A 72089-nucleotide genomic window follows, 5' to 3' on the forward strand; every position below is an offset into this window, starting at 1 on the left:
ATTGAAAGAGAACAAATATGATCTTCAGTAATAGGAGCTCAACCACTTGTGGATTGGATTTTTAATGTTCCTAGATTGTTCAAGTTGATAGAGTGGGTGAAGTACGTAGAAGCTTCTTTCAGGGAGAGGGTTGTAATTGAAGGAGGGGTGATGCAGCCCCTCTGAAGAAATCATTCCTTGGCATTGGACAATTTCTTTCCCAGAGGATTTGGGGGGAAATACTTGCAGTTAATCTACACCAGATCTTGGAAGAGTGGATTATGTGGATTTCTTCCAGTGTAGGTTCAAACTAGGACAAAAATGACACTCGTTGCTCTTATGAATCTTCTGTGGTGGGACTTCACTGCAAGGAGTGAGGCCCTTCTGATTCTGCTAGAACCTGTCAACAGTACCATTTATTACTGTAATCTCTGGAGTGCTTGTGAGGATTGGAGATTCATTAATGGTGCCGTTTCTTCCTGAATGTGTAGGTCCAGTTGGATGGGAGGTGGATGAGAGATGAAATCCTTGGTCACATGGCTCTCTCCTCCATCTTATTTTACATGTAGTCAAAACTTCTGGGAGAGATAACCTATCAGTTTGGAGTGAGGATCTTCCATATGTCAGTGGCACTCAATTGTATACTTTAACCTTGGACAGTGCAGGAGATGCTGTGGTGGTCCAGGCCAAGTGTCTGATGGCTGTTAGGAATTGGACAAAACAGACTCAGATGCAATCCCAGCTGGGCAGTGGTTATTTATCAAGAGAGCACCTAGCTCATATAATTCTTATTTACAGTAGTTCTTTATTGGGTTGCACTACTGTAGAGAGAGGTGGTCTGGGATGGGGCTGTGTGAGGTCTTCTAGGGTCATAGCTCCTGTTGGGACAGCAGATGGAGCCCGTGGCCAAAACAGCCATTACCATTTCTGAGTGTTTGCCATTTCTGTTCTGGAGACGGTCATCATACTCTTATGATTTCAAAATTCAATTACTAGAATTCATTTTACTTTGAAGACTACTGGGAACTGCAACTGGTCATCTGGTGACTGTTTAACTGCTTTAACATAATTATACCTAACTTATAGGAGCTGTTTTGGTTGGTAGTAGGCTTCCAAATATAATTTAAAGAGCTGGTTAAAGGCCTCTGTTTTTACAGAATTATGCCCTCCAGGTAGAAACGACCTATCCTGTGAGTGGGAAGGTTTTCTAATAGGCAGAACATAGGGAAGCTTTTTCCATGGTCACCCTACCCTTCTAGAATTATTTTCTCTCTGAGCTTAGAATGGCTCCTTCCTTACTGGTATTCTAAAAAGAAGACAGTCATCATTTTGTTGAGATGTTAGAGGGGAGGTGATAGGAATGTTGATTGTTAATTAATTCCTAATTATCATAATTTAGGTTTTTGCTTTTACCAGTAGGATTTACATGACCATATTTATCATTTTTAATTGGATTTTATAATTAAGAACTGTTGTGATACGCAACACATGCATATACGAGCATATCAGAACTTGAAAAAATGAGTGAGCAAAACATGAACAATGCAAGATAGATAGTCCTATGCATAAATCAGTGCAAAATCTGAGAATATATCAACTTTCTTTGGGGCTTATCATAATTTTACAGTTGTGAATCTAAATACGGTGCAGCAACATTTCTCCATATTAATTTCTCCAAGTGTCTTAAAATTAGTTGGGGGGCAGGCCCCTTGATTTTGCTGGAAGATTCCTGCACTAATATTATTAATTGTACAGTTAATAACTAATTCTTCTACATTAGTTTTCTGTGGACACAGATAGATAAAAGTCATATGATAATGGCAGCATATTGGGTAGGAAGTGAGATTCCTGAAGCTCCTTACTGGCTTGCTTGCAGTTTGTATGGTTGGCTATCTCATGCACTATTGGGCATGTAGGCGTTCAGTCACATTTTTATCAGAGAAATTAAGCAAACAGTAAGCAAACATTCCTTTCATTTCTCTCCTTGATACTATGAAAAATGATTGCAACGTGTTTGATAGAAAAAACCTTTACAGTTGCCAAGTGGTGTGGTTGTTTCTGCTAGGCTCCCTTGGGATCTGAAGCACCTGAAGATTGTCAACAATGTGACTTTAGACCTTGGCCCTAAGCCTAACCCTAGGGTTAATATCAATCCAACAGAGCATTTGGAAATTAATTTATTTCAATTGTAGCATTGTCATTTAGATGCTGGCAGATCTACTAGGAACCTCATTTAATGGAAGGAAGCACATCTGCATAATAAATGGACATAAGGAGCTTGAGTAACACACAAGCTATAAAACTAGTTTGTTGAAATAAAGAAGGACAAAAGTACTTAATTTTAAGTGGGCTATATCCAAAATATTGAATATCAAAAATGAATTATTTTATTGATATGCATCTTTAAAAAGCTATTTGTACACCCAGGAACAAAACAAAATCAAATATTGCTGTAACTTAAGCTATGCCAGTATATGAGAAAAGGTCGAGATAGGTCAGCAACAATAAATATTAAATTAGAGTCATTGGAGCCCTGGTAATAAAACTGATATGTAAGATAGCCTTCCCCAAGAAATCCACTTGACAGCAATTACAAACAACACAAGCATTTAAAATAAAGTGTTCATCAGAGGCACTAAATATATACAACATTCTAAAACTGTAAAAACCCATTGAATAGGAATACATGTTAATCGACACAGTATACATAGTATACATAGTATAGTTACTATACTAACTATAAGGACCTGAAATAAGGATCCAAAATAAGACAGGGCCAGTGGTGGGTTGTTTCCGGTTCTGTCTGGTTCTTTAGAACCAGTAATAAAAGTGGTGGGAGGCTCCGCCCATCCGCCCAAACACCATAATTGATGATTTGCACATGCGCAGAAGCTTCTGTGAATGCGCAGAAGTGTGCACATTCCCATTGCAAACTGGTAGTAAAGGTAAGTAGAACCCATCCCTGGACAGGGCAGAATATGTTCTTGCTATAATGATAATAACTATTTATTTGATAAGATATCACCATGTGCATTTTCATTTATCAATATACTTACAAAGAAGAAATAAAGTTTGGAACTGGCAGTTGGAAAAGAATGGAAGGGGAACAATGTTTTATTTGATAAGAGTACAGAGTACTGATAAGATAGTCTAATGCTAATAGCGAAAGGATATCTCGCCCTGCCTTAACCCGCATTTCTTAAAACAGTTCTTTATTGATACACCACAGTTATAATTAGAGTATAAAACTCAGCCAGATGCACAATAGAGTGGAATGTGTGGATACTGCAACTTTAGTTCCAAGAGCAGAAAAGTTAATTGAAGGAAACATTTTATGGTTGCCGTGAGCCGTAAAAGGTAACCCAGACAAGAAGTATATCCATGAATGTTAACTTTCTCTTTATTGTAAGATTACATTAGCAGAATCTTGCAAGACTGAAAGTGTTGTGACCCCGACTTCGGAGCCTGTCCTAACAGAGGAAGAGGATTCAGAAGGTGATGGGGAGGAACTGACAAGGCCTCCCTCTCCAGGACCCTCCTCTCTGGCAATGCCTCAGGTTCCATCCGAAGCCAAGAGGAACAGCCTGGGATATGCCAGGAGGAAAGCATATCGGAACAACAACAGATAGGGAGCGAGGATGATGAATCCTGGCTTGATCCCAGGCAGCGTCGGAGGAAGAAGCGTGCGCAGCAACGAAAGAGGCATGGGAGGGCCAGAGATTGAGCTGAGTCACTGAGCCACACCCCACAAGGAATAAAAGTGGGTGTGATTGCTCTTCAGGCTTTGTGACAGTCAAAGTTAAAAACCTGAGAGTCACATCGCGTTACCTGGAATCTGGCTTGTACATATTTGGATTGGACCTTGGCTAACTCTTGCTTCATGGATTACTTTTTGCTACTTGACCGGATTGAGGATAAACTCTCTCTTGCTTACTGTGAGTGAAAACTGACTTGGCAGGCATTATGCAGTTTACTGCCAAAACTCTTATCTGCAAGGGTTTCTAGACTGATTTCTTAATAAAAACTTGGCAGGCGTGCCTGGTTGTGTGTTTGCCTGTGTGGGGAAGGGGGACAGAACAGAAAGTATCTCTCCCCTCCTTTCCTTTCACTCTCTGGAAAACTAGGGAGGGTCATTTCTGAAACATTTCCCATGTCCCCTCCTGTGCCTTGAGATATCTTTTACATGCCAATTGTCCAGTCTGCACTCTTCTTTCTGTCTCCCAAGGTCATTCCCACATACCATTTCAGCTGCATTAATGTGTGTCCCTCCAATCTTGAGTTATCATAAAAATATTTTCACTGCCTTGATGGCTAAACTCAAATCAGGTTCAGTAACGAGGTTTATGAGCAGCCTTGTCCACTTCTTGTCCACAGCTTCACTCTGAGAATTTATGGAAAGCAATTGGTAGATTCTTCTAGCTTTGTTTTCTTTTCCATTCAACATTAAGAACTGGCTGGAAAAGCCATGCCCGATTGCTTTCAGGTACAGGGTGGGCTTGGATGAAGGAGTGGGTACCTGAGATGGAGGTTTTAGTCTATTTTAAATCACTTGACACATCTCTCCTTTTAAAACATACAGGTTTATGAACATTTGTTTTTTTAAAAAATTTGTAAACTTTTATTAATTTAAGAAACCACAAAATACATTTATAAATACAAGTAAAACAATATACAACAAGCATTATCTTAATTACATCTAAATGTAATGTCTGAATTATTACAATATCAATAACCTATATTCTTCAATATATATTCTTTCTCTCACCTTATATAATAATATTATTTTATTGATATCTGGTATTTCTTTATTAAATTTCATTTGATATAGAAATTTATTTTACTCTTTTGAGATCTTCCTTTTATTTGATTTTTCTTTTTTTCCCCTCTAACCATTGATACCACCTTTGCCAGACCAGATAATATTCAGATTCTTCCTTTCCTTGAATTTCCTTGGTGAGTCTATCCATTTCAGCACATTCCATAATTTTAGATACTATTCTATCATGAGTTGGGACTTCTTCTTGTTTTCAATTTTGTGCATATGTGATTCTTGATGCAGTCAAGATATGTGTTATTAAATATATTATTTCTTTTTCATATTTACGTGTAGGTATTCCTAATAAGTATGTTTCCGGTTTTAATGGTACTTTTTGAGTTGTTATTTGTTCCAATTGCGTTTCAATATTGATCCAGAATTGTTTAGCTTTGGGACATGACCACCACATGTGGTAGTATGTCCCTTTTTGTGCTTTACATTTCCAGCAGATTGAAGATGTACTGGGAAGCATTTTAGAAATCTGCGCTGGTGGTAGGTGCCACCTATAGAACATTTGTTTTTATAATAAATTTGTTTTTATAATAAATGTCATAGTCTTCTAGAAGACTAGTATAGCTGTGTATCGAAGGAACTGACACAGTGCTGTGATGGCAGTTTGCAAAGTTTGGGTCAGGTGTTATATGGGCAGTTGCCTCCCTTTAAGCCATAGCTTTGCTGGTGGCCTAAACCCAAATGACCACTTGTAGTGACTAGGGAATGGAGGAGGGGGTTAATAAGCCTTAGTCTTAGTCAGTTAATAAGAGTTTGGTGGATGCCAGCCCTTGACAGTATGATTATGAATGAGCTAGTAGATACTTCATATACCAAAGTTAATTTGGTCAAAGATGGAAAACACTATTTTAAAACCAGAACAGCTAAGGACAAAACAGGCAGATATTGTTCTCCATACTAAGATGTAGAAATACTGTGGAATGTTAATCTAAATAAATAATGTCAAAATGAAATGTTGGCTTCTTGAGAAATCCATGGTTAGTCAGTGGTTGTACCCACTGTTACTCAAATTCCAACATTTTCTTTGCATTAATCAGCCTTAGCATTTGTTTCATTGTGATATGCCAGAGAAGTATATTATTGTTCCTCTCCAAGCAAAAAGCAAATTAAAATACATATGGCAAATGGGAGGGAGAGATCCTGCTTTGCTGGCATCTATTTTTTATTATTATTATTTTCCATTCAAGCCCAAACTAAAATCTGTTAATCCAGTATATTGGTTGTGACCAAGAAGGTTTTTGATTTAAGCAAAGATATCAAATAAGAAATCTCAGTACTGGAAACTGATTTTGCAAATAAACCTTCACATTTTTCTGTTGGCAATGCCTATCCTCTTTTTTGGAGAAGCAAAATGCATAAACTAGAGAAAGGCAAGGCAAGGACAAAATCAATTCATTTTTGTTGATGAAAAATAATATCACAGGAAAGACCAGGACTTATAATGATTACTGGCATTCCTGACCGATTGACAGAAGAATTAAATTCATTTTGTCATGAGACAGGTAGGATTGGGTGATCCACTTGAGTTATTTTCCAACCCAAAAGAAGACGCCGATTTTCCCATTTTCCCATATGATTTAAATTGCAGCACATTTGCTTAATCCATTAAGTTTTGCCTCCCTGATCATCCTTTCCAACAGTTTTGAAATCAATGAAGAAATATTGGTTATGTCAGTCCCTTAAATTGTGAGGCAAAATGCCACCTCCTTCTGCATGAACTACAAAATGTACTTAAATGTAGAAGGTGGCCTTCATCCATCAAATTAGAAGCATCAAGGTTTGGCTGCACATTCCTATGAAAGGAGAAGATAATTCTCACTGATAATTCACTGATAAAAACTGAAAGGGCATATTCTGAAGCATTTTAGTGGCTTAATGCTTTCCAAGGAGAATAAAGAGCTTTTCAGAATTCAAACTGATACAGTCTCTAGGTAAAAAAATTATCTATTATCTTCAAAATACTTTGGATTGCAACTGTTGTGATCAGTCAGGATATAATGGGATCTAGCAATACTTGGACGGTATTTTAATAACAGCTCTGTTAGAAGCTATAATATTGAATTCTTGTGCAGAACCTGCAAAGCAGGTGTCCATCCTATATTTTGCTAACTGGCAACATGGAGTTTCAGAAACTTTGGATGAAACAAATCCATATGCATTGGGATGCCATCTTTTTTCATGGAAAGGAGTTCTACTCTGTCATTTTCTGATGCACAATCATCAGTCATTGGAATTGTCCTCAATCCTTCTGGGTGTGCCAGGTTGTGAAACCAAGACGTGGTGCATCAACCAGAGCAGGAGAAGTCAAACTCTAACATAGGTGTGTAGAAAAATGTTACATTGGAGTCAATTGTTTCCATTCCTATGCGTAAACAAATGAGCAGGATCCTTCTTGGGACAATATTGTATTCCCTTTGAACAATCCATTTATGGCTTGCTTTAACAATAGGGCTGGTCGTAGATTTAACTAGATTGGTTTGCAAGACCCTTCCCTCCATTACGTATTCAACTTTGGCAGTCTCTCACCAAAAATAGCCTTTCTTACCCATTTATATTAATGGGCAAGAATTGTACTCCTAATTTCTTTTCTTGACATGTAGGCCCATATATGGGTATGTGGTTACAGTTTCTTACAATTACATTTGTGCCCATGTTGAAATTTTCCCATGGATTAAAACTCCCCAACATTGCTAAGTATGTACATTTCAGTTATCCCCAACTGTTTGCTCTCCAGATATATTAATTTTCACCTAATGGAATTAGGAATTCCATGGGTTAGAACTGTATATAGTGGGAGAATGCCAGGCTAAGTAATGGTGTACCATTTTCTTGTGGCCATCACGGAGCCTCACTGACTCCAATATTTTCAAATCAATTACTCCAAAAACATCTCTTCCCAGCAAATCTAACCCTGGCTGAAAGTGCCACCCAAGTGATTTGGAAAGAACTGGAAAGAAATGCTAAGTTGTAAGCCCCATTATCAGTGCAATTTGAACATAGTTAGGGTTAGGTTATTATATGTAGATGCTCACACAGCATTCAGTTAAGCAACTTGTCCTCAGTTGACGGAGGAAAATGTCTTCTGAATTTCTAATATATCTGGATCCATAAACGAGAATTTAATTATTTTATAAGCATGCCTTGCTGTTGGTGAACTTCATGCATCAAACAGTACAGGTAAGCAGGCTATAATCTATTTTATAGAGAATGGTGTGCCAATAAAATTCTCTATCAAAACCTGCTTCAGAAAAATTTCATCACACTAATATTAAATCTGATGTATCAGCAGTTATATTTTATCTAAGGTGATGACTGGAAAAAAAAAAGAGAAAAAGAAGGATATATTTATTGAATATTTTGCTATTCTTGCATATTGCTTTGATCTCAACCAGTTATTCCCCAAAGACCTAGTCCTGAAGCATTCTTTGAACCTAATTTTCCCATAGCATCTACGTTACCCATCAGTAAATATTGATTTTAGCTGACCACAGCATTAGAGTCAATTCTTTGAAGAAACTTTTATACTTTGGAACGATAAATACTAGTATACCAATATTTGACGGCTTCTGGAAAGATTATGGGAATGTTGAAACATCACCATCAAAACACATTGAAAAGTATATAACCACTGGCCATAGAAGAGTTGCTTATCATTTTTAAAGAAAAGATCTATATAGAGGGCTAACTCCTTCCTTTCCGTGCTGCCACTTTAGCAAGGCAGTCCTTAAATGAGGTTAAAATGATATTTGTTATTTTTTAAAAAGTAATATGAGTCTGTAGAAATGTTTAGAATAGAATAACAGAGTTGGAAGGGACTTTGGAGGTCTTCTAGTCCAACCCCCTGCTCAGGCAGGAAACCCTATACCATTTCAGACAAACGGTTGTTCAATCTCTTTTTAAAAACTTCCAGTGTTGGAGCATTTACAATTTCTGGAGGCAACTTGTTCCACTGATTAATTGTCCTAACTGTCAGGAAATTTCTCCTTAGTTCTAGATTGTGTCTCTCCTTGATTAGTTTCCACCCATTGCTTCTTGTCCTGCCTTCAGGTGCTTTGGAGACTAGCTTGACTTCCGCTTCTTTGTGACAACCCTAAGATTTTGGAACAGGGCTATCATATCACCCCTAATCCTACTTTTCATTAAATGAGACATACCCAGTTCCTGCAACCATTCTTCATATGTTTTAGCCTCCAGTCCCCTAATCATCTTTGTTGCTCTTCTCTGCACTCTTTCTGGAGTCTCAATATCTTTTTTACACCGTGGTGACCAAAACTGGATGCAGAATTCCAAGGCCTTATGAAGTGGTATTAACACTTCACGTGGTCTTGAAATGTGTGGGTGCGTATGATCAATAATTCATGTTTGGTATTTTTGCTTTTTTTTCTTCAGCCTAGGAATATAAATACAAGTGCATAAGACATAATTCAAGATCATAAAATTATATAAATAGCATCAAAATCCTGCATGGGTACAGGAATGATGATGATAATAATAATAATAATAATAATAAAAAAGAAATACAGGAATGAAAATTTCAGTTACTGCAGCCTTTTCTAAATGCCTCTTTAAAGTAGAAAATGTTCCCCTTTTGCTATGTAATTATTCTAGAAAGCGCATTCAGGAAAATCCGTGCCAACATGAAAAAAGCACTACTCCTTTTGCCCATGAAACAAACCTCAGGTAATGGTCGGAATGCAGAGCAAGATAAGCAAAGAAAGGGCATCTGATGGGAAACCACCCATATCTGCAGTCCAATGGCTGGCATGCCAATATTACCCATTGATATGTCATTTTATCCTGTGATATTTCACTGCTGTTCCTCAGAGACTGTACTGCAGAAAGACAAATGGTAGAACATGTGGGTTTTCTTGCATGATGTGGCTACCTAATTTTCTTGCCCAGAAAGCCAACTACACTTCAGGTCTCTGCCAATATATTCACCACAAAGAGGAAATAGGCTTGATCTAAATCTGTTTCGTCCCCATTCAAGGAGACATCTTCCAAAGCGCACTGAAGATGTCTTCTCGAATGGTGATGAAATGTTTGCAACCAAATTGCCAAGCTCGGCGCTCAAACCAACAACATAACTACCAATCCGAGCTACTAATATTCAAAGACATTTCAATTAATCTAAATCCATGTATCCATTGCCCTTCTACTCCATCCGTCTCTGTCCTTTTCCTTAAAACTGGGCAATAAATTACTTTTTATGTGTCCCAAAAATCAGGCCAAGTCTATATATTGCAGTATTCATGGACAATGCCCAAGGGGCTCTCCACCCTTCAACATCCTCTGGAGTATTTTACCCTGCAATGTATTTGTCCCTGAACAAACCAGTAGATCACGTGGGCATTGAGGAGAGCCAAGCAACAGAATGGACTTTTTGTTTGCAGTTTGCTTCCACTAAAAATGGAATTTATCATGTAGGAGAGGGAAAAGTCTCCAAGAAATGTCCTGCCAAACTGTGGGAGATGCTTTCCTTCAAGAATTGTGTTTGGTGTGTCAAGATTCCTTAGACTGATTATTATATCATGTGAAGATAGGAGAAAAGATAACTTACTTAAATAACCATCCCACAAATATTTTGTAAGATGGAGTCAAATATGGTCTTGCAAGGCATAAGACTGCCTCTTGTAAAAGGCACTATCAGAAGTACAAAACTGTATGTAGTGTACATTGTAATTGATTTTAAATGCTTGGAACCAATAATATACAAAATGTTTTGAATGTAAATAACGTCAAATTCAGAAAGCCCTTCTTCAAGTTTGAAACAGTTGTTTTGGAGTACGAAATAGCTATTCTGAGCTTGAAACAGGCTGTTATTTTAGAATCACTTCATGTTAGAAATAACTCAGTTTCAAAGTCAAAATGTTTCGAACATTATCAGAGTAATCTGTTTCAAATGTATAATAGCTGTTTTGCACTCATAAACCACTTTTAGTTTGATATGGATGAGGATCAGAGGTGGGTTTCAGCAGGTTCTGACCAGTTCTGGAGAACTGGTAGTGGAAATTTTGAGTAGTTTGGAGAACCGGTAGTAAAAATTCTGACTGGCCCTGCCCCCATCTATTCTCTGCCTCCCAAGTCCCAGCTGATCGGGAGGAAATGCGGATTTTACACTATCCTTCCCCTGGATTGGGGTGGGAATAGAGATTTTATAGTATCCTTCCTCTGCCACGCCCACCAAGCCATGCCATGCCTACCAAGCCACACCCACAGAACCGGTACTAAATTTTTTTTGAAACCCATCACTGATGAGGATGTATAAGAAGATAGTTCAGACAATGTAATGTAATGAAGAGCAGCTATTATTTATTTATTTATTTATTTATTTATTTATTTATTTATTTATTTATTTATTTATTTCCTATCTTTATTATTTTACACGTAACACAAGGTAGAAAATATATCCAACACCCTTCCTCTCCTATTTTTCCACAACAGCAATACCCAATAAGAGAAAGTGACTGAAAGAGAGTAACTAGCCCAAGGTCTTCCAGTTGGTTTTCATGGCTAAGGTGGCACTAGAACTCACCCTCTCCTGCTTTCTAGCCTGGTGCCTTAACCACCAGACCAGATGGGCTCTAATACTCAAAAGCATTACAAGGGCCAGATTCTGAGATAGAGACCACACTTTGAAGGTCAACACAGCTCCATCAATATCTAGTTTGCACATCACATAGAGCCATGACTTACCAAGTCAATATTTGTTCAATAACAGGCAATTGGTTGAATCTATAAAACAATTCAAAAGAAAATAAAACAGTTTCAAAGTAGCCAAGGGACTCTCTGTATAATACCTCTAAATATCCATTTCCAATATCTTATCTTTTACATTAAACATCATTCATCCAAGAGAAATTCTAGATGCTTTTCTGAATATACATTACATTTTTTAAGGGATGCATCGAGGAAAACAAAACACAAACACATAAGCCAGGGAAATTAGGATAACTACAGCTGATTCATATAGTACGATAAACCACAATGCAGTTTAATTTTAGTCAACTTCATCCAACTTAATGCCCTCCACATAATGACAATTTATGGCACAGGTTTCTCCTTTCTGACAGTGATCGACATGATAGTGCACCAGCTTTGGTGAAGGCTCATAATTTGGTGAAAATTGCATTTGGCACTTATTTAAGTAAACAAGTATACAATAAATTAATTTTGATTTCAAATGGTTGAAAGACATAACCAATGAAACCCACATGGGTTCAAGACCAAATTATTTGCACTCTGAGCAAATAGCTCAGAGCTATTTTTCTTAACCTAGTGTCATCCAGATATGGTAGAATTCCTGGATTTCTTCACACATGAGAATTCTAGATGTGGCAGTCTCATCCTATTTGGATAATGTTAGCCTAAAACAGCGATGGCTAACCTTTTTTCCATCGCATGCCAAAAGCGGTGGGAGCGCGGTGGGTCACGCATGCACATGCCCACACCCATAATTCTATGCACCCCACCCACCTGCATGCGTACATGACCCTCCACACTCCCTCCGCTTTTGGCACGTGATGGCACGGTGGGCCCATTTTTCACCCTCCCCAGGCTCCAGAGCCTTTCTATGAGCCTGGGGAGGGCAAAAACAGCCTCCCCCCCCGGGAGACCCTCCAGAGTCCAGAAACGGCCCATTTGCTGACTTCCGGTGGGACCAGAAGGCCCATTTTTTGCTCTCCCCAGGCGCCAGAGCCTTTCTAGGAGCCTGGGGAAGAGTGAAAAATGGGCCTTCGCCATCACCCCAGGCCCTCCAGAGGCCGGAAACAGCCTGTTTCCCTACTTCTGGTGGGCCCAGAAGGCCTGAAAATCAGCTGGCCGGCATGCGCATGCACGCCAGAGCTGAGCTCATGTGCCCACCAATATGACTCGCGTGCCATAGGTTCGCCATCATGGGCCTAACATATTAAAATGGCAATACTGTGGTGTGACAGTCTCCTGACTCTCACTGGTATCTATAAGATTGTTGTGAGGGTAACATAGGGAGATGTAGGTTTACTGCTCCAGACTTGGGAATGAATAATAATATAATGCTGTATATGAAAATAAAGTACACCTTGGCTTGTAAAAGTCTAGTTAGAATTGGTTGGGCACTGAACTGGGCTGCAACAGTAATCTGTGAATGACTAGAAGTACTTTGGTGTGTCAAAGGTGGGTCACCTGTTAATGAGATTAGCTTTATTATTTAGATAATAAATAAATGAACTGAATCTTTGATACTGTAGAAGTACCTGCGTTAACATAAAACGATATGGATGAGAGCCCAGTCTTAGAAACTACAGGCATTAAATTATTGCTGTGCTAATCTGAAGCACATCAACCACAGGATTTCAAATGGCCATAAAAATAAAATAAGGCTTCTTGTTGGCATGCCTTACTTGGCTCTTTTAGGAAACTGACAGTCACTAGCCTGCGGTCTGTTCCACCCATCTCTTTTATAAGCTTTCAAGAGTTCATCACAATTAGAAAAGTCAGTACCGTTTTGGCAACAGGTTCTCTTCTAAGTTGGCACTGGATGCTAAAACAACATTTCTTAGAATGTTGGATTGCCTCTTTGGTGCTGTATTCATCATTCAGAATAAATCTTTAAGCCAACGTTGTGTAAGGGACATTGCATATGCTTCCCCTTCGAAACTTGCTAGAAATTTATTAATAAAGAACTGTGCACACATTTATACTGTATATGAAGGAGACTGCATAGTGGTGGTTCAATGAAGGGCCTTCTTTAGGTGGACTGATGAATGGAATATTGTTTAATCTGCCCTCCTCCTTTTCTACTGCCTCTTGCAAGAAGACGTCAAACTTTACTGCCTTCTCTCTCTCTCTCCTCCGATAGCTTTCAGGATTGCATTGCTTGCTTAAAATTAAATGGCAATTGGACTCACAGGGGGTATAAATCTTTTTAAAAATCCCTGAACACTTGAAAAAGGCCCACTAGCACACTATTTTCTTCCACTTTCAGACATTACTATTTCCTTAAAGCTAGGATAGATAAAAATCGATGTTGGTTAAGAACTGAACTGGAGACAGATAGCTTGCCCATTTTGACAACTGAAGCCGGAGAACTTAAGTGTGTGAGGGCAGCTCTTTGAAGCAACAATCCCAAGGAGCGATCTATTTCTCTGGGAAAATGCCACCTTGTATAAAATGGTGCGTTTCAGATATTTGACAACTATGGGAAAGTGGTTCTACAGTAGAGGTTCCTGGAGGTTCATTCTCAGCCATTAAAGTGAGGAGCTGGTGTCTCAGCGACTGTTAAATATCAACCGAATAGTTGGGGTGGGGGAGACTTTTGTTTGAAGTAAAAAGTATCTAAAGATATTCCTCCCACAGACAATTGTGTATCTTCTTGCAAGTACATAAATGGGGGATGTCCTCTGCTTTAAATGAGATTTCTTTGATGTGTTTTGTATCATCTTATTTATGTAACCATGTAACCTCTTCACATGCTCATTTGACCTTCATTGGTTTAGAAGTGCTCTGAAAACCAAAGGGAGGTGAAGAGGAATACATTTTCTACAGCAGAAACTGATCTAACTATAATTCCCTTCAACTGCCCAACAGACTAACAGAATAGCAATAGCACTTAGACTTATATACGACTTCATAGTACTTTACAGCATTCTCTAAGCGGTTCACAGAGTCAGCATATTGTCCCCAACAATCTGGCTCCTCATTTTACTGACCTCAGGAAGGATGGAAAGCTTGAGTCAGTCAGAATCAAACTCCTGGCAGTTGGCAGAATTAGCCTGCGATACTACATTCAAACCACTGTGCCATCATGGCTCTTTTTGGAATAAGAGAGTTGGAAGGGACCTTGGAGGTCTTCTAATACAACCCTCCAACAAATATTCTTTTTTAAAATCTCCAATGAATAAAACCACACAAGCAAATAAAATAAAGAAGTTAAAAAAAAAGCAGTTGTGACAACAGTTCTGATATTTTTATCTCCAGCCTTGCAAATGCCTGAATGCACCCTTTTACCAACTTTCACATTTACATTAAAAACTATCATTGTGACATGAGCATTAGAATTGCTTGCTGTTGCTGAGTTTTAGTGGATAGTTGATAAATATGCAACATGAGTTCCTCTGCTTATGCTGATGCAGTTACAATTATATTAAATATACACAGAATTGTATAATATATATTAATAGTATATTCTACTGAGAATCATACTCTTTAAGATGCCGAATAGGGAATAGAAAACCAGCAATCTTGTTCCCTACTAAAGCAATGCATTGCTACTAAGTAATTCCCGGCCTTCTTGTGTTGAAGCACAGAGCTGTATGCTTTAATATGTGTACAGAACACGATTTAAAAATAAAATGTTCGTATGATCCTATTTTAGAAAAACCACATTCCATAATTTTATAAAAAACCACGTATTTGCCACAATTTCTGCTCTAGCCAAACAATGGTGACCATACAGCTCCCGTTCTAACTTTGCATGAAAAGGTGATAATTTGTCTTAGTGAATTCTTGATGGATGGTATTGAGCAAGGTGTCAGAATCCTGCACCATTTCTGGCAGGAGGGGTTGGCCACACAGAAAACTCTGTTCTGGTGTATACGTGAAGCTGAAAATACTGGAATAAATCAGACCATCGTTCCTTAGTAGCAGAAGGGGGACAGTGATTGGGTATCGCAACCATCTCCAATCAGGGCTGAATGCAGAGATATCAGGAACAACACACACTAACGACTTGGAATTCCTAAACAAAAACAAAACAAAACAAAACAAAACAAAACAAAACAAAACAAAACAAAACAAAATTCATTTATGGGTTTGGGTGTGTGCATGCACACATATTTATATCAGTAGTGGGTTTCACTTACCTGCGCTACCGGTTCGGAACTGTGAGCGCGCTTGTGTGTGCGCACTTGCTTCGCTCGTGGCGCTTCTGTGCATGCGCAGAGCATCTGGATTGACGTCCGGGTGGATCGGTGGAGCCTCCCACCCAGAGGTGAAATGTAAATGTGTTACTACCAGTTCTGTGGGCGTGGCTTGGTGGGGGGGGTAATGTGACTGGGTGGGCGTGGCCAACTTTTTTTTTTTAACTTTTCAAAGCATTTTTTCTAATGCTTTGAAAAGCCTCTGGTGATCAGGCAACTCAGCTGGGATCGTCAGAGACTTTTCAAAGCATTATTTTTGTCATCTCTTCGGCCAAGAGGTTGCAGAAAAAAATGCTTTGAAAAGCCTCTGAGGATCCCAGCAGAGCTGCACGATCATCAGAGGCTTTTTGTTTTACTTTTAAAAGCATTTTTTCGTCGGAAGAGGTTGTAGAAAAAATGCTTTTAAAAGTAAAAAAAAAAAGAGCCTCTGATGATCGTGCGACTCAGCTGAGCATGGTGGGGGGCGCAGGGATTTTTGCTACCGGTTCTCCAAACCACCCGCCGCCATTGCTACCATATCAGGTGATCTGATCCAAACTGGGAGCATTTCACCCCTGCTCCCACCGCCACCACTACTGGGGCGAACCGGTAGAAACCCACCACTAATTTATATACATATCCATAACATGTGCCTTTTCTCCTCCCCCCTCCCGTCCCAGGATAGTCTCTCTAGATTTTTCAAGCAGTTAAATTGTAATCAATAGATTTGTGTAAATAAAAAAGTGGAGAGTGTGGGTTTCAGTGCTCTTTCAAAATGTACTTCCTTTTTATCTGTGGAACTTGCACAGGCAAAGCAGAATGGCAGCTGCTCTCCCTCTTTGCAGCTCTACACAGGGCAGCTTTCCAGGACTATTTTGTAAACAGGGCATCCAAACGCAGCACCAAACTGGGACATCTATTTGCTTAGCTGTGGAACATTTCCACAAGCCATGGCTTCATCTATACCTCTTGTGGCAAAAAGAAAGTCTTCTACTTATTTCTTGAATATGGGTTTCCAACTGGTACCTGGTTGAGCAATGTGAAAAGAAGGATGCTGCATTAAGTAAGCCTTTGGTGTTTGGTTTGGTTTGGTTTGGTTTGGTTAGCATAGTATGCAGGATTTCATTGTCTGATTTTGAACAGTATCTTTTCTGCATTATGTTCATGACTTTGTGCAGTGTGCTACACCTAGAAGCAAACAATTTGAGCCCTAGACTTATTCATTATAGTAGCTTTCCATTAATCTTTCTTCCATCAGAAGTAAGAGACCTTGAGCTGGTTGTATTGTACAGCCGAGAGAAAGAGGCATATTGTTGAAATGTTGATTTTACGAGAAAGAAGGCTTGGGTTTTCTACTTTGCAGTGAATGGAATTTTTCTTTGTAGCTTTTATAGTTTTGGCAATAAATTTATTTAAATCCCTACCCATGTGATAGATCTGGTATCAGCCACAAGATGCCTGACATTATATACATGAAATAAAAATTGGAGATTTTGGGACCCTGTTTCCAAACTTATCAGAAAGGGAGTGTTTGTCTTCTTTTCACAGAAACCATGCAAATTACATTGCTGCTGCTGTGTGATTTAGTTATCTCTTTGTCAGGCACAGGGAACTTGAGATTTTAGAAGATGCTGCCTTCTAATACTGGTATAAGTAAAAAAATAAATGAATTACTAAACACAACAACCAATATTGCACCAATCCATTTCACTCACTCCTGATTTCTCTGGAAGAGATGCTTTTGGAAGTTGTGCAAAGAATAGTCACCAGGAGACATGCCCAACTGATCATGCTGTGCAGTGGTGGGTTTCAAAATTTTTTACTACCGGTTCTGTGGGTGTGGCTTGGTGGTGGTGGCAGAGGAAGGATACTGTAAAATCTCCATTCCCTCCCCACTCCAGGGAAAGGTTACTGCAAAATCCCCATTTTCTCTCGATCAATTGGGACTCGGGAGGCAGAGAATAGATGGGAGCAGGGCCAGTCAGAGGTGGTATTTACTGGTTCTCCAAACTACTCAAAATTTCTGCTACCGGTTCTCCAGAACTGGTCAGAACCTGCTGAAACCCACCTCTGATGCTGTGGTTTCAGGACAGTCTGTATTTGCTTTACCTGTACATAGTCTCTGCTTCCACATCTCCAAACCAAATTTTCATGTTTGTATGGAAATAGTTGCCTTGGACTTCCAGCATTGCCACATCCCCTCCACCGGTCAGCTGTGGAAAACAAACCCAAGCATAGGATCATCCATCTTAACATGAAAGTACAATATAGCCTTTCCTCCCAGGACTTTGTCCTAATTTTGCACCTCTGTGGACTTTAAAGCAAAGATACTCATATTTTGACCTGGAAGGCTTTTTGGCTTTGCACAGAAGTCTATAACTTCTGTAATGTCAATGGGCTGAAAACTTAAAGCTCTCCAGAGATTATGGAACTGTAACACCTGTTGTCATAAACACTATCCATTAAATCTAGGGCTGAGCGTTGAATACCTGGAGAAATGTGGTTTCTCAGTTTTCTGATATATCTGAGCCATGCTTGGGGTGGGGGGGTTAAAATGTATTGATGCTTATAGAAGTCACAGTACTAAATAAATAATTTAAATGGGAAAACAAAAGACTTTGATATGGTTCATATAATGTAGTTTCCAAACTGCATTAAGTGAACAGAAAAAACCCTCAGGTTATGATTACTTTTATGCCTCGCATCTGAATGCCTCCAAGATATGGAAGAACACAAGTCACCAACGTAATCCTTCATTTTAATCTCATAAATAAACATATTTTTCTGCAGCCACACTTCAGTTGCTAATTTCTGTTCCACAAGGAGCTCCATGTTAGCCTTGTGCATTCTATATTAATTAATTCATACCAATTGCAAGTTTCTGATTCAGTGAAAACAGAACGTTCTATCTAAGCTGTTTGTAGAGATGGTTGCAGAAGTAAAGAATAATTTAATACACTCCGCACAATCTTTTACTGCCATTTCAAGGAAACTGAAAGAATCTTCAGGTTTTTGTTGTTAAGGCTGGAGATAAAGTTATTAAGATGAAATAGCCAATGTTTTGTCCCCTGATTTTTTTGCACAAAGCAGCAAGCAAAAGAGCATGGGGAAAAAAAACCCCTCTATGTACCTCCAAGGTTGTTATAAGAGGGACAGGACCCAATGGATTCTGGATGCTGGTTGGGTTGAGGCTGAATGAGTATTCCACAGCCTCTGTCCCAATGATGGTCCAACAGGAACTGTCATTCAGCAATTCTCGGTTTATTTCTTTGGGACAGGGAGATGCCTGCACAGCAATAAATATCAACTTTGAATATATTCATCAATGTGATTATAAATCACTTTTCTGTCTACTGAAATGCAATTATTCTACAAAATCATCACAAATACAAAGCGGAGAGATAGATACCAGTAGATAGATTTATTTAAAACAATCCAAAGTAATAATAACATTATTTAAAAGCCAGCAAAGTCTTGATTAAAATGCAATAGAAATGGAGCCAGCCTGTCTTACTTTGAAAGAAGATTCTTTCTACTTAGAGCTAAGGAATGGAATTAAGGCAATCCTTTTCAAACTTGGCAACTTTAAGATGTATAGACTTCAGCATGCCCACTGGGAATTTTGGGAGTTAAAATGGCAAAGTTTGAACATCACTTAACTAAGGCAACTAAGAAAGCACTGACCATACCAATTTCCATGCTAGCTAGGGATCCCGTAGTCCAGTTATTGTGAATGGCAGATTGGGTAAGCCTAAAGCCTGATTGGTATGGTAGTTGCCATTTTCTACTAATGTTTGATAGAATGATGTTAGTGAAATAATGAAATGCTTGAATGGTTAAAACAGTGGAATTATACAGGTCACATAAACTTTCAACTTTCCATTTCAGTATTTTTACCTTGCAACAAAAAAGAGCAAGGGCTCTTTTTTTTAGTATCTCCCCAATTAATTTTCCCATTTCTATGTTGCTGAAGTGGCTTTGATTATGACCACGGGAAACTGTAATCACATCCAATTCAGATAAATCTTTAGTCAAGCTTTGGCAATTATTTCAGTGTGCTCAGGGGGCAATGAAAACAGCCATCTGTAATTCTTCAGTTGTATCCAATTAATATGGTGATATATAATCATGCACTTTTCCTTCTGATAAGTCTCAATTTTTGTGGGGAAAAAGGGAAGTGGCGTCAGCGTGGTCTATTCAGATAGTCTTCTGCATATACTGAACACACAAAGGGAAGAGTAACAATGTTCATCATGGTCATTCTTTATATCCTCTATGCAGTGGTGAAATCTAAAATTTTTTCCTACTGGTTCTGTGGGCGTGGCTTGTGGGGGGGGTCATGTGACTGGGTAGGTGTGGCTATGTAGTCATGTAACTGGGGGATCAAAAGACAGTAACTCACTTTAACAATGTCCTGCTGGAGTAGGGGCTTGGACTAGATGACTTCCAGGTCCCTTCCAGCCCTGGATTGATTGCTGTGCTCTTTCAAGGTATCACCTGAAGCTGCGTCTAATGCTAGGTTTGTGGTCCTTCCTTCCTCTCCTTTTTCCCTCCCTCCCTTTCTTTTTCTTTCTTTTGTTCTTTTTCTTTCTTCCCTCCCTCCCTCTTTCTTTCTTTCTTTCTTTCTTTCTTTCTTTCTTTCTTTCTTTCTTTCTTTCTTTCTTTCTTTCTTTCTTTTTCTCCTTCCTTCCTTCCTTCCTTCCTTCCTTCCTTCCTTCCTTTCTCAGCACCCCCTTACCCCCTGTTTTTGGCCTCAGGGAAGCAGGCTTCAGGGAAGCCTTCTGGGAGCAAAAATGGACTTCCCCCAATAGGTAGTAAAAAATGCTTTAAAAGGTTAAAAAAAAAGTTCCAAGGATCACGTGGCATTGCTGATTGTCACAGCTGATTGTTGGAACTTTTTTTTAACTTTTTTAAAGCATTTTTTTACTACCTATTCCCGAATGGGTAGTAAAAAAAATGCTTTAAAAAAGTTAAAAAAAAATTCAGATGATCAGTTGTGCCGCACCATCGTCAGAACTTTTTTTTTTACTTTTTAAAGCATTTTTACTACCAGTTCCGTGAACCAGTCACATTTGTTATTACCAGTTCGGTAGAACCGGCCCGAACCAGTAGCAATTCACCCCTGCCTCTTATTTTTATTTTTTCAGATTTCTATACCACCCTTCTCCTTTCGGACTCAGGGCGGTGAACAGCCAAGATAAAACATTTGTACACAAAAGTTAAAATAGATTTAAAATAATTAAATAAAGTTTGGCCCATAATTTAAAACATTTCAATTAAAATCAATATCAAATTTTAAAAACCAACCATAAAATCAGGACAGCCCGGCTAACTGAAAAAAATAGGTTTTAAGGGCCCGACGAAAAGTCCGGAGGTCTGGGATCACTCGTATCTCTGGGGGTAGATTGTTCCAGAGGGTAGGTGCCACCACAGAGAAGGCTCTCCCCCTGGAGAGCCACTATGGATAGGAGGTAAATTTCACAGGTATCTAACACTAGTTCTCTAGAGGTCTAAACTATATATGGAGCCTGTGCACTTCCAGAAGTTTTAACAGCTCAAAAGATTCATTTATTCTTGAAGATTAAGGAGGATGAGGAGGGAGGAGGACTTATTTGCTCATATTTGCTTTCACTTCTCATTTGTTGATTGGATTTCTTCCTCTGACTACAAGCAAGAACATCCTTGTTTATACTCAAACACCTTGAACAACTTCAAACTTTGTGGCTACCTGCATTATATTTAATTCCAAGCTAGGTTGGTTACTGGAAGACAACCGTATCCACATTACCTGGTACTGGATTACGTTCTCTGTTGAGAGGCAGAGGTACATCCTATCACTCCCATGAAACTGGAATGCACATTTATGCAACTGGGAAACTGGTTCATCCACATCCAACATTACCGATTGCTTAGCAACTTTGCGAATGATCTCAAGAATAAATAGACATAACAAAAGTTCAAAAGAGAACGAAAGAGCCTTCATGGTACAGTGGTCTAAGCACCCTGTTATTAACACAGCTACCTGCAATTACTGCTGGTTCGAATCTCTCCAAGGCTCAAGGTTGACTCAGCCTTCCATCCTTTCTAAGGTAGGTGAAATGAGGACCCAGTTTGTGGGGGCAATAAGCTGACTTTGTATAAAATATACAAAAGTATGAAGGCTATTGCTTAACGCATTGTAAGCCTCCCTGAGTCTCCGGAGAAGGGTGGCATATAAATCAAATTAAAAAAAAACAAAAAACAAAAAAAAACCCATTTGACCTTTGCAGTTGAGTTCAGATTTTTAAAACTGTGCTTCAGAGGACAGAATAGGAACAAAAATGGCAAGCTATGCAAAGTAGGGTCGTTCAAGTATTGTACTCGGGACTGATGCAAAGCCCTCCAACCACGACTACTATCTACTCTTTGAATGGGAACTTACAACCAAGAGTTCTCCCCCCAAAAAATTGTGCACCAGCTGTGGGAGGTTCCCAAACCTATAGTCACTCAGTCTTGCCAAATTAAGCCTGAGCCTGTTCTTTCCATTAGATGCTGAGAAAGCACCTTGATGATATCACTCATCAATCAATTGTATTTGAACATGTATAACAATATATTGATATTACCTAAATATGTGCCATTGGATGACTTCACCCAACAACCTCATGTAGATGTTAAATACGAACAGGAACACAGGCAAGCCCTATGGAACCTCACTCTTTAGGGACTTAGAGGTGGGCCCCTTCCACACAACACCATTTGGAACTGAATTGCACAACCACATCTTTTTACATTTGTTGTGGATATTTCTGCTTCTCTATTAGTCTGCAGCAATCCTCTAATATTACGGCTGATGAATATCTCTGTTTTATGTAGTCACTATATAACTTTTGTGTAGGTATAGGATGAAGAGAGAAGATGATGATTGCAAGCACCAAGAATACTATTGTAAAGTTACAGACTATTCCAAAATGTTACTTCTGCAGTGGTTTTTTTTCTTCCAAGTTATTATTAAAACCTTACCAGGACTTCCGGTTTGCGGTGTTTCTTTAAAGACCGCCAGCCCCGCCGCCTGTAGAGCCGCCCCGCGATCGAGGAGCGGCTCGAAAACTCCAAAATCTTGAAGATTGAAGGAGAAGAGATAGCAGGGTACAGGTTGAGCCCCTGTAACCCCCCAGGGAACTGTTTCTGGGGAGGAAACAGGCGTGGCTCCCTTCCAACCTGCTGAAACTCCGGGCGGCGTGGGACGTTTCTGCTAATTAGCAGAACAAGCCGGCAGCAGCAAACTCTTAAAGCGAAAGGAACTAATTTTAACAATCAACGGAAATATCAACTTGAATCCAGAAACTTGAAAACTGCAAGTATCAGTGCTTTGTTGACTTTCTAATTTAAAAGAGAAAGTGAGTGAGTGAAAGTGATTTGAAAAAAAATGGCGCCCAGCATTTGAGTTAACGAGCTAATGAAAGTGGATTTGTGAAGCCTTCCTGCTTTGTTACAAAGTTATAAAGCTGCTACAAAGTTGCTCTATCTAAAGAAAAAAATTCTTTTTCTAAAATTTGACTTTGTTTTACTTCAGCTTCACTTGATTAAATCTGGGGGACTTTTTTAGAAGCTTTTGTGGAAGAGGGAAAGGAAAAAGAACTTCCCTCTTTAGAAAAATTAGCTTACGTGGCACAATGGCTTCAAAGAAGCAGGAAGGGAAGGCATCAGGGGGGGGATCCCCCACACATAAACATCAAACGCAACTTCCCCCTGCTCAACAGTTACAAACTCAGAAAAAAGAAATTGATGTGGGAGATTTAAAAGACTTTATTTCTAAAACTTTGGATGAAAAATTTCAAGAATCTCAACAGGAAATAGATCATAAACTTCAAAAATCACATGAGGAATTTCTGCAGGAAATTAATGAAGTTAAAGATATGGTGAAGCAGAATCAAAATATGGTGACCAAAAAAATATCAGAAGTGGCGTCTGGCCTGGCAATTTTATTGGGAAAGTTGATTTTAAAGTTGAAGAACTCAAATTAGAAGTTAATGTTAGGATGAAAGATAATGACTATAAAATTGAAGAAGCTGATAATAAAATGCAGAGAATTGAAGATGAGATTGTCATGATACAATTCCGGGCGATGGAATTTGCCATACGGCTTCGGGGAATTCGAGAGGAGGAGAGACAGGACTTGAGACAAGTTTGCTCTGAAGCCTTGGCTAAGATCTTACAAGTTAACCCTGATCTGGTATTTCACAAAATAGATAAAATTTACAGAGTGAACTCTTGGGTGGCCAGACAAAGACAACTGCCTAGAGATGTGGTCATATATTTTACTGAGAGAGAAATTAGAAATGAAATCCTCCAAAAATCTTTTCACACCTCTGTACAAGTGGGGGGCTCACGACTTGTAATTTTTAAAGAATTACCTCCTAAAATGCTGAAAGCTAGAAAAGAATTTGGTTTTCTTGTTAAGGAATTGAAAGACTTACAGATACCCTTCCGGTGGGACGCGCCAGCTGGGATAATTTTTAGATATAAGGGAGAAGGATATCGATTGAATACTGTGGAGAAGGCACAACATTTTTATAGTACTATTCTTAAGGAAAGAACACCATCTCCACGTACATCTACAGTTTTGGAGATTAAGGAGAGTGAAGAGAGGCAATTGGAAGAACAGCCTAAGCAGGAATTAGAAAATGTGCAAGGTGCAGAAGGAGGTTTTCTGAGTGAGCCCTTGCTGGATTCTTCTCCAATTTTGGATTTGATTCAGTTGACTGAAGTTAAAGATCAACGTATAACTAGAGCTCAATCCAAATTACTTAAACAAAAGCAACAACAACAACAGGAAAGACAAGACAAGAAGGCAGCAAAGAGTACCCCACAAGAGAGTGGAGCTATGGGAGGAGCAAGATCGAAGCTCTTGGATGAACTTCAAATATTTTGCTCTGCGCTCCAGAAACAGGCCGATGACCCTTAAGTGTTTATCTTGGAATGTTAATGGGTTGAATTCAGCACAGAAAAGGAAGAAACTATTTACATATTTGAAACAATTTAATAATGATATAATATGTTTACAAGAAACGCATATTACAACTCAAGATCAGAAATATCTGATAAATTCAAAATTAGGAGTACATTATATATCTTCAACTTCGCAGAAAAAGAATGGTGTGGTTATTTATGTAAATAAAAAATTAACAGCAAAAGTTATAGAAGTAGATCAAGATGGTAGGTTTGTAGCAATTGAATTGCTTACAGCAAATGGTCAAATTCTTTTGATTGGAATTTATGCTCCCAACCAACAACAGGATTGTTTTTACAAGATGTTACATACTAAAATAGTGCAATGGGACTATAGATCTATTTTATTTATGGGAGATTGGAATGGAGTAATTGATTCTAAATTAGACAAAAAGAGCTTGGCAAAGTCTAGAATTAGACTACCGCAGACTTTTTTTGATTTGAAAGAAGATATGGAACTAAAAGATGTTTGGAGAATACATAATCCAAATGAATTGGATTACACTTTCTTTTCCGATAGACATAGATCTTTTTCTAGGATTGATTTTATCCTGTTGTCAAATGATCTACTTATTAAGACAAAAAGAACAAAGATTTTTCCAAGAACTTTGACTGACCATAGCCCTGTATGGATAGAAATTGAGATGGATAAGGTTGAGAGACGTTCTTGGAGATTAAATGAGAATTTGTTTAGATATGAAAAAAATACAATAGAACTTAAAAAGCATTTGAAAGAATTTTTTGAGATAAATTTGAATAAAGGTACCCCAATTGAAATTGTTTGGGACGCTAGTAAAGCTTATATGAGAGGGGTACTTATCTACATGAATTCTAAACATAGACTGTTCCGACAAAAGAAAAGATCTGAGTTGGAAATGGAAATAAATAATAAGGAACAATTACTTATTAAAAACCCAACAGATGAAAGAATACGAAGTGCTATAAAACTTTTGAAAGACCAATTTCAAATGCTTATGGCGGAACAAGTTGCAACAAGTTTACAATACGCGAAGCATAATACATTTTGCAATGCCAATAAACCGGGCAGATGGTTGGCTTACACACTGAGGAAAAAACAAAGTATACGGACTATTGATAGTATTAACATTGGAGGGAAAGAAATTTTTCAACAAAAATTAATTAAAGAAGCTTTTGTGGATTATTATACTAAATTATATGCCAAAGAAGAGGTGCAGAATGGACTTATAGAAAAATATTTAAAGGATAAGAGAGTTACAAAAATTACTGATCAACAAAAGGAAAGAATGAATTATCCTATAACAGAGGAGGAGATAATAGCAGCAATTAAGCAGCTAAAAACAGCCAAAGCTCCTGGCACGGATGGTTTGACTGCAGTGTATTACAAAACTTTACAAGCTGAAATGGTGGAACAACTTAGAGACTTATTTTGCAATATTCAACAAGGGGGTAAAATACCCCCATCTTGGACAACTGCTTATATATCTCTGATACCAAAGGAACAAGTTGGTCCTAAAAAACCAGAGAACTACAGACCAATATCTCTTTTGAACACAGACTATAAAATTTATGCGAAGGTATTAGCCAACAGGTTGATGCCAGTAATCCAAAAAGTAATTCATGAGGACCAAGCGGGATTTATTGAGGGCAGATATATGAAGGATAATGTAAGGCAAGTAATAGACTTATTGGAATATCTTGATAAGAATAAACAGATTTCTGCAGTGCTGGTTTTTTTGGATGCGGAGAAAGCCTTTGATAGAGTGGATTGGAACTTTCTACTAAAGACTTTAAAAAAGATGGGCTTTGGGGACCAATTTATACAGTCGATCTCAGCAATTTATCAAGAGCAAAAAGCACAGATTATTATTAATGGAAGTTTGACGACAGAGTTTAAAATTGAAAAAGGAACAAGACAGGGATGTCCGTTGTCCCCACTTTTATTTATATTAACATTGGAAGTCTTGCTAAATACAATACGGGACTCAAAAATTTTGAAAGGTATAGTGATAAGGCAAGAGGATTATAGAATAAAGGCATTTGCAGATGATCTGGTTGTTACCCTATCACAACCAATGGAATCAATAATCCTGATGAACGACATTATACAAGATTATGGTAGAGTTTCAGGTTTTAAACTGAACTCAAAAAAGACTAAAATGATAGTTAAGAATATGACACAAGATCGTAAACACGAGCTTGAAAGGAGGGCAGGTTTTGAAATTGTACCTAAGGTAAAATATCTTGGAATTCAGGTTGCAGAATCAAATATGAAATTGTTTCAAAATAATTATGAGGTGTTGTGGCGAGAGGTTCAGAAAGACATGGAGACTTGGAAAAAGCTGCAACTGTCTTTACTTGGAAGAATAGCAGCAGTTAAGATGAATATTTTGCCAAGATTTCTGTTTTTGTTCCAAATGATTCCGGTGCTTAAAAGTGACAAACAACTGAAAGTCTGGCAGTCTGGTGTGAATAAGTTTGTCTGGAACGAGAAAAAGCCGAGAGTGAAATTGAAAATTATGCAAGATGTTCCAGAAAGAGGAGGCCTTAAACTCCCAAACCTACAGTTATATTATGATGCAGCAGCTTTAACTTTAACAAGTGACTGGTTTGGAAATAAAAAGGCTGGAATATTGAATGCAGAAAGTTTTGATCTTGAATTTGGATGGCATGCTTATTTATTCTATGAAAATAAAGTGGATAAAGTATTTAAAAGTCATATACTTAGAGACTCCTTGATGAAAGTTTGGAAGAAGCACCGACTCAAATGGGATTATAAAATACCGCTATGGCTGGATCTTGGTCATACCTTGTGGAATACAAATATAATGTCACTCGGGGGGTTTTTATATAAAGAGGTTCTTTTTACAGATGCGGGCAGATGGCAGCTGAAGACATTGCAGACACTGTTGGACGAAGGGATTAATTTAACCTGGTTACAATATAATCAATTACAAATGAGATGGAAAGAGGACCAAAAAACTGGTATTATGTTGCATGAGGAAGAATTGGTTAGACATATAAGAGAGAAAGGTCCAATGCATATTAAAAGGCTTTATAATGTTTTGTTAGAAAGAGATTCAGAAACGGAATTAGTTAAAGATTGTATGATTAAGTGGGCACAGAATTTTGAAGAACCAGTGATGCTGGAAACTTGGGAAAAAATTTGGGTTCAGAATGTTAAATTTACACAGTCGCAAAACCTGAGAGAAAATTTTTATAAAATGTTTTATAGATGGCATTTAGATCCTAAAAAGTTGTCATGTATGTACCCTAATGTTCAGCCAAAATGTTGGAGATGCGAATGTTTGGATGCTACGTATTATCATGTATGGTGGACCTGTAGGAAAGTTAAGGCTTTTTGGATAAAAATTTGGTGGGTCATGCAGAATGTTTTGAAGAAAAAAATTCAATTTTCTCCACAATTGTTTTTATTGGGTATAGTTAAGGGTTTTACACGGGGTGAAATAAAACTAATATTGTATATGATAACAGCAGCAAGATTGTTGATAGGTAAATACTGGAAGAATGAAGCTTTGCCTACTATCGAGGAATGGACTTTGAAGATGGCCAGTTTTGCAGAGATGGCGAAGATTTCAGCGTATTTAAAAGATTGTTCACAAGAGACTTATGAATGGGAATGGAAAAGGTGGATAGAATATGTTCAGAACAAATACCAAACTAGAAAGTATCAAATAGCTTTTATTTGAAAATAATGTATTAGAAATATTTTAATGTAAAGAGACAAAGAGGAAAAATTATATAGGGGGAGGGATGGGTTCAGGTTTATTTATTAGTGTTATTAGTTATGAGTATGTAATAGGGAAGTCTGGGGGGGAGGGTTGGGGAGGGTTAGGGAGGATGGGAAGTTTGGGGAGGGTGGGAGGGTGGTGGGGGGGTGAAAAAAGGGGTGAAAATGTAATTGTAAAACTTTTGCAATAAAAAAAAAAAAAAAAAAAAAAAAAACCTTACCAGAGGAGGCAGTGCTAGCCCAGTAGTTGTACAGATAAGCCGTACTCTGGAACCATACCGAATGTAGACTTCCCGCAGTGGAAACCCGCCTTGGGATTGAGAACAGAACTCATCTGCATAACAAAAGGAAAGGAGAGAAAAACAAAGGGAGAGAAAGACTAAAAGATGATGACAAGGAGCAGGAACTGGACTTAACCACAGCACTGTATTGAATGACAAGGTGGGTTTTAAAAATGCTGCTTGAAATATAATGTGATTTTGGTCCCATCTATTACACTAATCTATGTAAGTTCTTATTAAAAAAAAGATATCAACTGGCTATCAAGCTGCTAACAAGCATTGTTTAGTGAAAGCAATACCCTCCAGATGTACTGGAATATAAATCCTAGAACTCCCAGCCAGCATACTCCAACCTGATAATTGCCTTCTCTGGAAAGGTTATTTAAACAATATGATAATCGCATTTCCAGAAATGGAAGAGCAACTTCACAATCAAGGACATCTGCAAGGGAGATCAAAAAAGGCAAGATGGCTTCGATGACCATGTGGTGACATCTCTTGACTTTCATGACTTCACTTATATACTACCGGGTTTCCCTGAAAATAAGCCCTCCCCCAAAATATTTAAATGCATGCGCAGTTGGTCCCCGCCATTTCCTCTGATTAGGGTTAGGGAGACAGAGCTGGAAATCAGGTAAGACGACAAGAGGAGCCCCATCTTGCTCCACGCGCCCCAAAATAATAAGACATTCCTGAAAATAAGGCCAAGCACTTGACAGGGTCTTATTTTCAGGGAAACACGATATATGTCCCTATTCCTAGTATTGGTAACAATGTTATATCCATTCCTTTTAGAAAACTGACATCTATTTCAGATGTTAATGTGATACGCTAAATCACCTGTCTCCAAAGCTTATTGGAGGTTTAAGCCCAATCTCGTAGAATCATAATGTATACTTTCACGTCAGTATCAAAGTTTATTCAGCCTTTCTCCATTTTGATAGTCATTAAACCACTCAAGGTCAAAATGTCAATAAGCAATTGGGTAAACAGATTTGCAGTTAGGCTCCAGCATGAAGGATTAAACCTCTGCTTGCCCTAAACCAGCCTCACCTAGATGAAGTGTGAATGCTGCCCACTGCCGGGCACTTGCAGTGAAGGCATCATCCTCGACAAAAAGGTAGCGAGTGCTGACAGTTTGGGAGCGCAGGCGATTGAAGAGAGAGACCTTTGATCCAGATAAAATGCACACTAGGAAATTGCAAGTGGGAGAGAGAGGGGGGGAGGGAGGGGGGGGGAAACAAGTTTGGAGATTTTATGTGTATATTTAGATTTTTATTGCCGTACTTTTCCATATATACGTTGCTACTTTTTCTTAAAAAACTTTACTTGAAAATGGAGGGACGTCTTATACACAAGAGGCCGAGAGGAGAAGACTGCACATGCCGGATGAGCCTCTATTCTTATATGCAGCTCTATCGTTCCTCTCTTATTGTAGTTGTTTCCTGTATCACATTGCCACTCTAGGTTTCATCTCTATTGTTCCTGTGATGCATTTTCTGTTCTTGTTATATTACTTACTCTAACAAGATGGCTTCTGCACAGCGATGGCTGGTAGTGTGCTTACTACAAGAAGCTACATGAAACATGGGTGCATCTTATACATGGGGGCCAGAAGTGAGTTTCAGTTTTGTTTGGTACTGGTTTGCTCATGTGTGCGCGCATACACAGAAACATCTGGGCGGGTGGGCGGAGCCTCCCGCCGCTTCTACTGGTTCGCCCAATCCGAGGTGAACTGGTAGCAACCCACCACTGATGGGGGCATCTTATACATAGGGCCATCTTATAGATGGAAACATACGGTAGTTATCTTGATATTGCAGTCCTAGGCATGTAGATACAGATGGGCTTAAACTGAACAACCCAGGTAGGATTGTTCTACACTGATGTGAATTGATAAAGATGCTGTCATTGTGACCCTAGCTTTGCACTTCTAGCTGGTCCCTTGGCCTGCAGCTCTTCTGCTCTGTGTTATCTGCTTTAACATAAGAAGCTACCTAAGCACCATCTACCACCCCATCATTGTTCTAAGTGACAGCACCTCTCCAAAGGCTCAGAAGGAGAACTTTTCCATCTCTGGCTACCTGATTTTATTCTCTGAAATGTCAAAGCAAAGCAACCATGTCCTATGCACTAGCCTGTCTTAATATACTAGTACCTTCTTTAATGTATTCCAGTCTACCACCTCTCCTGCCAACAAGGCCATCCCAAAGGACTTACAGCAACTTCTCTTCATGGAAAGACTTACGGTCTGTGTTCTTCAGGGACTGCTTTTTCTGTGAGGGCTTGGAGATCACTTTGATCCGCTTGCTGTGGAATGTGCCAATCTCCTGCCCATTGCTGAAGAACAGCTTCAGGGCTAGCCGGAAGTGTTTCCTTTTGTCAGAGTCTGAGATGTAGAGTGCTTTGGCGCAGCTGAATATCTACATTAAAGGAGGAGGGGATATTGATTGGCATGAAGTGGAAGGAGGGCTTGAGATCTGAGGTTTAGGGATGATAACCTGACATAGATTAGCATAATGGGAAGAAGAAATAACCTTGAGGAACAGGAAGATCTGTTAGTCATCAGATTAAAGAAACCTGAGTCCAGAGAAGAATTGTAACCTGAGAAAATATCTCAGACAAGATTCTCCATAGTTCTCATGAAGCTAAAGAGAGGGAGGGAGAAGGACATTCAGACTTTCAAGAATATATTATCTGAGCCATAGTGGCACAATGGTTAGAATGCAGTACTGCAGGTTAGCTCTGCCCACTGCCAGGAGTTCGAACCTGACCTGCTCAAGGTTGACTCAGCCTTTCATTCTTCTGAGATTGGTAAAATGAGGACCAGGATTGTTGGAGGCAATGTGCTAATTCTGTAAACCATTTAGAGAGGGTTGTAGAGCACTATGAAGTGATGTATAAATCTAAGTGCTATTGCCATTGCTATATTAAAACTGTATTGGCCTGCTTGGCTCTGGTTTCCTGGTCTGGTCTATTTTGAATGGCTGACAGTAACACCAATTCACTGGGGGAGACAAATAACTGGAGGCATTGGAGTAAATAACACTTGGAAGTTCTCTGGTGGGACCCAGAAGAAGGGCCTTCCCTGTGGTGGCTCCCTCTGTCTAGAACACCATTCCCCCAGAGATTAGAATGGCCCCCACTCTAGTACTCTTCTGGAAGGCGCTGAAGAGCTGGTTCTGCCAGAGGGCCTGGGGAACCCAGAGCGGGCCTGAGCCCATTAAATGGTTCGTATGATCTGCTGTCACTGGGGCGGGGAGTGGGGTGGGTGATTTTATTATATTATATTAATTTATTTGATTCTTTTTATTAGTTTTATTGTTTTAAATGTGGTTTTATATTCTGTAAGCCACCTTGACTCGCCATGGGCGAATAGGCGGCTACATAAATTCAATGAATAAATAAATAAAATATGTGAGCATTATTGAGCAATAACTGTTCAAGTGGCAGAGCTATTAATATTTTATTTCATACGGGCCTTGGCTAAATATAGAGCTTTTCCTTCTTCTGCAAAGGTTCCTCCCCACAGAAGAAAGATGATATACACAAAAGTGTTGCCTTTGAGATTTACACTCTTTCCATTTACCCTGCTGGTAGAAAGGTTTTCCAGCATTCTGTAACGTTTCCAAAAAAATTAGCCGATTGGAGGTAGAAATGGAAGAGAAGAAATGAAAACCTTAAAATGATCCGAATGACCCTTAAATTATACCAGACTCCCAGAGACTCTGCACTCTCTAGAAGTGTGAATTCAAGTCCCAGAATTCTTAGGAATGACCGTGCTCACTGGAGAATTCTATAGATCTTGCATGTATCCAGATTGGAGAAATTTAAGATATACCATCATTAATCGTTTTAATAATCATTTCTATTTCAGGAAGACTTAGCAGGGATTCTTTAAATAACCTATCATCACAACAACCAACCAATCACAATGGCTTACTACTAGTAGTCCGGCTTTATTTTGTGCTACTTAAGATAGTGTACATAATGTTCCCACCTCCTGTTTTCCCCACAACAACAACACTGAGAGGTCAGCTGGGCTTAGAAAAAGTGTCTGACCCATGGTATTAAGCCAACTGTCATGCCTAAGAGACAACAATTTATTTATTTATTTATTTATTTATTTATTTATTTATTTATTTATTTATTTATTTATTTATTTATTTATTTATTTATTTATTTATTTTTCAGATTTCTATACCACCCTTCTCCTTTCGGACTCAGGGCGGTGAACAGCCAAATATAAAACATTCGTACACAGAAGTTAAAATAGATTTAAAATGATTAAATAAAATTTAATTTAACAATAACTTCTGGTCTCCCATTTTCTAATCCAGCAGCACTTTAGCCTTTCTAATTCCTGCAGCCAGTGTCCAGAGTAAGCAAAGTGATACATTTAACTGAATATACTATTCTATTTCAAAAGATTGAAATGGAAGTTTTGAAGCACAAAAGGGGCAGAACAAAACATTATAAAGCATTAGTAAAGAACAAAGTGGTGTGTTTAAATGGTTAATATAATCATGATCACAATGTTGTCAGTAAGAATAAGAAGCAGAATAAGACTTAAGCAAGAATCTTATCAGATTAAAAAAAAATTCAGCAGTAATTGAAGTCCAAATTACACAACCTCCTTGCCAAATATTGTGAATAAGTGTACAATTAAGAAATATAAAGGAACTAGTTTGAAAGATCTCACTCTATGTCATCCAGCTTTTAGAGGGTCCCTTCTTAACATGAGCTCAGTTTGTCATCCATGAGAACGAAATATGGGATCAAGTAGCTCCCACTGAAGTTTATAATAGTCCCCATTTCAAAGCCTTTGTGGTTCATATAAAGGGAGAGGTGGGTTAGGGATGTTATTACAGGTGAAATGCAAAATATGGGTCTCGTAGATGTTTTATTGACTTAGCAGTTAGGGAAATCCAAATGGAAAGGCGTATTCATACGTATTTGCTTTTCTGACTGCAAAGAGCAGGGGTCCCCAAACTTGGCAGTGTTGTGGTCCACCAGCAGCCTGGGGAGCTGGCAGCAGAGTCGGACAGTGAGGAGGCTGGGGAGGAACATGGGCCAGTCCTGGAGTCTGGGGAAGGCTTGGACGAGGGCTCTGCATCGGAGGCAGAGAAAGGGCCATCTGGGAGGTACTGTACATGCTGCCTCCGGAGCCTCCAGAGTCGGACCTCAGCGAGGCAGAGGAACAGGGGGAGCCTGTTCCCATTGCACGTGTGCACAGAGCTGCCAGAAGGCAAGAACAGTTAAAACAAAAAGGACAACTTGGGAGTAAGCCTTGGAGATGATTAATCCCTCCCATAAGACTTAAAAGAGGAGCAAAGGCATTTGGGCCTTTGCAGGAAGCAACATTGTTAATTCTGTATAGTTTAAAGTCTGAAGCTCTGTTTGATTCTGGACTCTGTGTGGCTTTGCCAATTAGGTCTTTGGTAGCGTGTCAAGGGAGATAAAGATGGGTGATTATCAGCCTTATCCCGAAGGACTCTTTACAACTATTTGGGACTCATCTGTGAATGAACAGAATTCACAGCTATTAAAATAAAACAGGTTTTGGGGACTACTCATGGGTTTTACTGACTCAGGAAGCCTAGGTCAGAACAGGCAGCTTTAAGACTTGTGGACTTCAACTCCCAGAATTCTCCAGCCAGCATAGCTGGAGAATTCTGGGAGTTGAAGTCCACAAGTCTTAAAGCTGCCAAGTTTGAAGACCTCTGGCAAAGAGCCTCCTAGGTTTACTGTTCCCAGTCATCTTGGCGCTTTCTCTGTTCTGATAGGCTTTGCTTTTACAATGAGTTAAACATTGGAAGCACAAAGGTTGCTACTGTAGCTCGGTTGGCCCTCTTCTGGCCTCTGCATTCTTCCAGGGCTGTGATAATGCTGCAGACATTTTTGTTCTATTAAAAAGATGCCAAGAGATCTCTCTCGCTCTTGATCTTGGGGGGCCCACTCTAGTGTTTTCTTTCCCTCTTTATCTTCCAATAAAGAAGGCACTTTTACTTGGCAGCAATCAGGATCAGGCTTTCCAGGGTAATCTCTGGCAGACCTCCCACTGCCATGAACATCAAAGGACACAGCAAAGAGAGATGAGCTTCTTTGAAGCCCCATAAAAGGTTACATTTTTTTATGGTTGTCACATGCAGGAAAATAGTACAGAAAAAGAGTAATTGGGCTAAGGGTTTTATGAAGGACTCTGAGGAACTAGCTGATGTTTGAATGGCTTTGATGTATATGTAGGTAGACCTCATTTAACTGAACTGCCTCATGCAGCAACCATTGAAGTTACAATGACGCTAAAAAAATAACTGAAATCAAGGTGCACATTTATGTGCTGAGGTGGCACAGCCCAGGTGGCGCAGTGGTTAGAGTGCAGCGCTGCAGGCTATTTCAGCTGACTGTTAGCTGCAATTTGGCAGATCGAATCTCACCAGGCTAAAGGTTGACTCAGCCTTCCATCCTTCCGAGGTGGGTAAAATGAGGACCCAGATTGTTGGGGGCAATATTCTGACTCTGTAAACCACTTAGAGAGGGCTGTAAAAGCACTATGAAGCGGTATATAAGTCTAAGTGCTATTGCTATTGATATGACCTTCGAAGCATCACTCAGTTTTATGTCTGTCATTACAGTCAGCACTCTTGTCCTGTGCCTGACCCATTTTTTCCTCCTCTCACCCCAAGAGACCAGAGATATTGCCTAAACAAGTGATCTCTTCCTGAGTTGCTTTGTTTTGCAGCCTGGCTTCAGCTGCTGCCTGAAATTGACAAGACCCTAATCCATTTTACACTAAAGGCTTTTGTTTGCCTCCTAAGCAGCTCGTTTGGCAAACAGCTAGGGCATTCCTTTCCATGTATACTCCCCCTTGTGTGCCTGCTTACTCTCCTGTAATCCTCTTCTCTCCAATGAATGTAAATACACGCATAAATTCCTTTCTTGCTAATTATCCCAGCACCAGGATGAGCATGCCAAAGGACAGGGGAGTGGGAAAAAGGCACAGCTGAAGTAAGCACAGTCTCAATGATTTTCCACTTACCAACTGCATCACTTAGCAGTTGTGGGTCCAATTGTGGTCAATAAAAAAGAACCATGTGTAACAATTAACATTTTAGCTCACTAAAGGTAAAGGTTCCCCTTGCACATATGTGCTAGTCGTTCCCAACTCTAGGGGGCGGTGCTCATCTCCGTTTCAAAGCCAAAGAGCCAGCACTGCCCAAGGAAATCTCCGTGGTCATGTGGCCGACATGATTAAACGCCAAAGGCGCACTGAACACTGTTACCCCCCCCCCCAAAGGTGGTCCCTATTTTTCTACTTGCATTTTTATGTGCTTTCGAACTGCTAGGTTGGCAGAAGCTGGGACAAGTAATGAGAGCTCACCCCGTTACGCGGCAGTAGGGCTCACTAAACACTAGGCCCTTAGCTCACTAAGGGATCTGAATTTAGCTACTTCTGGGTAGAATCAGAACTTCCCTGTTCTTCAAGTATTTTTAGCTCACTGACTAACATGAGAGTGCATTGTATGGTCACAAGGAAAGAGACCTTTCTTTGCAACAGTGCCCTGATTGTGCAGTACCCTCTGTTTGGAAATGTACCAGCCATACACTTCTTTTTGACACTAGTTATAAATCAGTTTCTCAGATATATTTAGGTAATTCATGTGAGCAATTTACTTTAATGTCTTTTGAGATTTCCTGAATGTTGAAAGTTAATATTTTATCAGATTAACTTTAATAATATATTAGGATTTTTAAAATTATATTTCTGTATATAACATAAAAGACTATTTAAATAAAAAAACCCAAGAGAATAAATAAGAAAAGCTCAAACTAGGCATGATGATAAAGATGTCTTGCATTTATTGCATTAATAAAATCCTTTAAAGCAAGTGTGGAAAAGGACAATTTATTTTGCCTCCTGTCTTGCTGTCCTGAACAAAATCCTTGTCCTGAACTGCTCTTTGTATTAACAAAAGTATTTATTGTTGGCACTTAAAGGGAGAATTTTTTTTTTCACAATCCAAAAGAATTTTCATCAGAACCATAATAAGGAGGAAAAGGTTAGCTTCCGTTCTGCACTTGCTGAAATGCCAAAAATAATCAGCTTTCCCAAAGGCAGTGTTTCTTTTAAAAAGTGTGCATTACATTCTGAGATGCATTTAACACATCTGATCTTCAGAGGATTTTGGCAGCTGCTGCTAACTGCCAGGTTGGTCTGTAAAATGCTCCCCCCCCCTTACCTGCAGTTTAATCATTGCTACTATTTCTATGTATGGCTGTGAAAGTTGGGCCATAAGGAAGGATGAGCGTCAAAGAATTGAGGCCCTTGAACTATGGTTCTGAAGAAGACTCCTGCGAGTCCCTTGGATTGCAAGGCGATCAAACCTTAAGAGGCTTGATAGTACAGTGGTTTAGTGCACCCTGTTATTAACACAGCTGCCTGCAATTTCTGCTGGTTCGAATCTCTCCAAGGCTCAAGGTTGACTCAGCCTTCCATCCTTTCTAAGGTAGGTGAAATGAGGACCCAGTTTGTGGGGGCAATAAGCTGACTTTGTATAAAATATACAAAAGAATGAAGGCTATTGCTTAACGCATTGTAAGCCACCCTGAGTCTCCGGAGAAGGGTGGCATATAAATCAAATTAAAAAAAAACAAAAAAAAAACAACAGTCAGTCCTAGAGGAGATCAACCCTGACTGTTATTTAGAAGGCCAGATCCTGAAGATGAAATTCAAATACTTTGGCCACCTAATGAGAAGGAAGGACTCACTTGAGAAGTGCCTAATGCTGGGAAAGATTGAGGGCAAAAGAAGAACGGGATGACAGAGAATGAGGTGGCTAGATGGAGTCACTGAAGCAGTTGGAGTGAGCTTAAATGGACTCCAGAGGATGGTAGAGGACAGGAAGGCCTGAAGGAACATTGTCCATAGGGTCGCGATGGGTCAGACACGACTTCGCAACTAACAACAACTATTTCTATATATATATATTTGAGCCAGCTTACCTTGGAATCCAATTGTTCTTCAAAGTTTAGCTTCTGCATTTCTACATGGCTACTGCCCATGCTATCAAGTCCTATATACCCACATATCTGGGAACTGGACCCTGTTACATCTTTGTCTAGACAAAAAAAAAAAGGAGACAGAAATGTCACATCACCATTCTACGCATCTAGAAATAAGAAGGAATGAAAGCTGAAAGAACTCTGCATTTCTTTTTTCTATATATGCTGTAATATCTGCCAGCTATTTATGTTACAATATTGCATTTCTACTCTTTCTTTCTTCCCATATGGAACAAAACCTGCACCCAATATAAAACAGCCCTATTTAGCTTTAGTAGGTTGAATGTCTGTCTCAGATTCTCAGTCATCCAGGCCATAGTTGTCTCAAAGGTGCTTTTTCCCCATTCTTCTTCAAAAGGCAACTGGATTGTTTTTTCCTTGAGGAAGAAGAAAACATTTCACTTTGCATCCAAAAAGCTTCATCAGTTCTGATGGGTGTGTGTGGAATGGAAAGATAGGTTACTGACAGTTGAGACTGGGTAGTGGAGAGATGGAGGGGTAGGTTCTGATAGGATGGTGGGTGGGGAATGGAAGGATTGTATTCAGTGGTGAAATCCAAAATTTTTTTACTACCGGTTCTGTGGGTGTAGCTTGGTGGGCGTGATGTGACTTGGTGGGCATGGCTTGGTGGGCATGGCAGGGGAAGGATACTGCAAAATCCCCATTCCCTCCCTACTCCTGGAGGAAGGCTATTGCAAAATCTCCATTCCCACCAGACTCTGGGACCAGCCAGAGGTGGTATTTGCCCGTTTATTTATTTATTTATTGGTTCGATTTAGAATTCTGAACTACTCAAAATTTCTGCTACCGGTTCTCCAGAACCTGCAGGATTTCACCCCGATTGTATTTCTTTGCGGTCATCTGGTTGTTAGCACTCTCCCTGAGAGCTCTTGAAGCAACTTGAGGGCTTTTGTTTGCCCTCAGGGTCACCTGAATCAGGGTGCAATTGGTTATGGAAACTTCTTACTGCAAGGGCTGCATTGTAACTTGGAGATAGTTGGTGTCTTATTCCTCCCCCTCTGTTGAGGAAGAGGTGTTCAATTCTAACATAGATGGATTCTTTTACTCCTCTTTCAAACCAATGGTCCTCTCTATCCAAAATGTGGACTGTAGTAGGATGCTTCTAAGGATAAACAATTGTCTTTGATTTGCTACATATCTGTTTCTTAATTTTATTCATCTAAGTCATATCTTAGTTGCATACCATATGTAGATTTCCAAGAGAGCATACGCTATAGAATGCACAATACAGCTATATGCACAATTTCTTTCAAACACATTTTTATCTGATTTCTGAATCAGACTTTAAAAGATATTTTCTTTAAAAAACTGTACAAAAAATTATATACCTAAGCACAAAAATGGTGTAATATTCCAATATACACATTATTTTTTTTGCAAAATATCTTTGTGCATATTATGTATGCAACTATCTTTAATATATTAAGGGTTTTTTCTTCTGTATTTTATATATTCTTTTTTTAAATAGATACTTTATTTGTGCAAAAGATAAAATATAAAAAAGAAAAAAAGGATTAAGAAGGAAAAATAGTGAAAGGGACGATGCAAAGGAATAAGGAAAGAAGAAAAGAAATGTAAAAAGAATAATTTCCAACTTTCTTTGAAACAAATATAAAATATGTTAACCTTTTGATATAAAATTCAATATTATACAACATTTCAATAATGAAAAACAATTCTAACTGTCAAATCCCAAAATTAATATAATATCTATTTTGCTTTCTAGCAAAAAGTCCAAAAGTGGTTTCCACCTAGAAACATAGCAAGACAATATCTTTCTCTATTTTGTATTTTTATGCATTATATTTTTATTTCTTGTTTTTTGCTTTATTAGAGAAACGCGTTACAAAATTCAAAATATTGCTTAATGCATTGTAAGCCGCCCTGAGTCTCTGGAGAAGGGCGGCATATAAATCAAATTAAAAAAAAAAATACTATGGAAAACTGTATTCTGTGAATTCATTTTGAAACTTCATATTAAGTCAGTTTCTATTTAAATGTGAATCAAAAGAAGCACTATTCCATCAGTAGCTGTTTATCATGTAATTTTAGCCCATCCCTGGGAATTAATCATGCATGTTAACAGCATGAGCTTTGCATGTTTATGCAAGTCCAAACTGATATATCTTCCCCCATCAAGTAGATTTGCTAAATCCTTTTCCTTATAAAGGAATTAAGTGCAAAGGGAAAGTGTCATGCATGCGTTTTCTTGAACTGCAATTAGCTTCTGTTGATGAAAGAAGACAAGAAATAGCGTTGCTGGTAAAGTTTGGTAAAGTTTTTGAAATTCTCCACCTAGAACAGGCTCCTGTTTTCCACATGAGCTAAACTGGATGTCTACCAACAGGGCATAAAACCCCATTCCGCTGGCTCTGAATGGGACATTCTGTATATGAGCATGTAGTTCTTATTCGCTCACTCCCTTCCACATGCTTGTTGAGATGCTCAGGAAATTCTAAAAGTAATTTATTTGTTTTTCTAGTTAAGCTATTACATCATCTCTGCCCAATTCAAATGAGGGCGTGGAATCTCCTATTCCTCAGCCTGGCCTGGCAATGCAATCAGATCAGTTTTCTAAAGCTGAGTTTGGCATATGCTTGGGAAATAACCTCCTTCTGCCCTCTTGTTGTGCCAGTAGATCATGAGTCTAAATTCTCTGTGGTCTGGATACAATTCCTGTAACGGCAGGTCAAGCTATAACCCAATTGCTTTCAAGCTTTGTGGCATTTTTTTTTTCTTTCAGGCTACCAGTTAAGCTGAAAAAGGAATGCTTCATACCCAGTGCAATTAACAGATGACAAGCAAACGAGGAAACTGAAGCCGAAGTAACCTTTTTCCTAAAGGAAAACACATCTCCTCTTGTTTTCCCTTGGAGCTCTTTGGCTAAGGTTGTTCGGAAAAGGCGGAAGAGCCTTAAATTAAGCAAAAGTATGGCTGTGACTTCTTGGTTGTACATGAAAAACAAAGTTGCATGGTATGAGAGTATATTGATGAATGAACGGGGAACCCAGTGCCAGTAACAATTATGGTAAAGGTAAAAGTTTCCCTCACACATATGTGCTAGTCATTCCTGACTCTAGGGGGCGGTGCCCATCTCCGTTTCAAAGCCAAAGAGCCAGTGCTGTCCAAAGACATCTCTGTGGTCATGTGGCCGGCATGACTAAATGCCAAAGGCATACGGAACGCTGTTACCTTCCCACCAAAGGTGGTCCCTATTTTTCTACTTCCATTTTTTTACATGCTTTCGAACTACTAGGTTGGCAGAAGCTGGGACAAGTAACGAGAGCTCACCTCGTTACGCAGCACCAGGAATTCAAACCGCTGAACTTCCGACCTTTCAATCGACAAGCTCAGCATCTTAGCCACTGAGCCACCACGTCCCTTCAACAATGATGGTGATAAATGTTAAATACTTCAAATCCGTGATCTACTGCAGCTCTAAGAACTTTTCAATTTTTGCATTGTTTGCTATTTTGTATTGGGCTTTTGATCCAGCTGGTAAGAGTTGCATTTGAAGGCAGAGATATGCCAAATCAAGTAGTAGGTATATGCTCAGTCTTTTGTGGTGATGACTAATGGGAAGTGAGCATCAGCTGGCTGCTGAAGGTTGAAGATCTACCACTGCCCCACTTTGCGACAACTCGATTCCTATCTACCTTTTGTTACAAAAACAAGAAATAAAAGTATCATGTATGAAAATACAACATACAGGGGGAAAGCCCCTTAAATATATTAATCTGTGTTCTTGTTTCCTTCTTACTTTGTTATCTCTTTTGAATGGTGTGTAAATATGGTTTATCTCTATGTGCCTATTAATGGCTGATTTGTCTGAATGCCAAGAACCAAATGTGATTGAATATAAGCGAAAAAAGATGATCACAGTTTCCTAGTTGAAACAATGGCTGAATTTGTACACGTTATGAGTTATCATTGTGTCTTGTTATTGCTAATTGATGCTCATGGATGTACTCTGCTAGTCTTAGATAGACAGAAGACTACAATACATATATTTTCTTCTATTGGAACTGTAATAGATATTCAATTCTATTAGGATATTACAGATAGATTTGGCATTCAGGATTATCAGTCTCATCTAGGTTCACCCAATAATTTTTATGATGGGTACCTGGATTTTGCAGTCCAGTTACAGTAGGTCAAATATTTTTTTTTATCCTAACATAGAAGGTTTCCACAAACAGTTTCCAAACTTCTATAATTCTCATTCTTGGGAAACAAAGAGTGAACTAAAATGGATTATACCTTTAATTTCTTCCTTCTTTTGTTTCCAGCCTGGTCCACTGAGATACACACATGGGGGTGGGCAGAAGAATCTGATAAGAAAAGAAAATTCTGTGTAGTAAACAGTTAAACTAGGAAAGTTTCTTTAAATTTTTATTTTTCTGGAGAAATAGATTTCAAAATATTTATTATTTTATAAATGACATGAGGAAGGTTTTCAGGAGAGCAGTGCACAGGAAATCAAACCATAGTTTAGCATGATGTATAAATTCAAAGTTATGATGTGGCAAAGAAAGAGGTTAACATTTATCTTCCTGATAATTTTACATGGGGCTCTTAAAGTGCCCCTTGATTTCACTAAAATATCCTCTGGGCCTGAAAAATTATTTAGTAAGAATTGGAAAGTTCAATCTGTTGAAAGAAGTCACCTTTTAAGCTTCAATTGATGTTTTTAATAGTTTTGGAAAACAGATTTCCTCATACTATTAGTGTTTTTCACTTTAGGGATTAAAACAGATAAAGAATCTCTCTCATAATTATATATATATAACATAATTATATATATATCCTTGAGACTGGATTCATATGGATTATGCTTAATTTTTGTATTCTTAACTTTTGTGACTACCTCAAATAGTTCATTTTTCAAGGAATAAAGTATTGTAACTGTACGACTGTGTCTATGACACGGGTACCTATGTTTAGCAGTAACAAACATGTTTTACTCAAACTAATTTTGGGGATTTGCACAACATAGAAAGTAGTGAACTAAAAATAGAGCTGGGTTAACTCAAAACACCAAGTTAATATGTAGCTGGCTAGTTTAATGTGTATGTTTAATAGTAATAATCTTCCTCAGAAATGTTGTGAATTAGAGTACAAAATGTCTAGATTTCTTTTCCATTTTTGATTCTAAGTTTGCCAATGACTGGTCCTAAGTCATCTATTAAACTATATAACTCAATGTAGATTTGTTCAAAGTCATGTCTAACCCTAAGCCCATGTCAGACAAGCTTTCAGATTAACCCTGCATATATCCTGGAGATCTGCAGAAACATAGAAACAACACAAAATGAATAAATGCAAATGTTTTTAAAGCGTTTGGATTGGATAGATTGCAATTACAACTGTAAATAAAAACAGTGACACTAAAAAAATAATTCAAACCCATAAATCTTGCTCCTTCTTTGATCATAAACTGTGTTCAGAAATTCTTTTGCTTCTTTAAGCACAATTACTTTCTATTGTGTAAAACATGAATTTGCTTTCCTTTTTTTATGTTTCCAGTTTCAGACATCTGTACAAACCAGACACAATTATGAACTCATCAGCCCTGCTCTGTGGTGATACTTATACAGGGGTAAAACTTTCATTTTATATCTAAGTAGAAATAAATTTTATTCCTATGCATTTTTTATGGCCTGTAATATGGAATCCTCAACAGATTAAGAACAGAGATTACATTCCCAGGCAAAACCTTAAACCAGCTCACACCACAGATTCAAAGATTTGAAAACATGTTTTCTTGAGTGATATTTGAGTCTTCAAACTCAAATGAATAGCTGAGATTCATACCACATTGGTACTGCATAAACATCAGTAACGATAAAGATGATAATGAAAAAAAAAACCCATAATGAGTAGTTGCATATCCCCATCCAACTGGTTACTTGAGGTTACTAATTGCAGAGTATTATAGAGCCCTTACTATTTCACACTATTCCATACTATTTCAAGCTTTACTTAACAAGGTAACAGAGGTAAATCTTAATTTCTTTTCATGGGAAAAAGCTGAAACAAATCAATTTTCTGTGCTATTGCCACAATAGAGTGTGCCACATAACTTTCAAATCATGCCAATTTGTTGAAATAGATGAGAGCATGTAATTGTTTAAGGATTTGGCTTGCTTGCAAAAGGAGAAATGTGAAAGATTAATTCAAACCCTACTGCCTGTGGGCTGCCACAATCTATACTCCTTTCTGGAACATCCTGGAGCTTTTGCAGAGAAAAAGAGGTGAACAGGTTGAAAGAAGTTGATTGTCAAGCTTTCTCTGGCATGGAAGCTATCATCTTCCATGTTTCCCTTCACACATGGTGACCCAGGAAACAGGACAACCTGACCAGATCAATAATGATAAACTTTTTAAAGTGGGTGAAGAAAAAAGTCACTATCAATGTATTCAGGCCATGGTCACCTCTGACCCAAACTGTCCCCAAAACAAGGGAAATCACAGTTATTAGATGTAGATAATTGACAAACCTCCCACTAGGAAATTAAAGTGATCCAGAGCCTTTGGATAATTCATTCACATCATGAAAGAAGTATTTGCAAGAATGGGAACAGGCATCTGGCCAGATTCCGACCAGCTATCAGCAGCTCCGTAATGAATTATTTAGGAATGAGTAGCAGTTGCAAAAAGTTTTGTTTCCATTAGGAAATTAGGAAGCAATCCAGAAGAATCTATGATAATGCAGGATCTTTGAGAAAGATTTCCATTTTCTAGTGATGGGACCTCTGCCAATTAGATGAGGAGGACATGCATATGAGTGTACAACTTCAAGCTGAGATACTGCTTTCCATCTGGCTGTCAATGCACGGCCCTAATTGGAAATAAAAACCATCCCTGTCTTGCCATGGCACAATTGCCTCTGTTTGGAAGCTATTTCCTTTCCTCAGTTTAATGGGAAGCATGGCTCCCTTGCTGTTGCTTTTAGAAGATCAGAAAGTACCACTTTAAAAAAGGAAGTGCCAAATTCTCATACATGAACAGAAGAGTGATAACTGTCAATGAGATTGAAACTATTTGTTCTTTTCAGGGCCAAAGTATGGGAGATTCTGGATTGGATCAGCATTATATAACCAATAAATGTCAAACAGGAAAATACAATATTACTATTATTGCATCTCAGCTAGTGGCGGAATTCTTTTTTCCCCTTGTTCCCTTGTAAGTTTCCTAGATAGGAGAGTGACCAGGAAATTAATTGGTGGGTGAGAAAGGGCATGCTAAACTATAAATCAGAATAGGCAAACTATTTTTATTAAATGTTTTGGAAAACTAATATAAACAGAGAGAGAGATAAAAGAAAAAAAAGAGTAAAATACAAATAACTAAAAAAAGAGGTCTAAATTGTAGTGGAGATTATAGGTTTCTGATATATCATTAATTGTTTATGAAATATAGAACATATGCTTTACAACATTAAGCATTGCTATTAAGTTTTAAACTGAGAATGCATATTATGGACCTTGGTCAACACAGTGCAGTAAAAATAACTGACTGAAATGATTAGCTAAACTGGATCAATATTGAGAATCTATTCTAATTGGATCTAATCCTACGATAATAGAATAGAATAGAATAACAGAGTTGGAAAAGACCTTGGAGATCTTCTAGTCCAAACGCCTGCTTAGTCAGGAAGCCCTATCTATACCATTTCAGACAAATGGTTATTCAATCTCTTCTTAAAAACTTCCATGCTGGAGCATTTACAACTTCTGGAGCCAAGTCGTTCCACTGATTAATTGTTCTAACTGTCAGGAAATTTCTCTTTGTGGCAGAAGCCCCTGAGATATTGGAACACTGCTATCATGTCTCCTCTACTTCTTTTCATCAGACTAGAAATACCCAATTTCAGCAACCGTTCTTTATATGTTTTAACCTCCAGTCCCCTAATCATCTTTGCTGCTCTTCTCTGCATTCTATTAAAATATTGACTCTCTGTATATAGAAAAATCCAAATTATGAATGAGATACACCTATATGTACTAAAATATAGTTCAGGAATGTTCCAGTTAGAATTGTCCCCGCTCCCAAATTGTAAAGCAATGACTCTCAGCTTCTATCACTATTTATGAAGCCTTTGGAAATTGAATTTTAGCACCTTCCAGAAGACTTCTATCTTGGTAAACCAGGCATTTATAGAAATCAATGGACTATCAAGAGATCCACAGTGTACTTCTCATAGTGTGCACTCATGTGCAAAGAAGTAGACTTATATTATCTAAACTATTACAGAAATTTCCAGTGAAATCTACTTTTAACAGGAAGTTCAAATTGTTTCCTACCTTTTTTCATTCCCATATGATTTCTGAGCAACTTTTGCATGTAGTATCAGCACTGTCTGATCAGAAGGGAGCTGAAGATATCTATGCACAGCATCTTGGAGAGGATTGATTTGCTCTGGATTGAACCTTTATGGAAGATAGTCAACAGTACATCTTTCATATTTAGGAAGAATAAAGAAAAGTACCAAGAAAGTGAAAAACAAATAGAAAAAAGTAAATGTAGTTATAATCTTTCTCTAATCAAACAAGTTAGTTTTGCCATCTCTGTTAGTTGTGTTATCTTTACAAACTACAGTAATCCCCTGATGTGGGTATTTTAGAGTCTTTCCATCTTGGGCCATATAATATAGGTAGTCCTCAACTTAGACCAAGGGGCAGTGCAGTGGCTCAGTAGTTACAGTAGGTTGATATGCTTGTTGGCTGGAAAGACTGCAGCCCAGGTTCAAGACCTGAGTGCCATGTGATGTGGTGAGCTCCTGTCCTTGCCCCAGCTCCTGCCAATCTAGCAGTTTGAAAGCATGCAAATGCAAGGAGATAAATAAGCACGACTTAGGTGGGAAGGTAACATAGCTCCATGATGTCATGCTGGCCACATGATTATGGGAATGTCTTCAGATAGTGTTGGCTCAATGGCCTTGAAACAAAGTTGAACAACCCCCCTCCCCCATAGTTGGCAACAACTAGTGGAGTAAAGTTCACAGGGACTCCCAATTTACAGCCATTTATTGAGCAATGGAAATTCTGATCCCAGTTGTGGTTATAAATCGAGGACTACCTGAATTCTTGCAGCACTAATCATATCTAAACATAATTTTTCATGGTTTTTTTCAATTGGCTGTCCGCTAATCCCAGCGAGAAAAGTTCTGGTTTCAGTTGAATGTTAATCTTTAAACTTCTTTGTATCATTATGTGTATTTGAATCCTAAAATGTCTGGCTTTTGTATAAGTTCACAGACATGATAAAATGTCTCTTTATGTTGTCTGTATTTGCAACATAAATTTAAAGTATGGTACCTTTATAAATTCTAGACAATTTTTCTAGAGTCAATAGGGAGGAAGTGTTACATACTTAAAAGTATGCACACTTATTCAGAAACCCAAGTGAATCAATTTGGTGATAAAGCAGAAAGCATCTGCATTAATGTAAGTAGATGAACAAATAAAAGTAATTTCATTATTAGTATCTATTATCACCTGCTCAACCAAGAAAAAAGGTGCAGTATGCTTTCCAAGATCAAATTGCAGATCTTTCAGAGAGGCACAAAATAGTAATTGAGAACTTCAACCACCTAACATCTGTTGGGAAGCAAATAATAACCTTATTGGTTATGCTTCTAATGCATTTGAATAAACCCTTCTCATTCTTCTCCTCTCTTTAGACTGTACTATCACTATTAATGTTTCTAATAATAAAGGAGAAAAGCAATTTCTCTCCAGACATTAGTTAGTATGCATAAAAATCTAGGAAGATGTAAATAAAATTTCAATTATAACAACTCAAAATTTGATGAACATGTTTTATCATTGATATTTCCAGTTGACCAGTCTTCAATACCACTTGCTTTTGCATAAGCATGAATACAGAAAATCAAAGCAAATTAAAGGGTGAACAATTCTTGTGCGCTAAGAACATTTTATGCAATTAAACATATCAGGACAGAAAGCAATGGAATGTGATTAGAGTTGCTGCACAGACAACTCAAGTACATTCAAGATGAGGTACAAGGATAATGTGTTCCAAGATTCCTTTTAGGAATCGTGTGTATTTTGCAAATTTGAATCTTAGCCTCTTCATGTTCCTATGCATATTTTTTCCTGTTTATTGTTAGTTCAATAACTGAAAATCAAAGACAACCAAAAGTATCACCCCAATGAAACAGGATTGCTAGGAACTTTAAAGATAGCACAACTAAACCGTAACAATGGTCATTATAAAAACCCATCATAATGAGAGTTGAATTATATAGACTAGGAGAAGGTAATGTTTGGGAGTTGGTTTTGACAATACAAAAAGTGTATTCTCATAAAAAGTATATTCTCATGCTATAGAACAGGGGTGTCAAACTCAAGGCCCAGGGGCTGGATCCTGCACTGCCACTCTAGAAACAGCAAAGGACCAGCCCGCGGTGCCTCTGCCACAGGGGTGGGTTCTACTTACCTTTACTACCAGTTCGCAACAGGGCTGTGTGTGCGTGCTTGCTTTGCTCGCACCCTCCCGCCGGTTTTACTACCGGTTCTATAGAACCAGTGCGAACCGAGGGCAACCCACCACTGCTCTGCCAGCAAAAACGGAGCTCAGGAGTCTTTTTTTTTGCTGGCAGAGTGCTTGGACCACCACAGGCGCCCCTGATACGAGTGATGTTGAGCTGGCCACACCCACCCTGGCCATGCTCACCCCGGCTCCTCGAGGTCAAACACAACCCTGATGCAGCCCTCAATGAAATCGAATTTGACACCACTGCTATAGAAGAAGCCACAGCATTGAGACAATATTTAGGGCATAGTCACATGTCATGCATTTATCAGATGGCAAATTGCTGCGGTCACTCCTCATAAACCTATTTCAGCCATTTTTCTACCAGCATTTGCCATCTCCACCAAACATGATGTTTCCTGAATTCTTTCATGCCTTTCATTTCTCCTGTCTCTATTGTTGATCCCAATTTTTCTCCAGGCTTCCAACAAGGGACTGCAGAGGAGAGCAGAGTTCCACAATTTTATTTGGGAAAGAAGGCATGGTCACACCACCACCACGATTTTAGTAATAGTATAGTAGGAGAAAATAGTATAATAGGAGAAAATAGGGAGTAATTATGCAATTATGAAATGATGTCCAGAATTGTAACTTCCAGATGCAGCATTATTTTCAGAATGTGGCTCGACCACTCTTACTCATTTCAGCATCCTGAAAAAGTCCTCCAGCAGACTTCCATGCCACAATCAAAACTACAGCTCGGGTTTCCCTGCTCCTAATCCAGGGAAGACCAGACCAAATTAGTTTTCTATTGTTACTAAATAAGGTAAGGTAAGGGATCAATTTATAACTAGCACAATAAAGATGGAGTTACTCCTAATCTTCTTCCTCTCTCCCCTGGACCAATGAATATTTTCTGATATGCTCCTGCTTCCTCCTATGTTTTCTGTGTCTGCTAAACATTCTATTACCCATCTTCCTGAAGATATTAAAGTTCATGTGAAAATAATCACTTGAATGAATCTCAGAATTGTAGACTTGGAAGAGATCACAGGAATGATCTGATCCTGTGGTCTGATCTTCTACAATGTGGTGGAAAACCAATTAAATCATCTATGAGAGGCAGTCAATCCTTCAGAATGATCCGGAGCTGAAGAAGCTTCTTGGATGAGAAGCAAAACATCTTCAAAGAAAAACCAGAAAGTCCAGTTGCCTCTTGAAAAAAAGCACCCTTGGGACTTCAGAATGAACGGAACCCCATCCTTTATAGGTAGACTGGTCCATTGTACACATCGTACGTCAGAAAGGTTTTCCTCAACAAATTTGAGGTAGCAAGAACTGTTTCTGGTCCAAGTTTCTATGGCCAGAGTAATTAGTTCTCAACCTTCTTCTTTGTAGCTTCCTTCTATATATCCGAAAATAACTAATGTCTCCATCAGCATCATGGAGGTATATAAGACTTAGGGTTCCATCGTCAATGGTTAAACAGAAATGCTAAACTTAGGGTGAGAATGATGGGAAGGATATGATTTGCAAGCATTAAGAGTTGGTGATTTTTTTTCTTATGTCAGATGGACAAAAAATTTCCCTAGCAGCCATGGAAATATGAGTCAGAGATCTAATTTCTCTAGCAATGATGCTACTGGGGATCTGGATTTTCACATTAACATTCTTTTAAACATTTTTATTGTGACAACAGGGTGTTAAAATCAGTGTACTGAATGCAATTCATATTGCATGATTTCCCATTTTTGATAGAGATTACTTATCTCCGATTGCCTTTTAATCAGACTATGGTGTGATACTCACGATTAGCCCAATTACAGAAGTCTTAGAAAACAGGGGTTTACAATTCCTCCAGTTGTCTCATTGTACGACCCACAATACCAAATCAATCATATTATCCGGATTTTAATAAATGTATTGCTTTTACACATTTTAAAGTAAAATACTGGTGTAAAGTTTTTCTTTAGAACTGTCTCTAAGGAAAATCTCTGAACGGTTGCACTACTACATGTCCGTGAAGATTCTCATTCATCCAGGTCATGCTTGTCCCCAAAGGTGCTTTTTTTCAAAAAGCAACTGGACTTTGTTTTCCCTTGAAGACCTTTCCCTTTTGACAGAACTGAAGAAACTCCTTGGATGAGAAGCGAAACGTCTTCAAAGAAAAACCAGAAAGTCCAATTGCCTTTTGAAAAAAAAGCACCCTTTGGGGTTGCACTACTGTAGCATTCCCGTGTTTGGCTTGCTGTAAGACTAGGGAGGCTTAATGTGCAGAAGAAGCCGAGGTGCAGAAGAAGCTTGATGTGCAGAAGAAGCGGACTTCTCTGCAGGAGTCCATTCAGGGGACGACATATCGGGTTTTTATTTGCACTAAAGTTGGACTTCGCTTATCTTCCAGATGTCAGCGATTGTCCAGGAAGGCACAGACATTGCTAGAGACACATTACTATTAGGACTTCCCGCCAGGGGTGAAATCCAGCAGGTTCTGACAGGTTCTGGAAAACCGGTAGCGGAAATTTTGAATAGTTCGGAGAACCAGCAAATACCACCTCTGGCTGGCCCCAGAGTGGGGAGGGAATGGGAATTTTGCAGTATCCTTACCCTGCCACGCCCATCAAGCCACCTCCACAGAACCGGTAGTAAAAAAAAATTGGATTTCACCACTGCTTCCTGCCCTTCAAAGGTCTCAAAGGTGCCCAGCTAAGCCCACCACCATCATCCCTCCAAGGAGTGAGGGGTTCGTGCCTGGCAGTGTGGGAGGGCAGAGGGGGTTCGTGCCTGGCAGTGAGGAGGGGGGATCCCGCGCGCGGCGCCACCCATCCTGCCCGCGGAGGTGGGTGGCTGGGTGGGGCCGAAGCAGGGCAGCCCCGCTCCCCGCAGAGACAGCCCCGCTCTTTAGCCCCGCAGAGGAAGGGGTCAGCCTTCTTCCCCCCCCCCTCCTCTCCCCTCCCCGCCTCTTCAGCTTCTCGGTTAAAGACAGCGCTCTCCTCTCTGGCTCCTTTCAGTCCGAGCAACAGTCTGAGCAGCTGCCTCCCCACCCACCGCTCCGCTCTTCCCGCCCGCTTTACCTGGACCAAGACTTTGGGGAAGTCGTCCTCCCAACCTCCGCTGTTCCCGCTGGTTCTCCCGCCGAGCCATCCTGCCGGCCCAGGTGAGTGAGGGGTTCCGGGGAGAGTCGGGCACCTGCAAGACGAAAGCACGAGGCTGAGCACGGTTCCTCCCGGGGCAAGTTTGCGTCGGCAGGCTGGCGATTGATCTCCATCATCTCCAAAGGTGAGTTCCCGAGGAACCGCCTGGCCATGTGCAAAGTGCAAAGCCCAAGGATTCTCTTGGCTGCTGCTTTGAGAAAGCCTGGAAAGCTAAGAGGGGGCACAAATCGCGTGGGGCTGCAAAGATCTATTCACACTTGAGTGAGAGAATAGGGCTTCCCCCCCCCCACACACAAACCATCCCCAAATCTGACATCTGAGGCTCACTTGCCAATAGGGACCGCCACAAGGCCTGTAGAGAATAAGGCATTTGAGGCATTTTAACTTCTCTTGAAAGCCCTTTGGGAAAAGATTGCAAAATATTGAAAAGGAACAAGCCAACTAGCAGTTCTCCTAATAGCCAAGGCCAGGCAGCTTTGAACCTCCTTCCTTCCTTCCTTCCTTCCTTCCTTCCTTCCTTCCTTCCTTCCTTCCTTCCTTCCTTCCTTCCTTCCTTCCTTCCTTCCTTCCTTCCTTCTTTCTTTCTTTCTTTCTTTCTTTCTTTCTTTCTTTCTTTCTTTCTTTCTTTCTAAATATTTTTTTTATTTTAAATACAAATAATACAAACATAATACATATACATCCACCCATAAACATATGTTTATGTTTAACCTACTAGTTTCTTGCATTTCCACTGGCAGTTTGTCAAGCAGTTGTACAACTTCTTTTTGTGGTACTTGGTTAAATGTGTGAAGGCAGTTTTTGTATCTGCTTAATTGTCCAACAGGTGCTTTTTCCGGAGGCAAGTGGACTTTCTTGATTTTTCTTTGAAGACATTTCACTTCCCCTCCAAGAAGCTTCTTCAGCTCTGACTGGATGATTTATCCATATCCATATCCTGATTTATCCTTCCATTCCCCACCATCTAGTCAGAGCTGAAGAAGCTTCTTGGATGGGAAGGGAAACGTCTTCAAAGGAAAAAAAAAGAAAGTCCAGTTGCCTCTTGAAAAAAGCACCTTTTGGACAACCATGATGTTGACGACTGAGAATCTTCATGGACTATCGGCTTGATTCTGACTAGGAAGTATTTATAAAATCTTTCTTTTCTACTGTAGAGCATAATGTACCCTGTTTTCCCCAAAATAAGACATCCCCTGATAATAAGCCCAATCGGTCTTTTGAGCGCATGGCAATAAGGCCAAACACTTATTTCAAGGTTCAAAAAAATATAAGACAGGGTCTTATTTTCAGGGAAACACGGTAGTATGTATGACCAATCATTTACTTTTACTCATGCTCTTTTTTTCCTCACTTGATTTATTATTCCCTATCCTTTTAAAATCTCTACCATCCTCCCAGTTAAACTCTCTTGCCCTTAAGATGCCAGGATGTGTATATCCTTCTGACATCAAAATTTATCTTTGCCAGAAAGTAGAGGGAGATGAGGAACCATATGGAACAGTCCTATTCCCACCAACCTGCTCACTGAGGTTTGTCAGCCTGAAGTTTCAGCCTAGGGAGACAAATTAGGCAGCTCATTTGTGAAGAGGGGAGATAGTGTCTTATTCTGAGCCAGATTATTGCTCCATCTCTTGTCTGGCTGGGTGCTGATTCTTCAAGGTTTCAATCAGGAGGCTTTCCCAGCACTGTGTAATAATGATGGGGATTGAAGCTGGAAAGTATGAAGCCATGTAATCAAGGCAAGAAGAACCTCCAATGACATCAAGGGAGACTCGGTTAGAATCGCACAGAACTTGTTGCAGATTTCATTTGAGGCACATCTGTAGGTCAAAGCCAGCAAGTGGCTGAAGCATATCACTGGCCAGAGATAGTGAGAAGCCAACATGCATGCCCTGAGATATTAATGAATTCTCAAAGACAGATGCTTGGCTCAGATTCATCACATACAGTGATTCTTCTATATTTATTGCTTTCACAGTATGCCAGGGAAACAATATATTATTGACAAATATGCTATTGGCAAATGACCTAAGTAAAATGGATATAGACACCCACTCACACGGGACACACACATTATAGAAGCATATCTTTCCCAATATGGTCCCCTAGAGATATTGGATTATGCTGTCCTTTATTCCTGCTTATCTTGCTGATTAGGGATATTGGATATAATAGACAAACCCAGTTGTAGGTATTACATTGGGAAAGACTGGTATAAACATTGTCCTAAATGGGGAAAAAGCCATCATATTGTATATACTGTATGAAAAAGAAGAGCATATCCTATTGGCCCTCATAGACTTTCCAAAGCAGAACTGCACTTTTTCTTATTCTTATAGGCACAGACCTACCCATTTATTAAGTATCTCTTTCATAGCCTATGATCCATGCTACTGAAGATCTATGGTTTCCAGCCAGTTTTATCTTAAGAGATGGTGATTGGCCCCATTGTGAGCTTTGTGGCTTAATAAGAATTGGAAACTGGATCTAATCAGTCCTCTTCCACCACTCAGTTGCTACTCATGAAGCTATCTTAAGAGTTGTAAAGATGAGTTGCCACTAGAGAAGAAAGAAATCAGGTGGGTGAATTTAAGACGTAATCAATTGATCGTTTTTCTTCCTTTCTTAATCATTAGTTCAGAACAACATCAATAATTTAATGAACTGGATTTTTCTAGATAGAGAAAAGATAGAATGACAATTTGAGATATTTTTTTTTCTCCTCTCTCACCCTTTGTCATTTTTGAGTTCCTGCCACCTATATATTACTGATACAGAATTTCATGGGAATTTAAAAAATAATCTCTACATTTTTCTTGACATCCTAAATCCATTTGTGGCAGAAACACAGAATACTGGGAATATCATAAGACCTACTTATTGCTATATAATACAAAATCAGGACATTTCCTATTACAGTCGTAATAAACTTGAGTTTATAGAGATGGAACAGTCGTGGTACATTTTCTGCTGTTTTTAATATTGAAGACTTTGGATTTGCTCATTCAGTGCTGCTCTGGAATGTGAAATGCTTTTTACAGCTGTCTCTTTGTAGCTGTAGTTTTTTCTTTTACTTCAATTAAGATGCTTCACTGCAGTGCTCTTAAGCATGACAAGGTGTATCAAGGTTTATTCTTTACAATTATTGAATGAATGCCTTCAAAATACATACCATTATTGGTGGTGCATGCAGTAATGTTTGCATAAATAACCAATGACTTTCATATTCTCTAAGTTTTTATGCATGCAGAATCAATTAAGGAACTATAAGTATCAGACCAGAGTTTGTTATAGTTATAATTGAATAAAATAAAATAAAATAAAATCAGTTCTTTGTTCTTCCATATAGCCCTGGGAGATAAGCAAAATTAAACAACATATTATATTTCCTACATAATGTCTATATCCTTTGTGCAAGACATGGCAAAGGAACTGAGCAAACTCTGAAAAGACACTTGCTTACATGTAGATTTTTTTTTAAAGATTTGGCTAATTCTAATAATTCTCAAACATCAATTTATTATGGAAGCTATCTCCAGAGAATGTTAACAATCGATTAATGGTTCAATTTCCATTGAAGTGTTCTGTTGTTTACACCCAAGACTTAAAATATCACCCCAATTTCATGTAAACATGCATAGTTTATATTTACACAGTCGTCATAAACTTGCAACAGGTATCAGCATGCCAAGTTATAAGTCATGCCCCTTTGAGATGATCCTTGATTTCAGTGCTTTATGCATTAGGTAGTATTAAAAACATTTGTTTAAAATTGTACCAAGAATGAAACATTTTAACAAGGTTAGGTAGAATACACATTCCCCCACCTCCCCCATGCAAAGCTTCATATCTTCAAAGGAAGAAAATTTGTATGGTTTAAGTGATAATCCCATGGCTAAATTGGGCTAAGTCCAACCTGAAATTAGCTGCTTTAATAAGTTAGTTACAAAACGTAAAACTGGGGCTAAGTTGCAGAGAAAGCCAGTTTGGTGAAGTGATTAAGGCATCAGGCTAAAATTTGGGATACTGTGAGTTCTAGTCCCCCCACTCTGCCCGCTCCCCAAGGTCTGTGACTTTGAGCCAGTCACTTTCCCTCTTTTCTGAAAAATCTTGCCAGAAAAACGGCAGGGACTTTGCAGGTAGTCTTGAATTAAAGCGGGTGGGGGGGGGGGGGAGAGAGAGAGATTGTTCTGTGATTGAATGAAATTCTTATTAGAAGAGAATCATATATAGCAGAAAATGTGAGTGGAGAGAAAAACATTCTGTAGAATGTTCCATTTTTCCAAGAAGCCATTTAAGAAAACCCTGGCTCCAAACCCCTTGAGTTATTGTGACTTTTCCCCTGAAACTGAATGCTTCAGGCTAGCAAAATAAATTACCTTTCAAATTTAGGCCTGCATTCCCTGCAGGGATCTCCAGATCTGTATATAGTCTTGTAAAAGCTGTGGTGGTAGCTAAAACTTATGAGGACACAGAAGTTATTTTTTTGGAGCAAAACTGCAGAACTTTGCTTTGGCATATGTCCCTAAGAGAGTAGCCCAATATAGTCAATGGGATTTACTTCAAAGATGTAATTGGCCCCATTTCAAATATGAATTCCTGTCTGGGATGCAGTAGCAGAATTTGGTATGTCTTATTTATTTACTTAGTAAAATGATACTATCTACCTAAACTAGTAAGCTTTTTCTTCAGCCTTCTGGAAAGACAGTGCTTGAAAATGTTCTCTGTTTCAAAAGGATATTTTTCTCTCTTTTTCAAAGCATTTCATCACATGTTGTTCATTAGGAGAGTGGTTAAATTTTTTTTCTTTGCTCATTTGATTTTTAGTGGCTTTTTTTTTTTTAAAGAATTCCATATAAATTAATCCTTGGTTGGTCAAAACACAATATGTCTCTCTGATTTTCAATACCCTAGCAGTACATATAATCTGGTTTGTTTTTTTTTTAAAGGAAAGGGAAAATGTGAAGCAAAAACAGAAGTGAAAAGTTAGCAGATACATTTAAATTACATCTGACATTTCTGTAAAAGTGTTCAATTTGCAAACTGGAGTGCTCCAATTTAGGAAGGCATAATGCAATCTTATGCATATTTCTCTTGGATATAGATTCCATTATTTGGTAAAGCTCTGCTTAAATGTCAATCAGAATGTATTTTTTTTAAAAAACATTTTAATACTACTTTTCCCCCTGAAGGAACTGGTGGATAACATTCCAATGAACACTATACTTGGGTTCAGAAAATTCCGCTAACCAATTCAGCTTAACATGTCGCATGATTTGCCCGAATAGGTTGTAAAAAAAAAGGCCCTGATGATCGCGTGCCACAGCTGTGATCATCAGAGCCTCTTTTTACCTTTTAAGAGCATTTTTTAACAACCTATTCGGATGCTTTTAAAAGGTAATAAAAGGCTCTGATGATTGCGTGGCACAGCTGTGATCGTTGGAGCCTTTTAAAAAACTTTTTAAAAGCATTTTTACTACCGGTCCCAGAGAACCGGTAGTAAAAAAATGCCTAAAAAGTTTAAAAAAAAAGTTCCGACGATCAGCTAAGTGACGTGCGATCTTCGGAACTTTTTTTTTTTTTTTTTACTTTTTAAAGCATTTTTAACTACCAGTTCCAGAGAACTAGTAGTAAAAAAATGCTTAAAAAGTTTTTTAAAAAGTTCCGATGATTGCTTGTCGCTCAGCTGATTGTGATCTCTGGCGGGCCAGGGATGGGGGTTGCTCCTCCATCCTGGTCCTTCTTGACCTCTCAGCGGCATTCGATACCATCGACCATGGTATCCTGCTGCAGCGGCTCAGGGGGATAGGGTTAGGAGGCACTGTTTTACAGTGGTTCTCCTCCTATCTCTCGGGCCGTCTGCAGTCTGTTTGGGCGGGGGGTCAGGGATCCTCCCAGAGGCCTCTCACTTGTGGGGTGCCTCAGGGATCGGTTCTCTCCCCTCTGCTCTTTAATATCTATATGAAACCGCTGGGTGAGATCATCCGTGGTTTTGGGGTGAGGTATCATCAATATGCTGATGATACCCAGCTTTACATCTCCACCCCTGACCACCCTAGGGATGCCCTTTCCGTGATGTCCCACTGCCTGGAAGCGGTGCGGGTTTGGATGGGGAGGAACAGGCTTAGACTCAACCCTTCCAAGACTGAGTGGCTGTGGATGCCGGCATCCCGGGATCTGGAGGTTCCATCCTTAATGATCGGAGGTGAAACCCTTGCTCCCTCCGACAGGGTCCGCAACTTGGGTGTCCTCCTGGATTCTCGGCTGTCTTTAGATGACCATCTGACGGCCGTAACCAGGGGGGCCTTCGCACAGGTCCGTCTTGTGCGCCAGTTGCGCCCGTTCCTAGACCGGGATGCCCTCGCCACGGTCACTCACGCCCTTGTTACCTCTAGGTTGGACTACTGTAACACCCTCTACATGGGGCTGCCCTTGGGATGTGTCCGGAGGCTTCAGCTAGTCCAAAATGCAGCCGCGCGGGTAGTTACAGGGGCGTCTAGATACTCCCGTGTAACACCTCTCCTGCGTGAGCTGCACTGGCTACCGGTGGCACTCCGGATACATTTCAAGGTGCTGGTGCTCACCTATAAAGCCCTTCATGGCTTAGGCCCGGGGTACTTGCAGGACCATCTCCAGCCGTTCTCCCATCGTCCTGTCCGCTCTCACAGAGTCGGCCTCCTCAGGGTGCCGTCGGCCAAACAATGTCGGCTGACGACCCCCAGGGGGAGGGCGTTCTCTGTGGGAGCCCCGACCCTCTGGAATGGATTGCCCACTGAGCTCAGGACAGCCCCCGACCTTCTTTCCTTCCGTCGCGAGCTGAAGACGTGGCTCTTCCGCCAATTAAACTGATCCGGTTGGGGGTACACTGGTATAATTTTAAATCGTTTTTAATTGGGTTACTGATTTTAATTTGGTATTGTATTGTGATTTGTATTGAAGTTGTCATTTTGTAAGCCGCCTTGAGTCCCTAGGGAGAAAGGCGGCATATAAATCGCAATAAATAAATAAATAAATAAACGTGTTTTTTACATTTTTTACTACCGGTTCAGCGAACCAGTAGCCTTTTTTACTACCGGTTCGGGCGAACTGGACTGAACTGGGAGCATTTCACCCCTGGACGTACTCCTAAGTAAATGTGCATGAAGTGAAGCTGCATAAGGCCAAAATGTTAATGGTTGCAACAATTCAGCATGCCACTAGCACTTTCTGCATAGTATAAGGGTATGGAGATTCTCAGTCATCCAGGTCATGGTTGTCCCAAAAGTGCTTTTTCAGGAAGCAACTGAACTTTCTTGTTTTTTCTTTTGAAGATTTTTAACTTCTCACCCAAGAAACTTCTTCAGCTCTGACAGGTTAGTGGGGAATGGAAGGATATTTTATTCCTTGCAGACAGCTGGTCATTTGCATCCTTTTAGAGGGTCGTTGAAGAACTTGGAGGTTTATCTGTGTCCTCAGGGTCACCTGTGTAGTGCTCCTGGTTCCTGTAGTCTGCAGTTTTTCCTCAGGAAATCCATTCCTACTCCCACACCATTCAAAGGGTGTTCATCCCAAATTGTATAGCTAAAAGTCTGTAGAGATAGATTTCCAGAGAAAGGGTGTGATGGTCTAGTGGTTAAGATGCTGGGCTTGTCAACCGGAAGTTCAAGACATAAAATCATATGATGAGATGAGCTCCCATTCTTGTCCGAGCTCCTGCCAACCTAGCAGTTCAAAAGCATGCAAATGCAAGTAGATAAATAGGTACCATTTCAGTGGGAAGGTAACAGTGTTCTGTGAGACTTGAGATATACTGATGTTGGCCACATCACCATGGAAGCATCTTCAGAAAATGCTGGCTCCCTCGACTTGGAAACAGAGGTGAGCACTGCCCCCTAGAATGACTGCACTGGACTTTTAAAAAAAGTAAAGGGGGCTAATGCCATACTGCACCCAGTGAAAAGGATTGGAACAGTTCCATGCTTCCAGGCATGAAATATGACTCAAATACTAAATAGTTTGGGGGAACAATAGATTTTCACCCAAAACCACAAATGACATTAGTTCATTCCATTGTAAATGTCAAAGGTTAGTTACACTGGGAAAAGTTTATATTGGTTAAAAATAAACATATGTGTGCAAAGTTTTCAAAACCCACGGCTCAAAGAAACGCATTTCTTACAGTCTTACAATTTGATAAAAAAATATTTCATTGAGTCTGTAGCCAAAAAGGGGTTTAGATGCCTCTTTATAAATCCAGGTTTGACAATCTAAGTCCCAGTGCTCTTCAATATCTTCATCAATGATTTAGACGAGAAGATAGAACTAATCAAATTTGGAGATAACACCAAGCTGGCAGGATTAGTCAACACTCCAGAAAATAGACTCGAGATACAGAAGGAACTTGACGGACTCGAACACTGGGCGCTATCTAACAAAATGAAATTCAATGATGAGAAAAGTAAAGTTACAGTATATATTTATACGAGAAAAAACAAATGCACAGGTATACAATAGGTAGTACCTGGCTCAATAATAGTAACTGCGAGAGGGATCTTGGAGCCCTAGTGGAAAACCACTTAAATATGAACCAGCAGTGTGCTGCAGCTTCCCCGAAAAACCCAACATAGAGGATTGTATTTACTGAAGGATAAAATAAACATCATGTGAAGTGTTAATGCTACTTTATAATGCCTTGATAAGACCACATTTGGAACACTGCATTCGGTTTTGGTTGCCACAATATAACAAAAAAGACGTGTAGACCATAGAAAGAGTCTAGATAAGAGCAACAAAGATGATTAGGGGACTGGAGGCTAAAACAAATGAAGAACGGTTGCTGGAATTGGGTATGTCTAGTCTAATGAAGAGAAGGACTAGGGGGGACATGATAGCAGTGTTCCAATATCTCAGGGGTTGTCACAAAGAAGAGGGGGTCAGCCTCTTCTCCAAAGCACCTGAGGGCAAGACAAGAAGCAATGGGTGGAAACTAATCAAGAAGAAAACTGACCTAGAACTAAGGAGAAATTTCTTGACATTGAGAACCAGTGGAATAGCTTGCCTCCATAAATTGTGGGTGTTCCAACACTGGAAATTTTAAAGAAGAGATTGGATAACCATTTGTCTGAAATGGTATAGGGTTTCCTGCCTAAGCAGGGGGTTGGACTAGAAGACCTCGAACATCCCTTCCAACTCTCTTATTCTGTTATTTTGTTATTCGTGGACAAGTTGTCTGCAGGGTTTTTGGCAACATGTTTTACAAGTGGTTAGCTTATGCCTGAGAGAAAATAATTGGTTCAAAGTCATGCAGCTCATTTCTGGGCCTAAGGCAGGACTAGGTTAGAATTCAGGTTTCCCCAGTTTTTAGTCCTACACTTTAACCCAGTATTTCTCAACCTTGTCAGCTTTAGGATTTGTTGACTTCAACTTCTAGAATTCTGAGAATTCTGCATGCTGGCCAGTCTAAACATCTTCAAGTTGCCACAGTTAACCACTACACTGAACTAGTTCTCTTAAATAAGACTAAACATAGATGTCTAGGCCACACAAATTAGTACCTTCGGATTACAACTCCCATCATGTTTGCTCAAGGCCAATGTTGGGTTGATGACAAATGGAAGACCCTGCTCTAGTTAGACTTCTAACCTGAAGGTCCAGTTTATACAATATCAACATCCCAACCATTGTTTTTTCCAAGGCAATTGACTCATAATTCTATGCTAGCAGCCTAAAACCTCACTCGGCTACTCTTTTGATGGCCACATTGTTAACTATCCCAGTTACTAAGAGGCTGAGAAGCTCTCACTTCCTTATCCACTGCTTGCCATTTTAATTTCCCCCCATGAATTGAAAATTTTAAGAGATTCTTTACCAAGATATGGGGGTCACCACTGGAATCAATGTGCAACTGGCCAAGTTTATCTCTGCCCTGGAACTCTGTTGTGTACTACTGTTAAGGGCTCTTCCAAAACTTTAGGATGATACTCAACAGTAGAGTTAGGATGATCAGACGTGAATGAGATCTTTAGATATAAGTTGTGGGTCCTTTGTTCCTCTTTTTGTGCCACCTATAGTAATTAAAGCCTTTATTTTCTATTTTACCCAGATGGTGATATTAAGTTGCTAACATTGGAGAAGACAAGTTATTGAATCGGTTTAAAGTATTGAATGTATATTTTGAAAGTAACTACTTTCCAAATAATTGTCTGAATATAATAAATCCTTATGCATGTGTGAAATTCAGGTTAGATATGCACACTGGATAAGAAGTTCTCCTTAATGAAAACTTATTATCCATGTTTTGCTGGATATGGAGATTCGCAATCATCCAGGATATGGTTGTTCCAAAGGTACTTTTCCCTCCAAAAAAAAATCCTGTAAAATTTTTTTTTTTGTAAACTGTATTTGTGCAAATTATGTAAAACTTCAGAAATAGTTCCATGGTAATATAGTTTAGTTTTTAGTTCTCTGCAGATTACTATATGTTTCAAACTTGCATAGAGTAGATGAGAGCCATGCCATAGCTTGACCTATTCACACATTATTGATAAATATAAAAATATTTTATCTTTGAAATTCACAAATCTTGAATTTCTGTTTAGAAAGGAAAGCTGAATCCAACTTTTCACTATCAAGATTAATTCCTTTTTCAGAAGCCTTGCAAACTTTGATTAAAATCTAAATGGCACCAAATTCAATTCTGTGATTTAAATACTCCTTCCGGATTGCAAAGGAAATTGGACAGGATGCATACATTCCTACTAGCTTACAGCAATATCCTTTAGATTCCTGATCTTCTATGTTATTTGCACACATGGAAAATCATACTATCAGAGAAAATCAAAATATCAATGTGGCGAGTTCCAGAAATGTAATGAGAAAGGGTAACCTATAAAAATACATATTTTAATAATACATTTTAATGGTTACATTAAAATGTATTACTAAAAATATGTATTTTATTCACCAAACCAAGTCACATACCATTATTAAAAAGCAGCACTATCTTTCCCTTTAAATCTGATGATGAAAAATTGGGATATCAATGAACTGAATAATAAACCTAAATGATGATCTTTTGAATAATCCTCTCCAAGCTAATACTCTCAAGATATCTTAAATTACATTTCCTACATGTCAGTCAGCAGGGGATAATGGCAAATAAATTTGAGCATATCTAGAGGTCAGTTTTGGATGACTTTGGACAGGGGTGTCAACTCAATTTCATTGAGGAGTGCATCAGGGTTGTGTTTGAACTTGGGGGGGCCAGGATGGGCATAACCAGCTCGATGTCACTCGTGTTGTGGGTGCCTTTGGTCTGCCAGGGAAAACGGAGCATGGCCCACTCAAGCTCCATTTTCTCTGGCAGAGGCACAATGGGCCAGTCCTTTGGTGTTTCCAGGATGGTCTTGTGGGCAGATCTAAGCAACCCACAGGCCAGATCTGACCCACGAGCCTTGAGTTTGACACCCCTGATTTAGGAGATCTAAGAAACCTTAGGTTAAAACCTCAGAAAATACAGTAAAATGGAATCAAATGAGAGGAGAAATGCACATTTTGTACCTGCCTCCTTGAAGAAGAGGCCAGATTTTTTTAAAAATAAAAGATAATAATAAAACCCTGAACTAGGATTCATAAAATATATGATACAAGAAGTCTGGCACTACAATGTCTGAACAATCCCTCTGTTGTGATTAGATGCTACCTTGTTGTGTTGTATTACAGAGGACACAGTCCTCTTTCTTATCCAATTTTTCATCCAACAGATGATGTGGAGCTATTCTGAGAGAAGAAGTCCAGAAAACGTTTTTGCAAACCAAGGCAGAAAAAGCCGATTCTACTATGCATTGGCAGAAATCCAGTATATGATGCATCTTTACCATCTGAATTTATTTAAAGATTAAGATGTTAGCGTAAACCAACCTTCCTGCAAAGGCACCTTCCAGATGTATTGGATTATGCCCCCTATCTTTCTTACTGTCATAATCCTTGCTTAATTTATTTTGGGTGTATTAGCTGAAGAGTTGAACACATCAGATGGTATAGTTTTGGAGAAGTTTTGTCTGAGGTGTTTGAAAATCAGATTAGATAGACAAAACAGAAGTTAATATAGATATTCATTTCATTAAAATAATAAAGAGAAGAATTGGTACTTGAAAGTGTAGCTGTCCAAAGGTTTAATGCAATAAAAACATTAGAGCTCCATTAATAAAACAGGAGCACAACAATAGTGACTGGGTTTGCTTTTAAAAAATACTGGTATGAAAGCCAAGTATTTATTTGCATAAGTAGCATTCTGTCTCAGCAGTGACAACATCTGGCTGACCTTGTTTTGGCCTAGATCAGTGCTTCTTATCCTTGGCAACTTGAAGGCTGGCTAAGGAATTCTGGGAGTTGAAGTCCACATGTCTTCAAGTTGCCAAAGATTGTGAAACACTGTCTTAGAGGCTTAACTGAATGGGTAGTACCAGATAATACCAGCTAAATTGGGAAATTAAAAACAATAACAAAAGAACATGGCAGGCATGGCTAATCACTTTTGTATTGTTTCAAGAGAACTTATATGCATCCATATAATTATAGGGAATAGAACTTCATTCAGGGACTTCTCACATTTTATATGGCTTTCAGTAGAAGGTTAATAAGCAGTCTCATTTGTAACGATAGAGTCTTGATCTGCATTAACTTTCTATTTTCACTGAACTGGATGATAGAATTCATACATTATCTCACTATGGTTTACTGAATAAAATACATCTGCCTGTCAACATTGCATGCTAGACCAAAACCAAGGAAACCACATGATGACTTAGTGTGTGAATGACATGGTTAGGTAGTTATAGATAAGATTGCACTCTAAGTCATTCCATTTTCCACCGTGTGAAAGTTTAGCAAAGTCCTTAAATACATCCTTTAATTAAAATGGTTAGATATGCCAATAAACTTTTGGTTTATCAGACTGTAACTTGGACTATCCCCCACCATGTTCGTGGTTGTATCTATATAATGCTAACATGTGTAATATCTTATGATATACAGCCCACTTTTTTCCTGATTTCAACAGTTGAAAAATAATAATCAAATAATGCAATGGCATTATATCACTATAATAATGGCAGGGATAAGTAGACCTTATGAGAAGTAATATTAACTTGATTTTAAAAATAGTGCTCTTTTTAAAGTTGTCCTCTCTTGCTAAATGCCCCTACATGGCAAATGAAAGATACTTCTTCAAATGCCTAATGAGGTTTATTTTAGGTTGATGGTCAATTCAGAACATAGTTGGCTGTGTAAATAGATGTTACATAGCTGTGGTCGTAATGATGTTAGCTTTGTAAATATAGGCAAAACAGAGATTCAGACATAAATTCCTTGTGGTGTATCATAGAAAGCAGAAAGCACAGATATTACAGCATTTTGGAAACCTTCCCAAATCATCATGTACAATTATTAACTAAAAGAATAAAAGTTGAGAGGAAACTAATTTCTCCCCCCCATCCCTCCCATACACACAAAAAGTTCTGGACGAACCAATGGTCTGTAGGCAAAAATTAAAATAAATTTTGTTTTGCTGGAGTATTGCTGAAATCTTATTAGTTTTTGATTTTTAGTATTTTCCCTCCTTTTTGGTCATCAGATTAGATTGTGCAAAGGCATCTGAGGACAAAAAAAATGTGTCTGCTGCCTGTCCATTTTTCAACAAACTGACACCATTTATATCTTTTTATTTTGATTCAGCTGGAAGATGAATTTCTTTTCTAATTCTTTTCCAATTAGGACTTGTACTTTCTCTTCATGCAATTGATTTATTTTCATTCTCATTTATTTCTATTGATTCCTTTTCTTCCATATTGTTTTTTCCCCTCTAAGGTTGATTCTTAACCTCACCAAAAAGATATATGATCTGTCTCACATTCAGGACCAAATATACTTCACTGGTTCTTCCAGATTTTATTATAAACTGTCAATTCAATCATGCTTTCAGTTTTATATTAATTCTTTTGACATGTATGCATATCAATGGATTTATGGTTAAAATATGAATTTATAATAAATAGACTATTTTCTAAGATTTCCATTCTAATTCATTCTAGGGTCTCTGAATGGCTGAATCATTTTTTCTTTATTCTTTCATCTTGATTCCACCCGCCCATCAGCAAAATCATGTTTTCCTCTTGATCAGAATGCCATGCAATCCCCACACTGTTTTTTTTTTCATGATCAACATTTATTAGAGTGTGATATGATAACTGTCATCAATTTATCATTGTATACTTTTATACAGTATGCACCTGGATGATACCAATTCATACCTTCTGGCATACAGTTTAGACCAGGGGTGTCAAACTTGCGGTATCATGTTGTCATCCTGTGATGTATCGTGACTTTGTTCCCCTTTGCTAAACCGGGAGTGGGCGTGGCCAGCACATAACGCATCTGGCTCGTGGGCTGTGAGTTTGACACCCGTGGTTTAGACCTTTTGGCTCATAATTAAATCTACATTTTTATACACACAAACACCCACACAGTTCCGCTTCATAGGATTCGTTCACTTTTATTAAAGTCTGTTAGATTCTTAATTTTGCAGGCTCATTTATGTTCTGCTCTTCACCATTTATTTCTCTTAGATTCCAAGTCTCAATCTTCTATATGCTATGAACATGACCAGATGCCCTTTCAGTTTATTGTAATCTAGTATACAGTACACTACTTTACTTTTACTTTACTTTTATTTGATTTATATACCGCCCTACTCCCGAAGGACTCATTTTCTCATTTAGATTACAAGTCTTAGTTATACCCATGGCACATAAACTGTTCTTTGCTAGTAGTTAAGGGCAATCCTGCTAAATTCTGACACATTTTGGCCATTCCACCATGTGTAAAATTACAGCCCAGTTTTATTCCAAGCATCCTCATTCTATTCTGTGCAAATTAGGACCTCTAATCTAGAGGTTCTCTTGTAAACCAACATATTTTCACACATTTCAGCAGCTAGGAGAAGTTAGGCACTTGACTAATATACTTAGGATTGTCCAGAAAAATATGATTTTTGGAATTTAAATTATACCTTACAATTATAGTAGAATAGTAGAGAGCTGGAATAAAAAAAAAAACATTGGCATCTTTGAGAGAATATTCAAAAGACTTCTGAAATCCCTCTTTGTATCTAAAGAATTTGCATCCATTTTAGCACAGTTTTAGTTTAAACATCTTAGTGGTATAGAGCACTGTTTTTAATCTTTCCCCGTGGGAATAGATTTGGAGCTACTTTAGACAGACTGGTTCAAAATCTGGAGACGTCCGCTCTTGCTCTGTACTACATAAAAGGTAAAATGATCTCTCTGCTTTATAAAGAGCTTTTTGTTCATGGCTCTCTCTCTTTCTCTCTCATCACCAGCTATGACTGTAAGGAGCTGCGTTAGGAATTGAACCAGGGGCTCCATGTGGGAAACTATTTGTTACTATGTTAAGGACAAAGACAGATTCATGTTTCAATTATTCTGGATTGGTTTGTTGGCTGGTAATGGGGACCTGATCAAAGACTAATGGAAAAATGATTACCAGCTCAGTAGGACATTTTTCTGAGAGCCATTCTTTCTCCAGGATGACACACAGAGAGGCTAAGAGATAAAATAGTTACCAGACCTCCTACAGGTGCGAATTTGCTTGGTTATTTTCTTGCTTTGACAACATGGTGTCTCATACTGAGTGCTCATCAGTCCTAGAAAAATCAGGACTTTTGTTGAATGTAGAACAGGTCATCCTCAACTCAAAGAGGACTTTCATTTAGTGACCATTTGATCTTACAGTGGCACCAAAAAAAGGGAGTTATGACCAGTCCTAACTTGCAGTTACAACCATTGCAGCATCCCCATATGGTCAGGTGATCAAAATGGTGGATGTTTGGCAACTGGCATGTATTTATGATGGTTGCAGTGTCCTGGGGGTGTCACACGATCACTATTTGTGACCATCCCAGCTGGCTTCCAGCAAGCACAGTCAATGGGGGAAGCTGGATTTGCTTAATGACAGCCTGATTCACTTCACAACTGCAGTGATTTACTTTACTTTACTTAATAATAACATTGGGCACACTCACTTAACAGCTGCCTTGCTTAACAGTGGAAATTCTGCTTCAAATTGTGTCATTAGTTGAGCACTATATGTGATGCTTAGGATCAAAGAAAGTTACCATATTTCGAGCCAGACCTCAGTTTAATTTAGTGATCGGCAACTGTAGCACTCTGTATATAATATACATGGAAATATAACTTCCATGATCCTTCTCTATTAGCCATGCCAACCACATCTGCTGGATTGTACAGTTCAACAATATCTAGAGTGTCTGAGGTGGCCCAGGGCTGTTGACTTTGACTGATGAGGAGTCTCCAAAGTTTTAAGTAGGATTTTTCCCCCTGATTGTATCTATTTTTGCCATGAATGGAGTCTGGAATTTTTGACATGTCTGATGTACTCAGAACTGTTCCAAATATTTCTAGGCAGACTCTTTGCAATCTGATCTGAACAAAGTGGACCACATGTCATTCTCCTGTTCTCCCATTATATAATCCTTTCTCCAGTGACCTATAGCCCTCCTGGCTTATTACTCTTTTTAAAACATTTTATTTCTTTAAAAATAATAACAGAAAAAGTAAAAGAACAAAAACATACATATACCATTAGATTGGTCATTTGTATGACCAATCTAGCACTAATATACTGTACGGCATGTCAATTTCTCACATCATGTGGAAAAGAAACCAAAAGCCAACAAAAGCTCAATTTTTCAGCATATTTAATTCCTACCTTCAGAAAGTCAGTGAAATTTTAATATTGATAATTTTTCATTTGCTGTTACTGCAGAGCTCTGATTACTCCTATTTAGGCTAATGTCATATTTTATGTTTTTTAATTCTGGCTGTACACTGCCCTGAGTCCTCAAGGAGAAGGGCGGTATATAAATTTAAAATAAATAAAAAATAAATAAATTTGACATGTAATCTGGGCCATTTTCCATTTCAAGTATAACTGATACATGGTGGACTTCTTCATCTCAGAAGCTTTGTTTAAAGACTGTAGCCATTATATGTGCTAACATAAAAAATAATGTGAATCTATCAGTCTCAAAGTAGAGTTGTAGTGAATTATAATGTACTGTGATACCTAAAGTGTTGGACTTGGGCAAAGGAGACCTGGGTTTAAGACTCCTTCAACCAGAAAGCTCCTAGAGTGACTTTGGGCCAGTCATTCTCCGAACCTACTTCACAGAATTTGGGGAGATAAAATTGAGTTCTCGGAGTCAGTCAATCAGTCAACCCATCCATCCATCTTAACTGAAATTAAAAAGAGCCCTCAAGTGTAAGTTCAAATGTATCATGCAAACTCAGTTAGATGCTTCTTGTTCTGTTCTGCAGAGATTCTTTCAATCTTTTCTCATATAAAATTGCTTTGCCTGCCAATATCTTCCATAAAATGTTACATCTCAAGTTGAGGATTGTACAATATATATATTTTTTTTAGATGTGCTAAGAGTGCAGTATCAAGAGAAAGAAACCTTTGATGATGCTGGGTAGGAATTTGGAGAGTTGGAATCAGAACAATCAGGAGACAAAGAGTTGATGTCTCTGGTTGTCCCAAAGGATTTCAACTGGAATATTCAAAGTATTTCTGATAACAGGTAGCCAGGAATAACAATTAGAGGAATTATTACTTGGCAGGCTGTATTGAAACCCAAGCAACAAGTTTTGCTGAAACTCAGTACATGACCAATAGTTCATATATGAAACTTGGGAAGGAACAGGGCAAGATATTAGTAAGCAGAGTTGAGTTTCATATTGGCTTACCTGGCTCCATTACGTGATGAGGGATCCCTTTTTGCTTGTGGTTACAGTATTCTAGGAAGTGAAAGGCATCAGCTGGGTCTTCTGTTCAGTCTTTGTTCTTCTCTTCGCTTGTTTTTATACACTTACAGTAAACTGCAGGTAGAGATAAGGTTTTTGTCATGTCTTGCACAAGGCTACTTATCTCCTGGCTAGTTTTCATGTGAGCACAAATATGTTATTCCCTTCATTTAAATTACACAGGTCTTTGCTTTAAAACAACCAACCAGTTGAGAGCACCTTGGCTCTAGAGCAAAATGTCATTCCTTTTGTTTGTTTTTTAGGTCCCAAGGCCTCCTGCTTAGATGCTAAGTTTCCAATGCTGCTCAGTATTTGCACTTCTTTTCCCCAGCTGCTCTCTAATTGCTGATTTCCCACAGACGTTCTGCTACCTTCACCAGCAGGCATAATAGTGGATAAGATGGGGAAGATACCACTTAAACTGGTTGCAGATTATTACATAAGAAACCGAGGAGTTGGAGGAAATGTTTGTAGTGGGCTTCCTCTTGTTCCCTGCTGTTGTCTGGTCATGGATCTTCTGCTTCTAGGCCAAATGTCCATCACTAGGAAGAATGAATAGGGATGCGGTGGCTCAGTGGCTAAGACGCTGAGCTTGTCAATCGAAAGGTCGGTAGTTCAGCGGTTCGAATCTCTAGTGCTGCGTAACGGGGTGAGCTCCTGTTACTTGTCCCAGCTTCTGCCAACCTAGCAGTTCGAAAGCACATAAAAAATGCAAGTAGAAAAATAGGGACCACCTTTGGTGGGAAGGTAACAGCATTCCGTGCACCTTTGGCATTTAGACATGCTGGCTACATGACCATAGAGAAGTGTTCGGACAGCACTGGCTCTTCAGCTTTGAAATGGAGATGAGCACCACCACCTGAGTTGGGAATGACTAGCACATATGTGTGAGGGGAACCTGACACATATCCCTTTACCTTTAGGAAGAATGAAAGAGTCCTGGTTCTTGTCTTACCATATTCTCCATAGTTATCCAATAGCAAATAGAAGAAAAACTAAAGGGCAAGTAGCATAATCTATTTCCTATGTTTGCTTTTCAGAATAAAGGTGCATCTCGTCTCATGATTCAATCTTAGAAACAACTTTAGCTCTGCTCAGGTTTTCACCTGAATATAAAAGTTTGAAATTGAGTAAAAGAAAGTCTGCATAGGCTTGTCCTTCCCACTTATTTCATGGCCTCCATCTTCCTTGGCTGGTGGTTGTTTCCAGTCTCTTCCTATCAAGCAAAGAGATTTGAAGGAAGGATCACATGGGAAAGCAAATATTGGTATAGCTTCAGATCTTGGGAAAGGGGCAGCAAGACAAGGACAGGGCTGGCAGGATGCAAGGATAAAAGGAGCAATTCCACCCTCTCTCTCTGTGTATGTGTATGTGTGTCCCTCTTTGCCCAGTTCTAGACCTACCAGGCAATAAACTGGACTTGGGCAGACAGTTTTGTCATAATTGTGAAGTCTATAAAAATGGCCAATGTATTGCACTTCCCCAGTCATGTACTGCTGGTACATAGAATAATAGAATAACAGAGTTGGAAGGGACTGTGAAGGTATTCAAGTCCTACCCTCTGTTTGAGCAAGAGACCCTATACCATTCCAGGCAGTCCAATCTCTTCTTAAAAGCCTCAAGTGTGATGGAGCATGTATAACTCCTGGAGGCAAGCTGTTCTACCGATTAATTGTTCTGTCAAGAAATTTCTCCTTATTTCTAGGTTGGTTCTCTACTCGATTCGTTTCCATCCTTTGCTTCTTGTTCTGCCTTCAGGTACTTAGTAGAGAGTGCATAATAGGGAGTCTACTCATTCATGGATGTAATGATGGAATCATTCACATTGTGGGAGCATCCCAACAAATAATGTATAACGAGGGTTAGGGTTAGGATTATATAATAATCTCTAATACTATAAGTCCATTGTCCACAGTCTAGTCAAAGCCTTTGGGATAAATGTTTTGTAATTGGTGTTAACATAGATAAAGTACTTCTTTTAAAGTCACTAAAGCAACCCCATCCTTTACAAGTTTCTTCAAAAGCTGCCTCCATTGGGATCACCTCGGAAATGAAGTAGTTGCAGATGGCAGGGAATACTTTTTAAAGCAGCTGCATGAGCCCTGCAAAAGAGGCAGTTGCTTTGATGATTCAAAGACAGAGATGGTTCATTTATAGACATGTGTGCTGCCAAATACCTCTTTGGTGTTTTGTATATTTAAACGTACAGCTTCACAGTACATATACATCAGTGGTGAAATGTAAAATTTGTTACTACCGGTTCTGTGGGCGTGGCTTGGTGGGCGGGGTAATGTGACTGGGAGGGCATGGCCAACTTTTTTAAAAAAACTATTTTAAAGCATTTTTCTACAAACTATTTGTTGCAATATTTTCAGGATCAGACTCAATAATGATAATAAGAGTTAGAGGTTTAAATATATTTCTCTTTAATTATAACAGGCATTCTATATTCACTGAATATTCACAGATAGAAGCAAGGAAAATGGTGAAGGTGGCTCCTTATATATACAAGGGGTGGAGCCAAGAATGGGAGTGGTGAATTATGAATACATTAGGAACCAAAGAATAAGTTAACCCCCGATGTCCCATATATACATTATTTACACATTAGGGAATAAGGCATTTACATCTCACAAATCCCCCTCTAAATGCCGGTTCGCTATACAACACCAATTACATTCAGATTCAGGACAATATAAGACATATAATTTTGATGTTAAATATTTGTGCTGTTTAGAAGGTAAAGGCTTCGTCAATATGTCAGCTAATTGTTCAGAGGTATCACAAT

The 72089-nt window shown here is 38.9% G+C and overlaps 1 protein-coding gene across 1 annotated transcript; it reads right to left on the bottom strand.

Moving 5' to 3' along the window:
* Nucleotides 1-15250: 15250 nt before the first annotated feature.
* Nucleotides 15251-51535, bottom strand: RBPJL (recombination signal binding protein for immunoglobulin kappa J region like). The gene is made up of 11 exons (XM_070941117.1): nt 51342-51535; nt 46077-46202; nt 42031-42101; nt 37690-37799; nt 30935-31109; nt 29731-29877; nt 28627-28739; nt 21473-21613; nt 18815-18970; nt 17794-17897; nt 15251-15524 (listed from the first exon to the last, which is right to left on the bottom strand). The coding sequence occupies exons 1-11, from the start codon at nt 51533-51535 to the stop codon at nt 15251-15253; spliced, it is 1611 nt and encodes a 536-aa protein (XP_070797218.1).
* Nucleotides 51536-72089: the final 20554 nt, after the last annotated feature.

The sequence above is a fragment of the Pituophis catenifer genome, unplaced genomic scaffold (genome assembly GCF_029215685.1).
Source record: "Pituophis catenifer annectens isolate HBS135680 unplaced genomic scaffold, rPitCat1.0.hap2 SCAF_3, whole genome shotgun sequence".
NCBI classification, from domain to species: domain Eukaryota; kingdom Metazoa; phylum Chordata; class Lepidosauria; order Squamata; family Colubridae; genus Pituophis; species Pituophis catenifer.

Excerpts from the sequence above, each read along its gene's own strand:
- RBPJL (XM_070941117.1), bottom strand. The coding sequence starts at position 51,535 with ATGGAGATCAATCGCCAGCCTGCCGACGCAAACTTGCCCCGGGAGGAA. Across the intron at positions 42,102-46,076 it reads TCATATGGGAATGAAAAAAG|ATTCTTCTGCCCACCCCCAT; the intron begins GTAGGAAACAAT and ends TTTTCTTATCAG. Across the intron at positions 28,740-29,730 it reads ACTTCATCTAGGTGAGGCTG|ATGAGTTCTGTTCTCAATCC; the intron begins GTTTAGGGCAAG and ends TTTGTTATGCAG.